Below are 72,089 nucleotides of genomic sequence, written 5' to 3' on the forward strand. Positions count from 1 at the left end.
TTAAAAGGGTTGTAAAGGTATAAAAAAAAAATCCTAAATAGCTTCCTTTACCTTAGTGCAGTCCTCCTTCACTTACCTCATCCTTCCATTTTGCTTTTATTTTTTATTTTTTATTTCTTCTGAGAAATCCTCACTTCCTGTTCTTCTGTCTGTAACTCCACACAGTAATATGAGGCTTTCTCCCTGGTGTGGAGTGTCGTGCTCGCCCCCTCCCTTGGACTACCGGAGAGTCAAGATGCCCACTAACACACAGCTCCTTTCTTTATCTGCAACGTAGAGAGCATCCCGCCTCTACTCTATGCAAAATTATAAATTTTGAAATTTACATTTTGTAACTTGGGTTTATATTTTAGATTGGATTTTTAGAAGACAACTATATAGGGCCAGATCCACGTACAGCGGCGCATTTATAGACCGGCGTAGCGCATCTCATTTACGTTACGCCGGCTCAACTTAGAGACGTAAGTACCGTATCCTCATAGTATTTGCGCCCAAATTTGCGCCGTAAATTCCGAGGCGTAATTCAAAGTGGGAAGGACGTGGGCGTGTTCCATTGAAATGAGCCGTGACCTCATGCAAATGAAGGGCCGGCCGGACTGCGCAGGCGCATGACGCCGACTATGGTCAGAGCCTCTCTGCGCATGCTCAGAACTCGGCCCGGCGCAATCAGTGAGTTAGGAACTAGGCCTGGCGTACTTAGTGAGATACACCCAGTGCATAAATAGGCCCAGACATACGTCCTTCCATTGCAAAAGTACAGCCATTTGTTTCCCTTCCTGAAGCAAGGTGCTTGTGTTCCGTTGTCTGTGGCTGTTTGTTGGTTTGTGTCATGTCATGTCGTTGTGGTTTTTGGAGAGTGTTTTGGAGAGTGTTTTGGATCGTGTGTTTTGGAAAGATGACTGAGAGGAAGAGGAAGCTGAACTACTCCTTGTGGGAGAAGGAGATCATTGTGAGGGCCATTACCCGCTTTGGTTGTTTGCTGCATGGCCCTGAGAGTGCCAACACCACCCCGGCCAGGAGGAGGCAGATACTGCAGGACATCACAGACAATGTCAATGCGTTGGGGGGTGAGACCTGGACCGGTAATGGGATCCAAAAAAAGATAAATGATCTCAGGCGTGTGGTCCGTAGGAAGCTGGCCAAGATGGTCGCTCATGCCAGGGGCACTGGAGGGGGACCACCATGCACTATTAGGCTGACTGCTGAGGAGCGTGCGGTGGCCCAGTGCTTCCACAGGCAGCAAGTGGAGGGGCTGCCTGGCTTTGACTCCATTGAGGAGGCTGTGAGGATAGGTAAGTTATTTTTTTGTGTGGGGGGGAAGGGAATATGTGACAAGTGTGTGGATCCTCCAACCTGTGTATGTTTTGTGTCATCCACAGATGTGCAGGAGGGTGCTGGGCCATCTGGCCAGTCCGCAGCCTCCACCGGACATGAGTCTGAGGAAGACCCCCAGGCAAGCCCGGAGTCCTCTGACGAGGTTGAGGAGGAGGAGGTGATGTCAGGGAATGATCTCACGCTCCATTTGGAGGAGTCTCCCCCTAGGGCTGGCAGCAGTCAGGCCTCCATCAGGGGTAGCCCCTCCCACTCCTCCCCCAACAGGGCTTCCCCCCAGGGGTCTCCCCTTCTCCCAGGCCACAGGCCTCATCTGGAGGCAGGAAGGCGACCTGCAAGACCAGGGGGGTGGCAGAGGTTCTGCCTGCAGACCTAAGAAGGGACCAGGCCGTCAGACCCGCCATCTGGGTCAGGTCACCCAGACTTTGGGCCAGATGGAGGAGAGCCTGGCCTCCATCAAGGAGTCAGTTGTGGACATGAGTTGTAACTCACTGGCTCTCATAACATGTCTCAACGGCCTGCAGACTGCCACAGTAGGCGTTGGTCAGGATGTGCGTGCCCTGACCCAGGCTGTCCAGGCCAACACGGCAGCCCTCAATGTGGGCCTCACCAGGATAGCCGTGGCCTTGGAGAGCAGGCCGCCAGGTGGGCAGAGACCAGGGGATGCTCCTCCTTTACCTGATTCCCCCCCCATGAGTCTCCCCTGAGGAGCCGGGCCATGGCCATGGGCGTGGCCAGCCCAGGCGTGGGTCAAGTTGTTGTATTTTTTTGTTTTCAGTGTTTTTTTTTTTTTTTTACTGTGATTATGATTTGTTTTATGTTTGTGAATGATGTATGATTGTGGGGGTGACATTCCTGCCGGAAAAGGGGTGTCACCCTCAGTTGTGGTGGAAAAGGGATCCCCAGGACCAGGGAGAAGTGATCCCCAGGTCCGTGTGAATGGTGTATGAATGTACAGTGACATAATTGGAGCATTGGCGTGGCGTTGCTGCTCCCAAGTCCTGTATGGTGGGCTTGTGCTAATCCAATTTGATGAGGATGTGATGTGTCTGTGCTAGGGACCACAGTGGTGTGCATGCATGCATTCTCATTGTGCCATGATTAATGTGTGGGTTTAACGTGCAAAGATGCCTAATGCGAGGTGTCTCCTGGCTGCTCTTCCCTCAGAAGACGGGGGACCCTCGGTTAGGGGGGATTGTCTGGTTCGGGGGTCAGGTCATCACGTATGTCAATCTCCAGGCCCTTTCTCACGGCGAAGTTGTGCAGCATGCAACATGCACCGATGATCTGGCACACAAAGTTTAGGGAATACAACAGGGTACCCCCCGACTTATCCAGGCATCGGAAATGGGACTTACCACTCCACGGGTACGTGCGTGTGCTTCATTGTATCTTTGCTCTCCTGGGGTTTGGGGATTCCGGAATGGAGTCATGAGATGGGGTCCAAGTGCATATGCCGCATGACCTGGAAGATAAAAGACAGGAGGATGTTAGTCATGCATGTGCCCCTCGTGATGTCAGCATCATGGGGGGGGGGGGCAGACATGCCTGACACCCATGTCACTCACTAACCAGCCAGCTGTCCCCATACATGTTCTGTTCAAATTCCATTGGGATGGAGCTTTGACGGTATATGTAGCTGTCATGGCTGGATCCTGGGTGTTTGGCACGGACGTGCCATATGAGGCATTGTGCATCGGCTATCACCTGTACGTTGATGGAATGCCAATGTTTCCGATTGCGGTATAGGTGCTCTGTCTGACGGGAGGGCTGTAGTGCCACATGTGTGCAATCAATGGCCCCCACAGTGCGTGGGAGTTCTGCAATTCTGTAGAAATCACGCATTGTTTTCACCTGGTCGTCCTCCTGGGTGTGTCTGATGATTTGGTTGGCCATGCGTTTGAGGATTGCAGGGATAACCTGGTGCACACATCTGCTAATGGAGGATTGTGCCATCCCAGCCACCACTCCACTCTGAAAAGAGTCACTGGCAAGGAAATGGAGTGTTGCCAGTACCTTGACCAGTGGCTGCACTGCATGTGAGCGGTGTGTTGTGCTGGTGATGTCATCATGCAGGGCTGTGGTTAATTCCATGATGGCAGTAGGGGTGAATCTGAAGATGCGATACACCTCAGAATCACACATGCCAAAGACGTCTATGCGTGTGCGATATATCCTCTCCCGTGCCCTCCTCCTCCTCCTCCGTTTCCTCCTCCTTCTACGCGCATCTAAAGCCAGTAGTATAGCTATGACCATGGATGCCCCTGGCATGTTGGCATACAGATTGTTGTCCTGCAAGTGTGGCTGCTCAGCTCGTCCCTAACGGTGCTGCTGAAGCTGACCTGCACATGTCTGGTGCAAAGTTAAAGCTGCTTTTATGAGGGGTAACTTTAGACCGGACGTACAGCTGATGCGCACAGCGCGTAGCCTGCGCCGGACAAACATACTTTTGTGGATCGCCGTATCTCCCTCATTTGCATATTTGCATAGCAAAACAATGATGCGTCTCGCGTATTTTTGCGCCCACGATGTGCCGGTGTAATCTTTTTACGTTGGTCGGAAAAATCTGGTTTTCAGGTGTATCTCGTTTTGGGGATACGGCGCATAGATACGCCTGGGCATATTTACACTTACCTCGCGCATCTCGAGATACGCCGGCGTAAGTTCTTTGTGGATCTGGCCCACAGTTTCTATTCTATTGTATTCAAACTTTGAAACTCACTTTAAAAAATTGCATTTAAGGAGGTTGCTATATTATTTCTATTCTATTCTAATATTTTTTTTTTTTTTCTATTCAAAACTGGAATTTTGAAAGATGTCTGTATTCTTTCAAAATTAAAATTTCTATGGCCAGCTATATTCTTTCTATTTTATTATGTTTTATTATATTGACAATTTGAAGATTACATTTAAAAATATGGCTATATTATTTCTATTTGATTCTTTTCCAGTCAAAATTCTAATTCTGAAATGTACAATTTGAATGTTGAAAGCCAGATTTTTATTTTTTTATTCTATTTGAAATACAATTTTTGGAAACTGGCTACATTCTTTCTACTTTTAGTCTCTTCTATTCAAAATAAGAACTGTAAAATTAAAATTTTGGAAGTTAGCTATGCATTTTTCTATTTTTTTTTATTCTTTTTGAAATTAGAATTTAAGAAGCTGGCTATTTTCCTACTTTTCTATTCTATTCTATTGAATTCAAATTTTGAAGTTCAAAATTTGAATTTTGGATGAAAGCTACTGTATTTTTTTTCTATTTTGTTTTATTATATTCTAAAGTTGACATTTTGGAAGATGGCTATATTATTTCTATATTATTTTTGATTAATTTCTATTCAAAAGTCATATTTCAAAATGTGATTGTCCAAACACAACTATACACGTTTATATTTTATTTTATTGTATTTTCAATACAAATTTTGGAAAATGGCTATATTTTTACTATTTTATTCTATTCTTTACAAATTTCAAATTTGGGATGACGGCTATATTCTTTCTATTGTTTCCAACTTCATTCTATTTTAATCAATTCAGCTTTTGATTTTTATTTCAAATTTTGATATTTGAAATTGGATTTTGGATGACAGCTATAATCTTTCTATTTTATTCTATTTTATGCTATTCAAAATTTGAAATTAAAAATTTGAATTTTTATTTTTTTAACCACTTCAATATCGGGCACTTTCCGTTCTTCTTGCCCAAAGCCAATTTTTAGCTTTCAGCAGTGCCGCTGTTTAAATAACAATTCATGTGGTCATGCTACACATGTGAACAGAAACAGAATTGTTATCATTTTGTTCCCACAAATAGAGCTTTATTTTGGTGGTATTTAATCACATCTGTTTTTTTTTTTTTTTTTTTGCTAAAAATATAAAAAAAGACTGAACATTTTTATTTTTTTTATTTCAGTTATAAAAATGTTAAAATACATTTTCTCCTTCACTGATGGGCACTGATAAGGTGGCACTAATGAGGTGGCACTAATGAGCACTGACGATGGTCACTGATAGGCGGCACTGATGGGCACTTATGAGTGAATGAATGAATGAATGAAAAACTTATAAAGCGCGGCGCATGCGAACTGAATCGCTTCTGGGCGCTAGTTGTTCGTGTCTCATGACATCAAAAGAGCAGAGTTTTGATCTGTCTTCTGAAAGTCAGGTGGTTTTCCTCCAACCGAATGCTGGTTGGTAAAGCGTTCCATAGTCTAGGACCCTGAAAAGCAAACCTTCTTTCTCCTTTGGACTTGTATTTGGTTTTTGGTACCCTGACCAGATTTTGGTCGGTGGATCGCAGAACGCTTTTCGAATTGTGAGGTTCTATCTTGTCGCAAAGATATTGCGGAGCCTTCCCATGGATGCACTTATGTGTCAGGCAGAGTGCTTTAAATGCAATTCTGTCTTTTACTGGCAGCCAGTGAAGGGTTCTCAACGAAGGTGAGATTGATTCCCATTTTTTTTCCCAGTCACCAGTCTGGCGGCCGTATTCTGAACGACTTGCAGACGGGAGATTTGGTACTTTGGGAGTCCGAGGTACAGGGTGTTAGCATAGTCCAGTCTGGAATTAACGATTGATCCCACCACGACTGCTACGTCTTCTTTGGGGATAAATGGAATAAGTCTGCGTAGTAGGCGCAACAGATGGTGCGCTCCGCTGACTACTGACCCTATTTGTGCGTCCATTGTCATGAAGGTGTCGAAGATGACCCCGAGACTTTTGACTTTGGAGCTAGGGGTGATGATTTGGCCCAGAATGGGCGGCGGTGTCCAGGTTGTTGCCAGTTGACTCTTTCGGCTGGCGTGAAACATAAGGAGTTCTGTTTTTGAACTGTTGAGTTTAAGATAACTCTTATGCCGCGTACACACCATCACTTTATGTGATGAAAAAAAATGACGTTTTTAAAAACATCACTTTAATTGACTGTGTGTGGGGGAAAACGTCGTTTTATGTCTTGTAAAAAACGACCAAAAAAAATTGAAGCATGCTTCAATTTTATGTGTCGTTTTTCAAAAGTGCACTTTTTACTTCACAGAAATTGACCGTGTGTAGCAAAAAATGTTGTTTTCTAAGACGTTTTTTCATCCACGCATGCCCAGAAGCTACTTATGAAGCAAGCTTCAATGGTAAAACGTGGTGGAACGTAACCTCACTTTGCAAGAACATTGTGAGAAAAACGATGGTGTGTAGGCAACTTCGTCTTTGAAAATTGAAGTTTCAAAAACGTCATTTTTTACTTCACAGAAAGTGTCGTTTTTTTTCATCACATAAAGTGATGGTGTGTATGCGGCATTAGTCATCCAGTTTTCTATCAAAGAGAGACATTTCTCTAAACTGGGATGATGATCCTTTTTGTTGCAGATGCGAAAATACAGTTGCGTATCGTCTGCATAAGAGTGATAGAGTAGTTCTTGGCTACTGATAATATCAAAGAGAGGGCGAAGATAGATGTTGAAAAGCACCGGTGACAGGGGGGATCCTTGGGGGACTCCACATGACACCGTGCGCTTTTCCGACGTGAAACAACCCAATTTAACTGTTTGTGATCGGTTTTCAAGAAAGGAAGAAAACCATGGTAAATCACCTTCTGCGACTTCTGCTACCTTGGCTAGTCGCATCAGTAACAGTTTGTGGTCTACCGTGTCAAAGGCTGCGCTTAGGTCCAGCAGAACCAGGAGACAAGATTCTCCTTCGTCTGCGGCCTCGAGGGCATCGTCCCATATTTTGAGTAAGGCCGTTTCTGTCCCGTGTCCGGGACGGAAGCCTGATTGTAATGGATACAGTAGATTGTGGGTATCTAGATGCTGTTGCAGCTGTTGAACCACTACTTTCTCCATTATCTTGGAGAAAACATTTAGGCCTGTTATGGGATTGCGGTGAGTTGGGTCCTTGGGATCCAGGTTAGGTTTTTTCAAGATGGGCTGGATTGTGCCCTCTTTCAACAGGGATGGCACTGTGCCTTCCTTAAATGACTGGTTTATAAGCTGTGTGATGGGTGGTGCCAGGATGTCGGCACATTCCTTCAGCAGTTTTGTGGGGATGATATCATTGGGCGATGTACTGTTCCGCAAAGCACCAATGATATTTTTTGTGGTATCGATGCAGATCGGTTCCAGAGTGAACTTTGTTGATTGTAGAACGTTTCTGTGGGTGTTTTGTGGTTGATTGATGGTGGGGTTGAGGGGGGTATTGTTTTGCATGATGCTTTCCCGGATTCTTTCTATTTTGTTGATGAAGAAATCCGATAGTTCATTACAGAACTCTTGGGTGTCTGAGTTGGGGACTTCAAGACATCCTGGATTCATGGTCTGGGTGACCATCTTGAAGAGTTCGCGGGGGCGGTTTAGGGCGCTGTTAATCGCCATAGAAAAATGATGTTTCTCGGCCTTGAAGATTTCTTTATGATATCGTGTTGTTATTGCCTTGTAGATGATGAGGTTATCCTCTGCAGGGCTTCTTTTCCAGGCGGCTTCCGCCCTTCTGCGCTCTTGCTTCAGAATAGACAGCTGGTTGTTGAACCAGCCGGACTTTCTTTTTCGGATGCAGGCTTTGCGTTTCGGTGCTACTAAATCGGCTGACTGTAGCAGGGCTGCGTTTATGGCATCCAGTGTATCTGCGGCTGTTTGATGTGGATGGATTGTTTTGATTCTGTTTCCCAAGGTAGATTTGAAGAGTTCCGAATGGAGCTTCTTCTGAGATCTAGCCCAGTGTATTGTCACCGGCTTGGGTGCTTTTATCACTGGGGGCATTTTGGAGATTATGAAATTAATTGCATGGTGGTCTGTCCATGGCAATGGTTCATTTTCTAAAATGCTTATTTTCAGATTTTGTCTGAAAATTAGGTCAAGTGTGTGACCTGAAGCATGTGTTGGCCCGCATATAAGTTGCTGTAGCCCTAATCCCTCCAGGTGATCAATGCAGGCGTCCGCAATGGGATCCTGTGCGGAGTTGGCCCACAGATTAAAGTCCCCGAGCAGCAAAAGGTGTTTGCTGTTAAGGGTATAAGTGGATATAAACTCCGTTAATGATGGCAAAAACTGCGATTTTGGCCCAGGTGGCCTATAGCAGAGGAGAATGTGAACAGTCTCCTGGGGGGAAGTTTGAAGTTGAAGAGTAAGGCCTCGTACACACGACAGAGTTTCTCGGCAGAATTTGGCGAGAAACTCGGTCAGAGCCGGATTCTGCCGAGAAACTCTGTTGTGTGTACACTTTCGGCCCGATGGAGCCGCCGAGGAACTCGTCGAGCAAATAGAGAGCAGGTTCTCTATTTTCTCGACGGGAGTGGATTTTGGATCGACGAGTTCTTCGTCGGGCTGTTTTATCAACGAGAAACTCGGTCGTGTGTATGCTAAGAAACCTGTGAAAAACTTAGACACTGGAGAACACCCTCGGTAAAAGTAGCGTTTGGAATGGAGATAGCACATTCGTCCCGCTTCCAACATTATTGCATCGTTTATTTGCAGCGCTTTACCCAATTATTTGTAAGGGCACAAAACAGCAATATTCTTTTTTGCTTTTGTTATGATATTCACACAGAGTTCTGTTAAATTTTGTGGAACCTTTTTCTTACTGATCTCAATTATATTTTCTTAAAAAATTGTCACCTTATTTTGGTCCTGTGTTTTAAATCCTGCTCTTAATATTCCCCTTAATTTATAATTTAGCAAACATGCAAATCCTCTTTTTTTTTGGAATGTCAAGTTCCCCCCATTGAAACCTTATTGCTTTGTCTTATCTCATCTGTCCCTTTCAAATTACACCTTATATCCCATTTTATTTTAAACATAACCTGCCTTCTCACAAGCTAAATTTTTTTGCCAAAAAAAACAAGGACAAGTATGAACTGTAAAATCAAAATTTACCATTTATTTTGGTTAGAAAACTAAAGTAACTAAGCAAAAGTCAGCACTGGAGAGCTTGCTGCCATTTGGGCACAGCCAGGTGTGGCCTGATGTGACTGGTGAGCAGTTGGAGGCCAAAATGGGGACTTGAGAGGTTCATTCAGGAAGGAACGCATCAAGGTCTTGGACTCCCCGAGGTCACAAACTGGAGCAGGGCAGGCATATGTCACCAGGTTGTGGTACTATAGCAGCCTGAACTCTGGTACACCACATGGAAGTAAGGGAGTCACTTTCTTGTTTTCTTCAAGGCCTTCCTTGGTGGCTTCCCTGCAGCCTGCTCTTTGACCTTCTCTGCAGCCTTCTCAGCAGCCTTCCTCTTCTGCCTGGCTGGAGGTGGTGCCACAGGGGTAGTACTCATGCCAGGAGGAGAAGTAGACGAAGGTGGTGGAGGAGGAGTAGACGAAGGTGGTGGAGGAGGAGGTGGAGGAGGAGGAGGAGGTGGAGCAGTAGAAGGAGGAGGAGCAGTAGAAGGAGCAGTAGAAGGAGGTGGAGCAGTAGAAGGAGGAGGAGCAGTAGAAGGAGCAGTAGAAGGAGGAGGAGCAGTAGAAGGAGGTGGAGCAGTAGAAGGAGGTGGAGCAGTAGAAGGAGGAGGAGCAGTAGAAGGAGCAGTAGAAGGAGGAGGAGCAGTAGAAGGAGCAGTAGAAGGAGCAGTAGAAGGAGGTGGAGCAGTAGAAGGAGGAGGAGCAGTAGAAGAAGGTGGAGTAGGAGCAGTAGAAGAAGAAGAAGAGGAAGAAGAATGTTGAGAATGAGCAGGAGAAGAAGAGGAAGAAGAATGTTGAGAATGAGCAGGAGAAGAAGAGGAAGAAGAATGTTGAGAATGAGCAGGAGAAGAAGAGGAAGAAGAATGTTGAGAAGAAGAGGAAGAAGAATGTTGAGAATTAGCAGGAGAAGAAGAGGAAGAAGAATGTTGAGAATGAGCAGGAGAAGAAGAGGAAGAAGAATGTTGAGAAGTAGCATGAGAAGAAGAAGGTGGGGGAGGTTGAGAAGTAGCATGAGAAGAAGAAGGTGGGGGAGGTTGAGAAGTAGCATGAGAAGAAGAAGGTGGAGGAGGTTGTGAGTTAGCTGGTGTCTGAGGATGGGCATGTCTGCAAATGACAGTGTCCTCCGTGAGAAGACCCCTCACCCCCTGATTTGCTAGTGAATAATAAGTGAAAAAATTCAATGCGCTACTGTGAGTATACAGTTATGATAATAAAGCAGTGATCATAAATAAAGTATATCTGAGGCAGCTATATCTAAGAGTGTTCACATAACACAGAAATCAAATATAAATAGACAAGTGATAAGCGCTTCAAATATGTGATTGTGATCACAACAAAGGATAATACCAATAATAAGTGCACAAACACAATAAATAACTGCACTGTGATTAGTGAGGTAAATATCAACTGGGAAAAAACCCCAAAAATAACACAAGGATTGTGAACCTAGAATGGTAAAAATAGATCTCTGTGCAATTGGAAGTGTCCAAAAGTAGTAAAGTGCAGATGCTGAAACTTCAATAAATAAATAAATAAATAATTGAAAGTTCAAATGTGACAGACAGTCTTTAAACAAGGTGAGTCAGAAGGGGTAAACTTCTAAATCTCTGCTTTCTTCCCTCAAACGATTGGTGGACTATCCTCATGGGTAATGTAGTGCCCTTACCTGCAGGGTGCTATATATGGGCATATAGTGTTGTCTCCACACTGTGATGATCTTGCGTCTCCAACTGTGGGTCACTCCTGCTGCTCCAGCTGCTGGATATCTCCAGGCTCCGTGGTCCAGAGTGAGAGGTGGGATGAGGGGGAGAGAGAGAAGAAAGAGTGCCTCCGATGGTGTAGTAGGTTTAAGCTTGAACGCATTTATTGTGGCAAAAAATAAATAAACAGAACAGGGATGGGCGCATGCAGTAATACGTTTGAATTTCCCGGGGACGCGGCGATCTACGTACCGCCTGACGTCCGATGGCCTCCGGCTTGTGCGGGTGTGTATCTCGGTCTGACTCCCTAGTCAGACCGAGATACACACCCGCACAAGCCGGAGGCCATCGGACGTCAGGCGGTACGTAGATCGCCGCGTCCCCGGGAAATTCAAACGTATTACTGCATGCGCCCATCCCTGTTCTGTTTATTTATTTTTTGCCACAATAAATGCGTTCAAGCTTAAACCTACTACACCATCGGAGGCACTCTTTCTTCTCTCTCTCCCCCTCATCCCACCTCTCACTCTGGACCACGGAGCCTGGAGATATCCAGCAGCTGGAGCAGCAGGAGTGACCCACAGTTGGAGACGCAAGATCATCACAGTGTGGAGACAACACTATATGCCCATATATAGCACCCTGCAGGTAAGGGCACTACATTACCCATGAGGATAGTCCACCAATCGTTTGAGGGAAGAAAGCAGAGATTTAGAAGTTTACCCCTTCTGACTCACCTTGTTTAAAGACTGTCTGTCACATTTGAACTTTCAATTATTTATTTATTTATTTATTGAAGTTTCAGCATCTGCACTTTACTACTTTTGGACACTTCCAATTGCACAGAGATCTATTTTTACCATTCTAGGTTCACAATCCTTGTGTTATTTTTGGGGTTTTTTCCCAGTTGATATTTACCTCACTAATCACAGTGCAGTTATTTATTGTGTTTGTGCACTTATTATTGGTATTATCCTTTGTTGTGATCACAATCACATATTTGAAGCGCTTATCACTTGTCTATTTATCCCTGATTTGCTAGGGTGATGAGGAGTCCCTCAAAGAGTAAGCGCTGGTCCACTGTCATTTCTGCCATTTTGGCCAAAACAACAGTAACAAATCCCTCCTGAGCAGTGGGAGGCTGCTGAAGGCATGCATGGGCGTCCCGAATGAGGGCCAGTGAGGCGTCACGCACCCTCGTATCCCTCACCTGCCTTCTTGGACGCTGGCGAAGAGGAGGCACCTGACACCTGGTACTTCGCCCAGCCACCTCGTCCAAGCCACTTGGGCCTGCCACCTCGTTCAAGCCACTTGGGCCTGCCACCTCGTCCAAGTTACTTGGGCCTGCAGCCTCCTCCAAGCCACTCACCCTGCCCTCCTCCTGCCTGGCATTTTCCCGATCCTCCTGCTGGCTGGTCTTGTCCTGTGTATGTAAAAAAAGTACAGTTTTACTTTGGTTTTTAAAAATAAGACTCAATTTTCAGCTCCTGACTGTTGCATTCTTTTTTTCACGACTTAGCTAAGCCAATCATTGTGACCCATGTTTTTTTTGGAATCACACACAAATCATTCCTGGCCAATACTGACAAATGATCTGTATAACACTTTTATCTCTACCTTTTTTTTACCTTTAACATCTTAATTTACATCTCTTTAACAACATTTAAACACCACACATTTGCACATTGAAAATACTATACCTGGCTCCAGCTGGGCAAATCCGGATCTTCATCCAGGATGGAAGGCTGCTGAGAGGGCTCATCTGCAGAGGGAGCAGCAGGTTGGCTGGAGGGAAGGCTGGAGGGAAGGCTGGACCTTCTGTTACTTCTGGGGGGAAGGCTAGAAAGTGACTCCCTTACCTCCAGGTGTTCATCCAGGAAGCTCAGTTTACTATAGTACCACAACTTTGGTACATATACCTGCCCTGCTCCAGCTCCAGACCTCATCGAAGCCAAGACCCTGTTGCGTGCCTTCCTGTAGAAGGAATTATCTGAGCAGGAGTTTGATACTCGGTCACGTTAGAAAAGCATTACGCTCAAGTTTACTCATGAATTCAAACGACAAGATTCTTCATGCAAAAAATTACCCCTTTGATGGTCAAAGAACGACATTGCCCACACAACATAGTTTTGGCAAAATGTTCGAGGAAACCACGGTTACGTACAGAATGGCAATAGAAAGGGCCATTTGCATGTCAGATCTTGGCTGACTTAAATCTAAAGTTATGTTTATTGCTTCTTTCTGCTAGGTTAACACCATATCTAGGTGACAAACTCAAATGTTCAAAAACAAGTTACGTACCGTAGTATGACACGATCTTCAAAAGATTGGGAACGCCGCCTTCACTCACGTGGTATCCCTTTATACACGCGCATGCGTGACGCTCCGCCCGTATCCACACCCCTGACGTTCTTTCTCGTGCTTTCACCGCCCCTTCTCTATCGTCTCACCCACATGAACAAGATGGCAGCAGCAGCACCCCAGCCCTCCAACATGCCTGTCCCACAACACGAGAGAGCCCAGAGATCCGCTGGCCCATCCAGGAGAAGGACCTTTAAAGCCACCAACATGAGCTTTATGGAGATGGTGGAGATGGCTCAGATCCTCAGAGAAGAGGATTATGATTGCAAACACGGGCCATATGAACATCCCAACAAATTAAAGGCCCTGATTATGGACAAGGTTGAAAGGCGACTGTACCGAAAGTTTGGGGTCACAAGGTCACGCGAGCAACTCCGTAAGCGATGGTCGGACCTGAAGCTGCGGGAGCCAGAGACCATGAAACTAATCCGAAAAGAAATTAGAAGAAGTAAGTAATTTTGATGTGTAATCCTGTCTTGTGTTTGCTATTTGCGCCATGTGCTTTTTCTTTAAGGTTGTACTGTATGTATTTCATGTTTGTGGGCCCAAATATTTGTCGGAAAAGTCGACGTTCATTTAGAACGACGACTCGTACGACCAAAGATTGTGCCCACAAACATGAAATTTTACAATTTTTTATGGGGGGGGGGGGGTGAGATCCATTGTGGAATTAATGTCAATGTGTTTTTAATACTCAAAATTAAGACAATATACAGGAAAAGGATAGTCTGCTCAGCAGTTGGTGACACATATGGACTCAGTAGCACAATTGTTGGCCACAAAAACGTAAGTATTTAGGGGTTAACACAGAGGTGAGGTCATCCAGTGGATACTTGGTTTGCTTCCATGTTGAAAAATAAACCAAAGGTACAACGAGTTTATTCATCTTTGGCAATGCCTACAATCCTGCGTCCTGCTTAGAGTGGATTTAAAAACCAACAATAGTCCCCGAAATTAGTTGAAGAATGATTCATATTCCTCTTTCAGGCCTACAATCTTTTGAAATAATGTTTAAAACACCTTTTCTTCATTCTTGTAGGGCGACATGAAGCAGAGAACCTGGAAGCACAGATCCAAGGCCCACCCCCGCGGGATGAGTCTGCCACCACATCCGGTAAGAAAGTATCATCTAACCCAGCTTCAGGTAATCTAGATGTAGGTCTGCCTAATTGTAATAAATGCTTTTGTCCCACATTTCAGGAGCTGGTGGTGGCTTGGACACGCAGACTGCCCAGATGATAATTTCAGAAATCTTGGCGTGCAGGGAAGAAGTGGAGGAAATAAATCAGGCCAGCCGAGAAATTGTACAAAGGACAAGGAGGGTGGAAAATAAATTACGCAATCTAATAGATGTTTTGGGTAGAGTTTAAAACTCCAAAAAAAAACATAAAAAAAAAAGATTGGTGCTTTATTGGGGAATAAAAAAAAAACAAAAAAATAAAAAAAAAGATTGGTGCTTTATTGGGGAATAAAAAAAATAAAAAAAAAATAAAAAAAAAAGATTGGTGCTTTATTGAAGAATACAAAAAAACAAAAAAATAAAAAAAAAAACAAGATTGGTGCTTTATTGGGGAATCAAAAAAAAAACAAAACAAATAAAAAACAAGATTGGTGCTTTATTGGGGAATCAAAAAAAAAATAAAAAAACAAGATTGGTGCTTTATTGGGGAATCCAAAAAAAAGAAAAAAAGAAAAAAAAAAGATTGTTGCTTTATTGTGGAATCAAAAAAAAACCAAAAAATAAAAATAAAAAGATTGGTGCTTTATTGGGGAATCCAAAAAAAAAAAAAAAAAAGAAAAAAACAAGATTGTTGCTTTATTGTGGAATAAAAAAAAATGTGATTTTTGGATGTTTATAATCAAAAAAATAACAAAAATGTGATTTTTGGATGTTTATAATAAAAGAAAATACAAAAAAATAACAAAAATTTGATTTTTGGATGTTTATAATAAAAAAAAAATACAAAAAAATAACAAAAATGTGATTCCTGGATGTTTATAATAAAAAAAAATACAAAAAAATAACAAAAATTTGATTTTTGGATGTTTATAATCAAAAAAATAACAATGTGATTTTTGGATGTTTATAATAAAAAAAATACAAAAAAATAACAATAATTTGATTTTTGGATGTTTATAATAGAAAAAAAATACAAAAAAATAACAAAAATGTGATTTTTGGATGTTTATAATCAAAAAAATAACAATGTGATTTTTGGATGTTTATAATAATAAAAAAATACAAAAAAATAACAAAAATTTGATTTTTGGATGTTTATAATAAAAAAAAAAAATTTGATTTTTGGATGTTTGTAATAAAAAAAAAAATATATATATATATATATATATATATATATATATATATATATATATATATATATATATATATATATATATATATATATATTTTTTTTTGGAAACAAAAAGAACCCCAAAAATATACATCTGTGATATTTTGTGTCTAAAAAAGATGATTATGTGAAAAAATAAAGAGATTTTGAAATTGCAAAAAGTGTGTGGGGTTTTGCTTAAAATGCGTCTAAGTTTATGTGTGTTTTGTTTTGGGGTCACCTGGGAAATGTTTGCTAGTTGATAAGGAAAATACACTTGACACTACATGTAGAACAATAGTTACAATTAGTAAACAACTACAAGCAACACAAGCAAGACATAACAAGTTTTTTAAAAAAGATTTGTATTTATTTTTTCTAAAGTAAAAATGACGGCAAATTGCCTTGGGATGGTATGGCCCCCCTACCCATGAAATAGTCCATATAGTTGTCCCTGACTTCACGGGCACTCTGGGGGGGCAGTCCTGTGTGGCCAGGTTCAAGGCCCGGCAAAGTTTCTGCTGGAGACAAAAGTTGTGCCTCGGGCCCAACCAGGGCCATATAATTTGGAGATTGTCTCCGCAAATAATTGTGTAGGATGCAGCATGCAAAAATTATTGTATTCCACTTATATTCCGCCATGTGGAGAGAGGTGAGGAAAAGGCAGAACTGGCTGGCCATGATGCCGAAGGCGTTCTCAACCACTCTGCGGGCTCGGCCCAGCCTGAAATTAAAGACACTCCTCTCTGGGGTGAGGGTGCGCTGAGGGTATGGCCTCATAAGATGGGGTCCCAGGGCAAACGCTTCATCAGCCAGGAAAACAAATGGCAGGCCTTCTACATTCTGGTCATCCGGTGGCAATGACAGATCATCATCCTGAAGGCGAAGCGCAAACACCGTCTGCCTGAAGGCTCCCCCATCCGATATCCGTCCGTTCATCCCGACATCCACAAAAAGGAATTCATACTGTGCTGACACCACCGCCATCAGCACAATACTGTTGAACCCCTTATAATTAAAGAACTGGGATCCTGAACGGGGTGGAGGCACGATGCGGACGTGCTTCCCGTCGATGGCTCCCCCGCAGTTGGGGAAGTTCCAACGGGTCTGGAAGTCCAAAGCCACAGACTGCCACTCCTGTGGTGTGGACGGAAGCTGGGGAAGAAAAAATAAAAAAATTTAGCCACATAACCTTGCAAGCAGATTAGACAAAGACATTATAAGCATTATAACATTTCTGGGAACTAGCATATTATATCTAAATATATTTAGACAATTAGCACATTAAACACCCCCTCTGATGGGCCAGTGCCCAAGTTTGGGGGAGGGCTAGATGAGTTTGGGAGTCCAAAAAAATATATAATTAGGATTATTGGTGAACATAGACTTTACAACACATTTTGGAGGGGAGGGCTAGATGAGTTTGGGAGTCCAAAAATCAAAATTAAAAATTATTGAATATTGGTGAACATAGACTTTACAACACATTTTGGAGGGGGGGGCTAGATGAGTTTGGGAGTCCAAAACTAAAAAAAAAAAAAGATATTTAATATTGGTGAACATAGACTTTACAACACATTTTGGAGGGGAGGGCTAGATGAGTTTGGGAGTCCAAAAATCAAAATTAAAAATTATTGAATATTGGTGAACATAGACTTTACAACACATTTTGGAGGGGGGGGCTAGATGAGTTTGGGAGTCCAAAACTAAAAAAAAAAAAGATATTTAATATTGGTGAACATAGACTTTACAACACATTTTGGAGGGGAGGGGGGGAGCATTACAATGGATATAACACAATACATTGGGAAGTGACTAGACTAGGTAGGTTGGGGCCCAGAATAGCATGCTGGGGAGGTAAGTGATGGGAAATATGCATGTAGGCCAAAAAAGGGGCATCAATAAAGTTTACAGCATGCATGGGGGCAAATGGGACATTCACAGCATATGCCAGACATGGTAATTAGGGAAGGAGGAGATAACTACAAGACATTAGCATACATTATAGACATAAAATGAGATATTAAAGGAGAAAACTTACCCTCATATATTCCTCCTGCAGAACCTGGATGATGGCAGAGCAGGTGTCAGGAATGATGAGGCCCAGAGCCTGGGGGGAGATGCCCGTCGAGAACTTTAAGTCCTGAAGGCTTCTCCCAGTTGCCAGATAACGGAGGGTGGCAACTAGCCTCTGCTCAGCACTGATGGCTTCCCGCATAACGGTGTCCTGCCTGGTAATATAGGGGGACACCAAAGCCAACAGGTGCTGAAAGACGGGATCAGACATCCTCAGGAAATTCCTGTAATCAACAGGATTATTTTCCTGAAGCTCCCGCAGCAAAGGCATGTGAGAGAATTGGTTCCTACGGAGAAACCAATTCTTGGTCCATGAACGCGTCCTCCTCCTGTTCATGAACTCCTCATCGTCTAGGTCATAAACAAACAGACCTACACACATAAGATGCTGAGCACTAAGTCGGCGACGACGAGGTGCCTGCAACATGGCTACAAGGCTAGGAACGAACGACAAATCAGAATTGCACTAAACAGACCGCAGTGAAGAACAGCAAGACCTATGAAGAACGACCTGACAATCAAAAACACGGGGACAGGACCGCAATGTAAAACAATACGACCTGACCGCACGTCCCGATTGCCTAGATACGATTCCACAAGTACAAACTGAACGGCAGAGATCAATCTGAAAGCACAAAGACTGAAAAGCACGAATCGTCACTCACCAAACTTTTACTAACACGCGTAAACACGGAATCAGCAAAAGGAGCCCCAAGGGTGGCGCCAAAAAAATCAAACCTCCCCTTTATAGTCGCGTCATACGTGGTGAGCGTCACCGCGCTGGAGAACGACCAAATTGTTGTCTGTTACGTGTGTACGCAAAGCAAGCCTGTCGAGCTTCTCGACAAGTCCAACAAGGAACTCGACGAGGAACTCGATGTGTTTGGCACGTCGAGTTCCTCGGCCGTGTGTACGAGGCCTCAGTGTTTGTCAGAATTGTTAGGGACAGCTGACAATTCTGTGTAGGGAGAATTTTTTTACAATGGTTGTTACAATGGTTTTTGTTCGTTTTTTTTCCTCAAAAATAAATACAGAATATAAGAAAACAATGTCAATATCTGTTATACATTTGAACATATGTCAGATATTCATTTGAGCGGTTATATTAACCGCTTCATTCCTAGACCATTTCACTGGCCAAAGACCAGGCCACTTTTTGCGATTCGGCACTGCGTCACTTTAACTGAGAATTGTGTGGTCGTGAAAAGCTGTACACAAACAAAAATGTATGTCCTTTTTTCCCCACAAATAGAGCTTTCTTTTGGTGGTATTTGATCACCTCTGCAGTTTTTATTTTTTGTGGTATAAACAAAAATAGAGCGACAATTTTGAAAAAAAAGCAATATTTTTTTACTTTTTGCTATAATAAATATCCCCAAAAAATATATATATATTTTTTCCCTCAGTTTAGGCCGATACGTATTCTTCTACATATTGTTAGTAAAAAAAAATTGCAATAAGCTTTTATTGATTGGTTTGCGCAAAAGTTATAACATCTACAAAATAGGGGATAGTTTTATGGCATTCTTATTAATATGTTTTTTTTTTTTTTTTTACTAGTAATGGTGGCGATACACAATTTTTATTTTGAATGCGACATTATGGCGGACACATCGGACACTTTTGACAAATTTTTGGGGGCATTGACATTTTTACAGCGATCAGTGCTATAAAAATGCATTGATCACTGTAAAAATTACACTGGCAGTGAAGGGGTTAACCACTAGGTGGCGCTGGAGGGGTTAAGTTAGTACTACGGAGTGATTCTTACTGTTAGGGGGTGTAGCTACGAGTGACACGTCACTAATGACCGTTCCTGATCACGGGGTAACAGCCATCAGTGACATGTCACTAGGCAGAATAGGGGAATACCTTGTTAACAAAGGCATCCCCCTGTTCTGCCTTTTCCAACCGCAATCGCGGTCCTCCTGGGAACATTAAGTTCCCAGGACCCGCGAGCACACTGTCAAGGCACACGGTGGCCACGTCCCCGGCGGCGCTCGCTAGGTGCAAAATTTAAAGGCACGTACCGGTACGCCCATTTGACTGCTCGTGCCATTGTGTGGACGTACATCTTCGTGCGGCGGCCGGCAAGTGGTTTGCATAACTCAGGTTGCATCTAAATAAGAAAAGTGAGTAAGTATTAGTGTTAAACGATCTGTATGAGTGTTATCCCCATACCCAGACACCCCATCAATCTAAGTCGGGAGTTTGGGGGGAACATGGCCAACCTTAATTTTAGTTTCATTAGATCTTTATTGTAAGATTATTGTAAAATTGATCATAGTGCCAATGGTTTCATGAAATAACCCAATTATATTAATGTTAGAAGAGGCAAGTAGGGTGTCGGATATGGTTGGGAGGTCAATAGGGTCCAAGAATAATCAGAGTGAGTCTGAATTTAAAGGAAAAGAGGTGGGGGTGTCACACAGATTATATAGTGTAGAACTCACAAAATTGGTCTGCGATTTTGAAGGGATTAAAGATTCTCTGGGTGTTATTAGTCGTTAAAAAGGATATCTTAGATGCTGCTATTCTGTGTTTATGTTGTTTTTCTAAGAATGTTTGTTGTGTAATGTATAAAAGGCAAGACAGAGTTGTTTTATGTAGTATTCAAAAGGACCGATGAAAAAATGCGGAAAGTTGAGATCTTAGGGCCAGATTCACAAAGCAGATGCGCCGACTTAACTCGAGATGCGCGGCGTAATTGAAATTTGCGCCGCGCGTATTTTTGCACCTGATCCTCAAAACGAGATACGCCTGAAATCCTGGTTTTTCCGTCCTACCTAAAATAATTACACCGGCTCTTCTTCGCACGCAAAATACGCTAGACACGCCGCTGTTTTGATAGGCAAAGATGCAAATGAGGGAGATAAGGCGATCCACAAAATTAAGTGTGTGCGGCATAGATTACGCCCTGTGAGCTTCTGTTAGTTTCATGGTGTAAAATTACACTTTATAAAAGGTGCCCTAATTTTACACCAGCCGTGTAAAGGTCAGCTAAAGCAACACCATTAAGGAAGAGCTGAGCACACACACTTGCAGGACAACAATCTGTATGCCAACATGCCAGGGGCATCCATGCTCATAACTATACTAGTGACTTCAGTAACCAAGGGTACCCCCTCTTCTGAGGGAACAGCAGTCAGGAGACGCCTCACAGAATGCATCTTTGCACAGTAAACACACACATTAATCATGTCACAATGAGAATGCATGAATGCACACCACTGTGGTCCCTAGCACAGACACATCACATGCACATCTAATTGGATTAGATCCAAGTACCCCCCAATGGTACTTGGGAGCAGTAACGCCCCGCCACGGCTCCAATTATGTCACTGTGCATTCATACACCATTCACATGGACCTGGGATCATTTCTCCATGGACCTGGGGATCCCTACTCCACCAAAACTGAGGGTGACACCCTTATTTAATCTGGAATGCCACCCCCACATTCACACATCATTCACACACATAAAACAAATCATAAGTACAGTATAATAAAAAAAAAAAAAAGCACCCCCACAAATTAACGGACGTAAGCTACGCCTGGGCCGCCCACGGGCACGGCCACGGCCAACCAGAGGAGCCTCCTGGGGGGGGTGAGCAGGGGAAGGAGGATCATCCTGGGGGAGTGGGTGAGCAGGGGAAGGAGGAGCCTCCCCTGGTGACTGTCCTCTTGCTGGCCTGCCCTCCAAGGCCACTGCTATCCTGGTCAGACTGAGATTGAGGGCAGCCGTATTGGCCTGGACAGCCCAGGTATTGTCCTGGACAGCCTGGGTCAGGGCACTCACCTCCTGGGCCACGCCTGTTGTGGTGGTCTGCAGGTCACAAAGGCATGTGATGACCGCCAAGGAGTTTGTGGCCACATCAGAGAGTGACTCCTTAATTGTACCCAGGCTGGCCTCCATCTGGCTCAGAGTCTGTTTGATCTGAGCCAGATTGCGGGTCTGCCGGGCATTGTCCCTCTGCAGATTGGCCGGCAGACGCTCGGCCACCCCCCCTGGTCTCATGGGTCGCCATCCTGCCTGCCGCTGAGGCTTGTGGCCTGGGAGGAGGGGAGAGAGAGACCCTTGTTGGTTGAGGCCTGTTGGGGGAGGAGTGGGAGGGGCTACCCCTGATGGTGGCCTGACTGCTGCCAGCCTCAGGGGTAGCCTCAAGGGTCAACAAATCCGAGGCCAAAAGGACTTGCCTGGCAATCTCCAAATCTTCATCCTCAGCCTCCCCCCTCATCCTCCTCCCCCTCAACCTCCTCATGAGGGGAGGTGTGGCCACTCCCCTCCCCTGGGGACTCCTGCCATTCTTGGGACTCTTCTGCAGCCTGTTGTCCAGGGGATGGTGCAGCAGCCTGGCCTGATGGCCCAGCAACCTCCTGGCCTGATGGCGCAGCAACCTCCTGGCCATCTGTGGAGGACACAAAACAATCACAGGTTGGAGGATCCACACACTTGGCACATCTTCCCTTCCCCCACCCACACATGCTAATCACCAGATAGAAAAACCCCAAACTTACCTGTCCTCACAGGAGAATCAGATTGATAGCCAGGCAGGCCCACCACCTGCTGTGGGTGGAAACACCGGGCCACTGCCCATTCCTCCTCACTCAGCCTGACGGGGCAGGCTGGGCCTCCTCCAGTGCCCGTGGCATGGGCATTGATCTTGGCCATCTTGTCACGAACCAGGCTCTTAAGATCGTTTATCTTCTTTTGTATGCCACTGGTGGTCCTCGTCTCCCCCCCCCCGCCGCATTGATCTGATCCGTAATTTTTTGTATGAGCTCCCTCTTCCTGGCCGGGGTGGTGTTCTGGCTCTCAGGGCCATGTAAATAATGCCCATATCGGGTGATGGCCCGAGCAAGAATCTGCTTCTCTGTTGTAGAAAAATTAAGCTTCCTGCGCTTCGGTGCCATAACAGCCACCACTCAGCACCAACAAAAAACAAACACAACAAACAAACACAAATACTCACACAACAAACAAACAAAAATACTCACACAACAAACAAACAAAAATACTCACACAACAAACAAACACAAAAATCAAACCACACAAGCAGACAGCTAATTCTAAAACAAACTCCGAAAAAACAAACAGAAAATACACTCAGAAAAAAAACAATCAAAAAAACAAACAGAAAATACAATAAAAAAAAACACACAACTACTACACTCTACTACTCCTCCAAATCTTTTAACTAACACTAAACTCACCAACACACACCAACAGACGACAGAGCAGAAGCAACTTGCTCTAGGAAGGGGAACACAGGAATGTACTTTTGCAAGGGAAGTGTGTTTGTCTGGGGCTATTTATACGCAGGGTGATTCTAAAACTAAGTACGCTTGGCCTTTTTCCTATCTCACTGATTGCGCCGCGCCAAGTTCTGCACATGCCCAGTGAGGTGCAGATTTGTGCGCGCATGCGCAGTACGGCCGGCCCTTCATTCGCATGGGGTCACGGCTCATTACAATGGAGCACGCCCACTTCCTTCCCACTTGCAATAACCTCGCCTTACGCCTCGGGATTTAAGTTACGCTTGCGCAATTTGGGGCGCAAATGCGCTGTGGATACGGCACTTACGACACAAAATTAAGGCGCCGTAACTTAAATGACATACGTTTTGAGTAACTTAATTTGCGCCGCTGTTTGTGAATCTGGCCCTTAAGTCTTTTAGTTTGTCAATTGTAGAGGGATTAATGTTTTGATTATTTTGGGATTCTAGGAGACATATTTGGAAGGTGAGTTGAGTGATGGACTTTAAGCGTTGGCATTTCTTGTGGGCTGAGAGTTTGAGAAATATGCCTCTCATAAAGGCTTTACAGCTATTTCATAGGGTACAGGGACTGTGCCAGATTGATCATAAAGATGTTTTCAAGAGCAGAGTCAATCTGTTTTTGCAGAGTCAATCTGTTTTTGGTACTTGATTAGTGAGAAGGTAGGAGTTAAGTCTCAATGGAGAGAAGGTGATGTTTTTTGTGGAAATAGAAAGTTCCAGGGTTTCTGTATAGGGGCATGGTCGGACCAAGTGATTCATCCGATGGAGGTTGAGGATACTCTTTGTAGATTAAATCTGTCGACCAAAAGTAGATCGAACCAGGAATTTAATACAGAAGAGTAGAAAGTGAAATCTTTCTTGTTGCCATGCATACATTGTCACAGATCGAAAAGACCCTCCTGGGATATTAGAGAGTGTAGAGAAGCAGTTGGTCTACAAAAAAGCATTTTTGGTGTGTGTTGGGTGCGTATAGGTTCACTAAGTTTATTCAAAAGATGTTAATTGTAGCTGTGAGGATGAGAACTCGACCATTAGGATCAACATCTAAGAGCCGGTTCACACAGGGGCGACCTGGGATCCGACTTGAAGTCTCCCAAGTCATCCCAAGTCGCGCGGTTGAGAAAATAAATGGAAGTGAATGGAGCCATCTTAATACACGCTACTGAAGTCGCTCCGACTTCAGAAAAGGTTCATGTACTACTTCAATCCGACTTGTAGGCAACTTGTACCCATTGATTTCAATGGAAGTTGCCTCAGAAGTCAGATCACTGTCTTAACTGAAGCAACAATACAGAAAGATAACATACATTTCTCAGGCAAACAACTCCCTCCTTCTCCCTCCCACAGAGCTGATTGTTGTTTGATTGGCCACTGGAAGGCCTCCTGTCCTGGAGGCGACTTGAAGTTGCCTGGTACTGTCCTGGACTCAACTTGAAGTTGCCTTGTAAGTTGTCTGATGATTCATACTCAAGTCTTGTCCAAGTTGCCTCCCAAAGTCGTGCTAGAAGTTGTGTTGCCCCTGTGTGAACCAGCTCTAAGGAGTGGAGGGTAAAAGATACACGGACAGCTAGATAGTCACGTACAGCTATCATAATTCATATTCGTTTGGAGTCTGCATTGGCAAACAAAATATGGAGGAATTTTGGATAGGAGAATTTATGTGGTTTAGAAGCCATAAAATGTGTCTCTTGGATGCCGACTATGTCACATTTAGCTAAGAGTGCTTCTTTCCACAAAAGTGATCTTTTAAAGGGACTATTAAGCCCTTTTGCATTCAAAGATAATACTTTAAACTACATGAGTATGAGGGGTTATAAGCGTATCAAATGTTATTATTAGCAATGAGTAAGAAATTGCCCTCTGTGATACTACTAGGTTCATGGAGATTACTATACCAGATGTTACAGTATAGAGAACATGTTACAGCAAAATAACAATACCAGCTCAAAGGAAGGAGGGAATAGACAGAGGAAGACGATGGGTGAGATAGTAGGTTATAAAAGTAGAAATTCAGAACTGTGTGAATAGCACAGCAATACACCGAGGTGGAAGACAGCAAGTATTAAACCAGACAGTAAGAACACATATCAAACATCAGGTGGTTTGAAACATTAGGGAAACAACTTTGTTAACTGTGCAGCCTATAGAGATCATTCAGAATGTCAGGATTGGGTGTTGTCCGCTCGTTGCCATGCATCTCATATGCATTGTGGGAATGTGGGGTTAGATGGGGTAGCAAGTTGTGGTGGGGATAGGCCCCAATTCTGAAGCTGTGCTAGGTCTTGTTTGAGGTAGTAAATGGTTACAGCTTTATCTTGGTGGGTGACAATAAGTTTGGTTGGAAATCCCCATTTGTATATGATGTGTTGCTCTCTCAAGGCAGGTGTGATAGGTGCAAGTTCTTGGCATTTTTTGGGCCATGGCAGCAGACATGTCTCCATAGAGTGCTAGAGCTGCATATGGCTCTGGGAATGCCAACATATTTTGCCAGATAGGAGAATGAATTCCTTAGATTGGAAGAAGTGGAGTCTTGCCGATACATCACAAGGTTTTTCTGCTGGTATATGCACAGGTTTTAAAATCCTGTGTGCCCAGTCGATTGTGAGATCCAGGGTGGTCAGTGAGGGGGGAAGTATTTTAAAGAATTGTTGCAGGTAGGGGGTAGGCTCTGCAGGTATGATGGTTTCAGGGTTTCAGGTTGTTCCTGCGAGAGCGATCCTCAAAATCTGCCTTTTTTGTGGTGATGTGTTGTAGCTCTTCAGCTTGATGTTGGTGAGCATCAAACAATTCATTGTATGCGGTGATATATTTACTCAGTTGGTGTTTCAGGGTATCTGTGTGTTCCCCTAGTCCATCAATTTGAGATTGTAAGCGAAAATGAAGGATTTATTGATATATTTTCTAAGATCTTTTTGTAGGAGAGGAGCATATGTTTTAGCATGCTTTCAGAAACAGGGTTATCAGTGGTTGGCAAGGCAGAAAGGGTGGCTGTTTGATGTTGGCCACAGTTATGGTCTCCATCATCATCCGATGCCTGCTGATAAGTGAGGTGTTTTTGCTTACTGGGCCCTGGTAAAATGGTGAGGAGTGTGGAAAATATGGTGCCCGCTTAATGCTGTCTCTGGGTCTGTTTCCCTTTGGAGCAGAGCAGTCCATATCCTCTGTTGCTGCTCTAAGAGAGACAGTGCGTGAGGCTGGGAGCGCCAGACTGTGCACATTACAGTGCGCAGCCAAGCTCCACCTCCATAGGGAGAGCTTTTTTATTTTGCCATTGGTACATCCTTTGACCTCTGCAGCATGTAGACCTTGCCTTGTCCCACTACACAATGTAATATCAAATAAAAAAAAGCAGGTCTACAATACCATGTGCTGAATCTCAAATTTATTGTCAAAGTAGAAGGCACAAAAAGTCAGACATCAATATGGAGACCTTGGCTCGCCTTACATGAAATGGTTTCTATAGTGATTTTAAATGGTCAAATACTCATTAGGAATTAGGAATCTGCACAGCAAACAGCAATGTAAAATTGTCCAGCAGCAGGATAGTTTTAATCTGGGATAATAGGTCTAACTGGTGTATGCCTAACTTTTATCTTATCAGTTGGGATAGGGGGTTTGGTGAATGATGGGTGGTGGTTTAGGGCACAATGTTCTTGCACTTAGTCTTTCAAATGATCCAGTGGCATACTTTAAACAAATAGCAGCTTAACAGTAACATGACAATGTTCTGAAATCTTCACTGCCATGGGGGACATGTACAGATGAAATAATAAAAATAAAATATTAATCTCTCTCTCTACAAAGAATTGTCAGTTGTCCCTAACAACACTGATAATAAAGCTGCTGTGACCTCACCCATCCATCGATACGATAGGTCATCCATTCCTTCATCCATTCCTTGTGCACTGCATTAGAGGTTGTTCTCTATTTTGGTGGAGAACCTGAAAACTTTTCAGCCAAAATTCACAAACTTTACAAATCCTAGAGATTCACCACAAATCTATGGTAACTGTTGAACCTTATCCCTGCACCTGTATTTATACAGTATATTATTATTATTTATAATAATAATAATAATAATAATAATAATAATAATAATAATAATAATATACATGGCTTTCTTGGCCATCAAACTTCAATTTTTTACTGTTTCATGTATAATATATCATAATGGTAATTTTATAACCTTCACTTTCTACGGTGCTGACAAAGATGGATTTTGTGTAATTTAGGTTTGGCTTTTTTTCCTGCTCTATAAGCAGATTCATATTTCAGTCTATCAGTAATAAATAACAGAATTATTCTTTATAAACCTGACACTCTCACAGCCTTCAGCTGAGCCATGAAGTCAGTGTCAGGATCCTGGGCTGCTGTCAGTGATGATAAGGTTGGGAAAAGAACTCATTGGAGTCTATCAGAGACTCGGCCATGTTGTCTTCAGATATCTACTTATAATATTGTGGTTGTTGTCTTTGTGTGTGACCCTCTGCACATCTGACACCCAGAACTCTGCTCACCGCTGTGATATGACTATGAGGAATTATACATTTGAGTACAAGTATTCTCAGGATGGAGACATAATTATAGGAGGGATATTCTCTGTACATTCTGTAGTGATACGGTGGAATGAGGAAGGAAGTCTTATTAAAAATCTCATGTGTGCAGCGTAAGTGACTCCATATCTTTTTTCTCTTTTGAATAGAGTGAGGAAGGATAAATAATCTCTGTCAGGTTTTTACTGCTATCTGGGGCTCCATAAAACAGATTCCCCTCACTTCCTGTCCTGCAGATAACATTCTACCATAGAAAGTGAGGGAATCTCTCCAATATCAGCACATAAATAAACACAATGTTTAGTAAAGTCCTGGAAGGCTGGAATCCATGTCAGTCTTGAATTTCTGTTCTTATTGCAGATTTTTCCTCTCCTCCTGTCTGGTAAAACTGTTCTCTGCAGGACAGGAAGTGAGGGGAAATCTCTCTAATGGAGCCCTGGACAGTGTCTGTCCAAAGGAAAAGAAGGTTTTTGGTTGGACGTGAATTTTAAGGCATCACCATAACATTATATAGCATTTCTGTTTCTGATGGCCGGAATTGCATTTACCTTTTCACCAGCATTCACAATTTTAAGGTTTTACATGTTGGGTTTCTATTTACTAGGATCAACTTCATATTTTATGATTTACAAAAAAGTTGGGTAATGCATCTCATTTGTGTGCAGTAAAATTATATATATATACAAACAACGCAGTCACAGAACAATTCCCATCGATCTGTTCTTGTTGTGGACTGACAATACCGTTCTATTTGTTAAATGAAATAACAAGGAATGGAGTCAGCCCTGCCAAGTTTCTTTTGTTAAACAAAGAATAACAGATATATGTATTTGTTATCCCGCACTGTCTCCTTCAATGACAAAATATATTCGTGTGACAGCTGAACAACCAAAATATTGTGTCCCCACAACTGAAAAGTGAAAAAGATACTATGTGTTGGCTGCGCTTATCAAAATGAAAAACCCAATCCTGCATAAGTGACATCAATACACATTACTTCAGAGTGTAACAAGAAAACTTATAGGGGCAGATCCACATAGATCTGCACCCGCGCAGCGTATCAGAGATACCTTACCTGGCTTTAAATCGAATCCTGGAAGAATTTGCGCCGTAAGTTACGGTGGCGTAGTGTATCTCTGGCGGCGGAATTCAAATCGGCGATTAGGGGGTGTGATTCATTTAAATGAAGCGCGTCCCCGCACCGAATGAACTGCGCATGCTCCGTTTCTAAATTTCCCGCCGTGCATTGCGCTAAATGACGACGCAACTACGTCATTTTATTTAACTTAGACGTGAATTACGTCCATCACGATTCCAAAATAAACGCGGGAACGACGGCCATACTTAACATGGCAGGTCTAACTATACGCGATGAAATACCAGCTTTAACTATACGCCAGAAAAAGCCGACCGCTCGTACGTTCGTGGATCGTCGGAAATAGCTAATTTGCATACCCGACGCGGAAAACGTCATGAACGCCACCCAGCGGACGCCGAATTATTGCATCTTAGATCCGAAGGTGTATGAGGACTTACACCTGTCGGATCTAACCCAGATGCTGTTGTATCTTGGTTTGAGGATTCAAACCAAAGATACGACGCGGGTAATTTTAAAGTACGCCGGCGTATCAATAGATACGCCGGCGTACTCTCTCTGTGGATCTGCCCCATAGTTTGTAGTACATTTTCTTACACAAGTTGCTCCTTAAATATGATCCTCTGTAACCTTCACCCTACGTGGGTTCAAAACAGCATGCATGTGAGTCAATCCCCGACACCGATTCACCACTGCGATCACCTCAATAATAGACCTGTGTAGGTCCGATCTCATCTTCCCCAATTTGGGTATAATCCGGGCTGCTGAGACATCTGATCTGTCCTTCGCCTCCTTTCCCCTCTCTGAGTTAGGCTAGAGGTTTTATGTGAGCTGTGTGGAGTAACTTATTTTTTCATCAGTTTCCGCTCGATCAAAGCAAACAATCTCCCATAGTGAAGTATTTAAAAACACAGAATTTATTGAAAGTATCCACTTACATCTAAGATACAAACTGTGCATTCAATCTCTATCTCCAGCGCGGTTGTGGGTCCTGTGTGCTGCCTGCGCTCTGCCCAACACGTATCGTCACTACCACGTGACTTCCTCAGGGGTCAAAGGTCAGGTGACCAGGCATATGGGCTTTAAAAAGCTGTCACCCAACACCTGACCTTTGACCCCTGGGGAAGTCACCATCTATGGGGTTTTTACATTGGATCATGTTGGTCATTTTTGCTTTTCCAATGAACATGTTATGTGACCTCTCCTGAAGAAGTGGAGTTGATCCACAAAACACATCAAGCTTTTGGGATGCAGTCATGTCCCTAACATCCAGTTCCTTTTTTCACCTTAATACAACAATTTAGTTTTTCCAATTGATCTTATGATATCTGATATTTATGGTTTACATTACTGGGTACTGCAAAATTTCACCATATGATCCATGCCCATATATGATTACACCAGAACTACATTTATGTGCCACTATTTGACCTGTCTGTACATATATGAATTGTTTGTATGTCATTTTGTGATATATATATATATATACATGTTTTACTATCTAGTTATGTATCAATTGCTACATATCATGTCATGTTTTAATGAAAATAAACATGTTTACATTTTTTCAAGTTGCTGGTCCTATGAATTAATACACACGGCCACCAATCCCACCATAGATCTCTAGTTGAAATGTGTTATAAATTTTGAAAAAATAATTTCTGCTTGAATCCTTGTCCTGTAGACCAATGCAAAACTCTCCATTTTCTGCAGGGTTTTCCAGAGAGAATACAGACATCTCCTGGCTTTTATATTTGCTATTGATGAGATAAACCGCCGTCCAGATATTCTTCCCAACATAACTCTGGGATACCATGTGTATGATTCTTGTGGACATGTGAATAAAGCTATAAAAGACGTTCTACAGATATTGTCTGGACATACAAAGGAAGCTCCAAATTATTCCTGTATGGAGCGGGGTGCCCTGGCTGGTTTCATTGGAGATCTCAATTCTGACACCACTCTCCAAATGGCCCAGCTGCTGAATCTATATGGTTACACCCAGGTAAGAAAAGAAGAATTTACTATATTATGTAACGTCAGGACAGCGAATCGTCTTATGGTGAGGTGGGTCAAAAGGGTACAAATAATCCTTGTGACAAACCGTTGTAAAGTATAATATTGTTCTAAAAAAAGAAGGTAGTACTGTAAAGGAAATGGCCAATGGTTGAGTCCAATCTTTGGCTTGTATGGCATTTGTTCAAATGCCTGAACTTTTCCCCCTTTCAGTCCTCTGATGATCATACCCTATATTACCAAAAGTATTATGATGCCTGCCTTTACACTTACTTTAATGGCATCCCAGCCTTAGGAGTGTGTCTATGGGAATGTTTGACCATTCTTCCAGAAGCGCATTTGTGAGGTCAGGCCATGGTGTTGGACGAGAAGGCATAGCTCACAGTCTGCACTCTAATTCATCCCAAAGGTGTTCTTTCAGGTTGAGGTCAGAACTTATCCATGTCTTTATGGACTTTACTTTGTGCACTGGTGTGTAGTTATGTTGGAACAGGAAGGGACCATCCCCAAACTGTTCCCACAAAGTTGGGAGCATGAAATTATCCAAAATGTCTTAGTATGCTGACCCCTTAGGAGTTCCCTTTACTGGATCTAAGCCCAACCTCTGAAAAACCACCCAACACTATAATCCCCCTCCACCGAATGATCTGGAGCAGTCCACAAAGCAAGGTCCATAAAGACATGCATGAGTGTGTTTGGGGTGGAGGAACTTGACTGGCCTGCACAGAGTACTGACCTCAACCCAATAGAACACCTTTGAAATTAATTAGAGCTGAGACTGTGAGCCGGGTCTTCTTGTTCAACATAAGTGCCTGACCTCTCTAATGCACTTCTGGAAAAATTGTCAAACATTCCCATAGACACACTCCTAAACCTTGTGGACAGACTTCCCAGAAGAGGTTAAGCTGTTAATGTTTTCTTCTGTCTATTTGGATATTAAGAGTTCCACATTATTTATACAGACAGTTTTCTTTCTTTCTAGATTAGTTATGGAGCCAGAGATACTTTGCTGAGTGATAGAAAGATGTATCCAAACTTTTTCCGGACAGTTCCGGATGATGAGATGCAATATGTGGCCATAGCAAAGTTACTGGAAAGGTTGAAGTGGAACTGGGTCGGGATCCTTACATCTGATGATGAATACGGAGAGAGGGAGATCCGACAACTCAGCAAACATTTATCTAATCATGGAATTTGTATTGAATTCAAGATTCTGGTGTCTTTAAAGAATTATGATACAATTCATCCAGAGCTGCGGACCTCAACCACGGAAGTTCTTATTATTTGTGGCTCAGCTAGTATGACTTATTACAAGTTTTTGGATAATAATGTCCCTTATTACACGAAGAAAACATTTATTCTACCAGATTCTTGGTCAATGAGTGAAATGTTTTTTGTTCTCAGTAACTGCAGCTTGGCGTTTACATTCCCCTATTTCTATATAAAGGGATTGCTGGAATATTTTTATAGAATTTATCCATCCAGCCGCCCAAATGACCCCCTGATGGAGGATATTCTCATATTTGAATATGGATGCTTTTCAAAAGACCAAATGAAAAATTTCCTTATTCCACTCACATTTAGCTATCCTCTTAGAGAATGCGATCCTATAGAGTGTATATTGCAGTCTACATTTTGGCTCAAGCATTACATGACATGGATTTATCTTTTAAATTAAATAACAAAAAATCTGAAATAAATCCACACACACTAAAGTATAAGGTGAGAGCGTCCAATCAAAGTTTACTTGTATCTTTTTATACTCGGTCAGTTCAGTACTGGAACATAATGGGGCTGATTTACTATGAACAATGTGCTGCGCCGCTTCATGGCTCAATTGGTGCCCCGGATAAATCATTAATTGAGCATGTGAACTGGCGCAGCAGCGGGCGCAAAGCAAAAATAAATATGTAAACGGTAGAAGCCGCGGAACACCCTTTAGAAGTCTATGGGAGAAATCAAAAGTGTTAATTTTAAAGTTTAATATGCAAGCTTTTGTCATAAACAGTGTTTGAGGACCTGGGTCCTGCCCCAGGGGACATGTATCAATGCAATTTTTTTTATTTTTATTAAAACAGACGTTTTTTCGGGAGCAGTGAATTTAATAGTGCTTAAAGTGAAACAATAAAAGTGAAATATTCCTTTTAATTTCGTACCTAGAGGGTGTATAATATGCCTGTAAATTAGCGCTTGTTTCCTGTGCTTAGAAATGCCCCTGCACAAAATGACATTCTGAAGGAAAAAAAGTCTTTAAAATCACTCGAGGCTATATTGAATTGTCGGCTCCTGGACGTACTCCAGCAAGGCTCCACAAACCCAGGCCTAATCTCCTGCCATCCGTGACGGGAGGCTGCTCCAGCCTTTTAAAAAATAATTTCCCTGGCTCCTGAACCTCTCCTGGACAGGTACATACCTGTATGGTGACCCCTGGACGGCTGCCTGCCTAAAAATTCGTCCTGCTGCCGGATCAGCCCACGGACGAGCCGCCGCCATCTTGGGGCCTGCGAAGCATCCACAGGCATCGGGCTCGAGTATCGCGGCTGCGATACGATCGGGGCTCACCAGCGGGCGCATCGGCACCTCAGTACCATCTCCGCATCTCTCCCTTGGTCCCCGGAGCCCTCTAACCTATTGCTCGCTGTCCGCGAGCGCCGCTATTCTCCCCGTCCGGGCACCTGAGCTGGGAAAGGCCGCGGCTTCGGCCTAGTCCTGGAAGCGGCGGCCATCTTACTTCATCCGACGACGGATCCGGAGCTTTTCCTCGGCCTCCCTGCTACTGGGACCTCTGGCTACCACCTCCAGTACCTCTGGACACCTTTGCTGTGCCTCCTAGACCCTGCACCTCTGTCCAGGTTAGTCCCTGACTCTGGCCTAGCCTCCCATCGGCGGCCATCTTGCTTATTGCTGAAGGTATTATATATACTGCAGGCCCTCTCCTCCACAGAATCAGCTACCCCTTGCTGCATACCCCTTCTCAGGAGACATAAGCTGCCATTTCAATTACCATTTCTAAATACAAACGTTAACCAGTGGTAATTGTACAGGCTTAGCGAATGCACGGTGGTCATCTTGGTGTGCCTTACCCTCTTGCTTATGGAAATGTTCTCGTCTCTAACGCTGTTATCCCCTGCAAGTGACTTAACCCCCGCCATCCTTGACTCTCTCTGAAGTATGACTGCGGACTGCGTAGTTAGTTATTTTATTTTTCATATGGCACTAAGAGGTAATGCTTAAGCCGGACCCTGCCTAGCTGCCGACCTGATTTCAAATAGCAATGCCAGCAAAAGGCTCTGCCTCCCGTTCATCGATAAACAAACGGTCCGCTAAATCTTCAACTGTACATCAGACTCCTGTTGGCTCCATCAAACGCTTTCTTGCTGCTGAGAGGGCGGGCCCTGGCTCTATGAGTGCTAAGACCAGGGCATCGAGGTCTCTCATCTCGCCAGCTTCTCACACTGCCTCTATCCGCGAAAGTTCACCGGCCTCATCCTGTGGATCGGAGATAATGGATGATCCTGGTTCTCCTACTGGTTCTGAAATGTCCTCCTTTCTGCTTGAATTCAGAAAAGAAATGGCGGGTATGTTCCATGATATGGAGAAGTCGATCAAAAAAGACATTTCTGCGGTCCGAGCGGACATGGCTCACCTCCTCGACAGGGTTGAGGAAACGGAACAGCGTCAAGACTTGCATGAAGTGGCTATTAAAGAGCTACAGGACACTGTTACCCAATTGTCATATGCTCACAGGGCCTCACTATATAAACTTGAGGACCTTGAGAACCGTAACCGCAGAAATAACTTGCGTATCCGTGGCCTACCGGAAGCAACTGGAGATAATGATCTGGAACCCTCGCTCCGTGGCATCTTCAACACCATTTTAGGCAGACCACCTACGGATCCCCTGCGGTTTGACAGAGTCCACCGTGCTCTTCGACCCCGTAACCTCTCTTCTGATCTGCCCAGAGATGTGATTTGCCGTCTCCACTACTTCGAAGAAAAGAACGCTATCATGATCAAATTGCGGAACACCCCTAATATTGACTTTGATGGAGCTATTCTTCAAATTTTTCCGGACATATCTAAAGAAACTCTAGATCGCCGCAGGGCCCAAAAACCACTTTTGGAGAGACTGAGAAGTGATGGAACTACCTATAGATGGGGATTCCCAGCAAGCTTAATTGCGACCAAGAATGGTCGATCGACCACGCTACGCTTTCCTGAGGAACTTCCTACCTTCCTACAAGATCTCCATTTGCCACACATGGAGCTCCCAGGCTGGCAGAACCCCATTCCCACTTTTTCTGCTCTTCGCTCCTCCCAATGGCAGAAGACCACTGCTAAGCTACGGAAGGTTTCTACTCCGAGCTCGTCCAAGAAGAATGGGTGAGGTACTCCTGGGCACCCAGTCATTTTTCCTATTAGCAATTCTCCTTACGGTGGCAAAGATGTGTTTTTAAGTCTGTTATTTTGTTCATTGTTTTTTTTGAAGTTCCTTTGCCGCTTTGAACACTTGATGGTTCATTTTTGAAATTGGGACTTGTTTAAACCGTGTTGCTTCCTATTTTGAGCCTTGCTGAATGTACATCACATCACCTGATAGGCTAACCTAGTGTTTGGAGAATGCTAAGTTTATGTTTTATGCGTTGCTAATTTCTTTCAGTTATAATTACCTTTATTTACAGGTCGGCAGCTGGCGGGGCCTCTGGCTCCACGTTGATACACTTGCCGGGGACATTGTTTTTCCCCCTTCTCCTCCTGGGGTTGCTGGGAAATGGTGGTCTTTATCATTCTCCTGATGTTTTTTATCTTCAAATTCTTTCTGTCCACCCGATCCCTTCATCCCCACTGGGACCACCGCAGATTTCTGCGTGATTGTTACCTTACTCCCAATCGTTCTACAAAATGTTGTCCTGATACTTTTGTACTTTTCCTCTTTTCTTTTTCATTCCCCCTCTTATCTCCTTTCTTTTTGCCCTCTCTCTCCCTTCCCTCTCCTCTCCCCTCTCTTTTTTGCTGGGCCGCATGGCTGTATGACATGTTCACTTGCTTCTTCCTGGAACCATGGCTACTTTAAAAATCTCCTCTTATAATGTACGAGGCCTAAGTGTGGCCGCCAAGAGACATCAAGTTCTCCGAGAATTACGAAGTTCGGCCTGCTCTATCGCTTTCCTTCAGGAAACTTATTTGACCCACGCTACATCTGTGAAACTCTATTCACCACACTTCCCGCATTGGTACTATAGTCTATCTGACACTAACAAAGCCAAAGGAGTGGCCATTGGTTTCAGTAGGAATGCATCATTTCGTTTTACAGACATGCTTACGGACGACCACAGTCGTTATCTTTTTGTCAAGGGATTCATAGGTAACACTAGATGTACTCTGGCCAATATTTATTGCCCTAATCATAATCAAACCCCTTTTTTTACACAAACTCTCACAAAGCTCTCACAATTCGCCGAAGGCTTGATCGTTCTCGCAGGAGACATAAATATGCCTCTAGATCCTACGATGGATACTTCCTTGGGTCGGTCAGGTATTCCATTCAAGCGGCTAGCGCAAGTAAAGAAAAAACTCTTTGATCTCCAACTTATAGATGCTTGGCGTCTCATGCATCCTACGGATAGAGATTATTCCCATTTTTCTGCACCCCATAACTCTTATTCTAGAATAGATAATATCTTCTTAGATCATTTCCACCTTCCTTTTCTCCGCTCAGCCTGTATAGGCACTGCCTCTCTCTCTGATCATGCTCCTGTTTCCATATGCCTGACTATACCAGATTTACCTCACCGCCCTAATAACTGGAAACTCAACGACTCCCTCATCACGAATTCGATAGAGATATCCGCCTTAACCAAAACACTTTCCCAATATTTTGAGGAAAACTCTGTCTCAGGCACCTCTCCATCTCTTTTGTGGGAGGCGCATAAGGCGCTAATAAGGGGAAATCTTATCGAATTGGGCGCAAGGAAAAAAAGAGAACATGGTCAGCAGCTCAAACAGGTCTTGCATCAGATTGCTGAGTTGGATAAACAGCATAAACTTTCTCTCCACGTTTCACACCTAAAAGCCCTTACCCTTAAAAGAGAAGAACTCAAAACTCTCCTTGCCCTTGAAACTAGACGAAAATTTCACTACATTTCCCAGAAAGTATATGAATGGGGTAACAAACCGGGGAAATTATTGGCTAGGTCACTTACAGCCAGGAAAACGTTATCATTTATACCCAAAGTGAAACTGCCATCAGGAGATTTAGTACACACCACCCCCCAAATATCACGAGCCTTTAAGGAATTTTATGCTGACTTATATAACGTGGAAGGTGGTTTGGCCTCTTTATCTCTTGCCGAAAAACGTAAACGAATCCTCGCCTTTCTTAGACAAGCCAATCTCCCTAAGCTTTCAAAGTCCGCCCTTAGCGCTCTTGAAGCGGATTTCTCCGTGGAAGAATTTAATTTAGCACTCAAGTCCTCCTCTTCCGGTAAAGCCCCTGGCCCTGATGGCTTCACCCTCCTATATTACAAAACCTTTAGAGATGTCTTATTCCCCCACCTTGTAACCTACGCAAATTCTGTTTCCCGTGATTCCCCCCTTCGACCTGAATCATTATCCGCCCACATCACGGTTATCCCTAAACCTGATAAGGACCCTACCCTATGTAGCAGTTATAGACCCATCTCCCTTTTAAATGTTGACACCAAACTCTTTGCCAAGGTAATAGCGAATAGATTGCTTCCCCTTCTACCTAAGTGGGTCTCGGCTGATCAAACCGGTTTCATTCCAAATAGAGAGGCGAGAGACAATTCTCTCCGTACTCTGTCACTGATCCATTATGTGCGGAAGTGTTCCCAGCCCACCCTTCTCCTCTCCACCGATGCTGAAAAAGCATTTGATAGGGTGGACTGGGAATACCTTAAAACTACTCTCTGTCATTTTGGCCTTGGTCCTAAGATGCTCTCTCGTATCTTCTCCCTTTACTCCAACCCTACCGCACAAGTACGTATCAATGGTTCCTTAAGTGATCCATTTACGCTACATAACGGAACCAGACAGGGTTGCCCTTTATCCCCCTTGTTATTTGCTATTTCCCTTGAACCCTTTTTGGCTTCTGTTAGGAATAACAGGGGAATTCATGGTATCCAGGTCGGCGCTAGAATACATAAATACGCAGCCTATGCGGATGACGTTTTATTCTTTATCCAACATCCACGTATTTCACTGCCGAATCTGATGTCTGAATTCTCCTCATTCCAAGGTCTCTCCAACTTTAAGATTAATCTTTCAAAATACGAAATTTTAAATATAACAGTTCCCCAACGAATGGCTGATCAGCTGAGACCCCTATTTCCCTTTCGCTGGGTTCCATCGCGCATGAAATATCTTGGCATTTATTTGACTCCCCACCTCCATTCTCTCTTTAGACATAACTATATCCCTCTTCTAAATGCCATTAAGGATGATCTCCGGAAGTGGTCTTCCCTCTCTCACTCTTGGCTAGGTAAGGTCAATATAATAAAGATGAACATACTCCCCCGTATTCTTTTCTTGTTACAAATGATTCCCTTGAAGATCCCAATAGGTTTTTTTACCCTTTTACAAACCATGGTCTCTCGCTTTATATGGAGGGATGGGCGTCCCAGGGTTTCTAGGGAGACTCTTTACAGAGCCAAATGCTCAGGGGGACTGGCTTTACCTAATTTTAAAGCTTACTATCAAGCAGTTATATTAGCACGTATAGCGGATTGGAAATATGCTGCCACCTCCAAATTATGGGTTCAATTGGAACATTCTTTATGTGGCTCTGATCTCTCTGTGACCCCTTGTATCCCACGTTTTTTTAGAAATGTATCCCCTATTACCTCACCTCTCACCTTATCTTCCCTACAAATCTGGGATGATCTACATAAGAAATTTAAGTGGTCTTATAACTCCCCATTAACTCCCTTGATGTCTCACAGATACTTCGCCCCGGGTCTCCTTGATTCGGGCTTTCAGAAATGGTCACCGGATGGCCCTCTCTTATTGTACCATGTTGCCTCCTCCAATTGTCTTAAACCCTTGTCTGAGATTCTGGGTCACAATTCACCCTCATTCTTGGACAAGTGGAGATACAAGCAATTGAGTAGTTTTTTCCATACATTGTCACGTCCCTTAAGAGGTATCTCAGATCTCAACAGCATAGAACAGATTCTTCTGCCTAGGGATCCTCCTACACGTTCTATCTCCCAATTCTACAAAGCCCTCCTGGACTTACAATGCCCTTTGTATCCAGAATATATATCCCGATGGGAGAAGGATTTGGAGATTACTATTACTGATAAAAAAAAGGATAAGATACTCAAGCTTACACATGTCTCTTCCCTGGCTTCTTCCATGACTGAATCTAACTTCAAGCTCCTAACTAGATGGCACCTCACTCCTGCCAAGCTTCACCGTATGTTCCCTAGTAATTCCCCACTCTGTTGGAGGAATTGCGGTCAAATTGCCACCCATGCCCACATTTGGTGGTCTTGTCCCCTCATTCGCCCTTACTGGACAGAAGTCTTAAACTTGATATCTCAGATCACTGAGGTACAAATCCCCCTTGAACCGTGGACGGTTCTCTTCCACGCCACCTCTAGGCCCATTGGCAAATACAAGCGTTCAAACACTCCACACCTTCTTAATACAGCCAAAGCCATTATCCCTCGTCTCTGGGGTCAACCTGAAACTCCTTCCATTAAAACATGGTTACAAAAGATTTCTGAGGTTAGCCTCATGGAAGAACTCACTCACATTGCAAGAGACACCAGTGAACAACACTCCCGAATCTGGGCGTCCTGGTCTTCATTCATCTCTACACAGTGCTATTTAGATATTATTTCTTCGCCCCCTTACGGGTCTGAAGCCACATGAGGCGGTCTTTCACCAAATTGTGACCCTTTATCCCACTCCCTGACATGATTTCCCATTACTCTTGATATCTTACTAAATAAGTCCGATTAGTGATATGCTCGATACGATTGCCATGTGACCCAGCTCTCCCTCCCCGCCCTTCCCTACCCTTCCCTGCTTACCCATCCTACATCCCTCTAATCTCTTTTTCTCCATCTTTTTCCTATCCTCTTTTCTCTTTTCTTTTTCTTCATTTATAGACAAATTGAAATGCTTGTGTTCTCTATGATGCATCATTTGGTATACTTTCCAATTTACTACTCTGTATTGATGCCTCTTTGGAGAGTTGACTTACTTTTATTGTATTGTCTATTTCTATCAATAAAAAATATATTAAACAAAAAAAAGAATTGTCGGCTCCTGGCAATACAGAGAACATTGCTAAAAAAAAAAAAAAAAGCGTGGGGTTCCCCCCAAATTCAATTACCAGGCCCTTCAGGTCTGGTATGGATTTTAAGGGAAACTCCACCCCAAATACAAAAAAAAATATGTGGAGTTCTCCCAAAAATACACACCAGACCCCTTATCTGAGCAAGCAACCTGGCCGTCCGCAGGAAAAGAGGGGGGACGAGAGAGCGCCCCCCCTCCTGAACCGTACCAGGCCACATGCCTTTAACATGGGGAGGATGCTTTGGGGTCCCCCCAAATCACCTTGTCCCCATGTTGATGGGGACAAGGGCCTCATCCCCACAAACCTTGCCTGGTGGTTGTGGGGGTCTGCGGGCAGGGGGGCTTATCAGAATCTGGAAGACCCCTTTAACAAACAGTACAATACCTCTAGCATTTTACAAAAAAAGTGTAAAAAATGTAAAAAAAACACAATAGCCAGTTTTTGACAATTCCTTTATTAATGTCTTCCGCGCTTCTTCTTACATCTTCTTCTTTTCTGCATTCGGGTTTCTTCCTCCATCTTCTTCTTCTTAATTGAGGATGCGGCGTCACCCGGTGATCCCACCCCCCTCTGAAGCCATGGGGAAAGCCATAGGGAAGTCCCTGTGAAGTACATGTGCGTCAGAGGGGGGAGGGGTCACCGGGTGATGCCGCATCCTCAGTTATAGAAGAACTGTCAGAAAAACAGAAGCGTCACACAGCGGGAACTTCAATTGGAAGGGGGTCGTCCGGAGAACCAAGCGGGGAAGAAGAAGCCGGTGCAAGATGCGGATGAGAAGACCGAAGGAAGAAGCAGAGGAAGAACAAGATGGAGGAAGAAACCCGAATGCAGAAAAGAAGAAGATGAGAGAAGAAGCGCGGAAAGAAGACATTAATAAAGGAATTGTCAAAAACCAGCTATTGTCTTTTTTTACATTTTTGACACTTTTTTGGGTACCCTATTACCATTTCACACAGGGGTGGGCGGGATATGGGGGTCCCCTTTGTTAAAGGGATCTTCCAGATTCCGATAATCCCCCCGCCCACAGACCCCCACAACCACCGGGCAAGTGGTCCCCATGGGGATGAGGCCCTTGTCCCCATCAACATGGGGACAAGGAGCTTTGGGGGGGACCCCAAATCATCCTCCCCATGTTGAGGGCATGTGGCCTGGTACGGTTCAGGAGGGGAGGACTCTCTCATCCACCCTCTTTTCCTACGGCCTGCCAGGTTGCGTGCCCCTGAAGGGCCTGGTATGGATATTTGGGGGGAACCCCACGTCATTTTTTTTTTATTTGACGGCAGGGTTCCCCTTAACCGCTTGCCGACCAGCCGCGGCAGTTTTACGGCGACAGGTCGTCTCTGCTGGGCGAGATCACGTAATATTACGTCATCTCGCCGAGCAGCCAATAGGGGCACACACGCTCGCCCCTGACGCCAACGCGCGTGCCCGGCGGGCGCGATCACTGCCGGGCACCCGCGATCGCTCATTACAGAGCGAGAATGGGGAGCTGTGTGTGTAAACACACAGCTCCCGGTCCTGTCAGGGGGAGAAATGCCTGATTGTCTGTTCATACAATGTATGAACAGCGATCAGTCATTTCCCAAAGTCAGTCCAATCCCCCCTTCCTCAGTTAGAAAACACCCAGGGAACATACTTAACCCCTTCCTCGCCCCCTAGTGTTAACCCCTTCCCTGCCAGTGGCATTTTTATAGCAATCAATGCATTTTTATAGCACTGATCGCTATAAAAATGCCAATGGTCCCAAAAATGTGTCAAAAGTGTCCAAAGTGTCAGCCATAATGTCGCAGTACCGATAAAAATCGCTGATCGCCGCCATTTCTAGTAAAAAAAAATATTAATAAAAATGCCATAAAACTATCCCCTATTTTGTAAACGCTTTAACTTTTGCGCAAACTAATCAATAAACGCTTATTGCGATTTTTTTTTACAGAAAATAAGTAGAAGAATACGTATCGGCCTAAACTGAGGAAAATTTTTATTTTTTATATATATTTTTGGAGGATATTTATTATAAAAAAAAGTAAAAAATATTAATTTTTTTCTAAATTGTCGCTCTATTTTTGTTTATAGCGCAAAAACTAAAAACCGCAGAGGTGATAAAATACCACAAAAAGAAAGCTCTATTTGTGGGAAAAAAAGGACGCCAATTTTGTTTGGGAGCTACGTCGCACGACCGCGCAATTGTCAGTTAAAGCAACACAGTGCCGAATCACAAAAAGTGGCCTGGTCTTTGACCAGCAATATGGTCCGGGGCTGAAGTGGTTAATATCCATACCAGATCTGAAGGGCCTGGCAATTGAATTTGGGGGGACCCCCACGTTTTTTTTTTTTTTTACCAATGACTGTATGTCTGTATTCTTTATAGCCACGAGTACTTTTAAATTACTTTTTTTTCTTTTCTTCAGAAATCTTGTACAGGGACAGTTCTAAGCACGGGAAACATGCACTACTTCACAGGCACACTATACACCACCCAGGTATGAAATTTAAAGAAATATTTCACTTTTATTGTTTCACCTTTACCACTTCCATACCGCGCCTATTCTGGCAGTTCTCTCCTTCATGTAAAAATGATGGGCCTGATTCCCAAAAGAGATACGTAGACTTAACTGCTGTTCAGTCTGTGCCTAACTTTGGAAACGATTCTCAAAAGGCTTTTTCCAAAGTTAGGCAGAAAATCTGACATGTGTAAGACACTTACACGGTCAGATCTTAGGATGCAGTACCGCATCCGCCACTGGGGGCATTTCTCATTGAAATTCAGCTTTGCGTATGCAAATGAGGACTTAAGCAGATTCTCAAAGCATTTCATCATTGTGATTTCTGCGTAAGTTCCGAATTTGCTTGCGCAAAACTAGGGCTGGTTTTATAATGTGTAAAGTTAGTCACACCTTGTAAAGGCCCATTCAAGCGACGGCATTTGGTATGCATTCCTGAGGGAGAACTCCACGGCAATTTTTAAATTCAAAACCGGCATGGGTTCCCCCCCCAGGAGCATACCAGGCCCTTAGGTCTGGTATGGGTTGTAAGGAGACCCCCCCACGCCGAAAAATCGACATAGGGGGTCCCCCTACAATCCATACCAGACCCGTATCCAAAGCACGCTACCCGGCCGGTCAGGAAGGGAGTGGGGACGAGCGAGCGCCCCCCCCCTCCTGAGCCGTGCCAGGCCGCATGCCCTCAACATGGGGGGGTTGGGTGCTCTGGGGCAGGGGGGCGCACTGCGGGCCCCCCCACCCCAGAGCACCCTGTCCCCATGTTGACGAGGACAGGACCTCTTCCCGACAACCCTTGCCGTTGGTTGTCGGGGTCTGCGGGCGGGGGCTTATCGGAATCTGGGAGCCCTCTTTAATAAGGGGGCCCCCAGATACCGGCCCCCCACCCTAAGTGAATGGATATGGGGTACATCGTACCCCTATCCATTCACCTGGAGGCAAAAAGTAAAAGTTAGTAAACACACAACACAAGGGTTTTTAAAATAATTTATTATTCTGCTCCGGATGCCCCCCCTGTCTTCTTTATTAGCTCTATTACCAGGGGGGGCTTCTTCTTGCACTCTCCGGGGGTCTTCTTCCACTCTCCGGGGGTCTTCTTCCGCTCTCCGGGGGGGGGCTTCTCCGCTCTCCGGGGGTCTTCTTCCATCTTCTCCCCTCTTCCGCTGTTGACTCGGCGAACCCCGGTTCTTCTGCAGCTGTCCGGTGCCTTCTTCTTCAGCGCTGGCTGCCTGCTATCTTTGTGTGTTAGCTCAATTTCTAACAGGCAGCCGGCGCGGTCTTCTGTGACGTCAGGGTCTTCTCTTCTGTTCTTCTCCCCTCTTCCGATGTTGCCTCGTCGCCTCTTGTCGCTGTAATGATGGAAGCGTGCCTTGCATCCCATTTATATAGGCATCACCGTCCCATCATGCTCCGGTAGGTACCCACGTGGTGGGTGCATGTGGGTAGGCACCCACCACATGGGTACCTGCCGGAGCATGATGGGACGGTGATGCCTATATAAATGGGATGCAAGGCGCGCTTCCATCATTACAGTGACAAGAGGTGACGAGTCAACATTGGAAGAGGGGAGAAGAACAGAAGAGAAGACCCTGACGTCACAGAAGACCGCGCCGGCTGCCTGTTAGAAATTGAGCTAACACACAAAGATAGCAGGCAGCCAGCGCTGAAGAAGAAGGCACCGGACAGCTGCAGAAGAACCGGGGTTCGCCGAGTCAACAGCGGAAGAGGGGAGAAGATGGAAGAAGACCCCCGGAGAGCGGAGAAGCCCCCCCGGAGAGCGGAAGAAGAAACCCCCCCCGGAGAGTGGAAGAAGACCCCCGGAGAGTGGAAGAAGAAGCCCCCCCTGGTAATAGAGCTAATAAAGAAGACAGGGGGGGCATCCGGAGCAGAATAATAAATTATTTTAAAAACCCTTGTGTTGTGTGTTTATTAACTTTTACTTTTTGCCTCCAGGTGAATGGATAGGGGTACAATGTACCCCATATCCATTCACTTAGGGTGGGGGGCCGGTATCTGGGGGCCCCCTTATTTGAGGGGACTCCCAGATTCCGATAAGCCCCCGCCCGCAGACCCCGACAACCAACGGCAAGGGTTGTCGGGAAGAGGTCCTGTCCTCATCAACATGGGGACAGGGTGCTCTGGGTTGGGGGGGACCGCAGTGCGCCCCCCTTCCCCAGAGCACCCAACCCCCCCATGTTGAGGGCATGCGGCCTGGCACGGCTCAGGAGGGGGGGGGGCGCTCGCTCGTCCCCACTCCCTTCCTGACCGGCCGGGTAGCGTGCTTTGGATACGGGTCTGGTATGGATTGTAGGGGGACCCCCTACGTCGATTTTACGGCGTGGGGGGTCTCCTTACAACCCATACCAGACCTAAGGGCCTGGTATGCTCCTGGGGGGGGGGGAACCCATGCCGTTTTTTTTTTTGAAAATTGGCATGGAGTTCTCCCTCTCAGGAATGCATGCTGAGCGACGCTGTCATTTTTTTTATAATTATTTGTTTTCCCGGCGCGTCTTTTTTTTCACCCGTCGCAACTTTAGTGTCCCGTCGAAATTCTCAAAGCCGCCCGCGCGCTGCACGTCGGGAAAATGACGTCACACGCATGCGCAGTACGGCCGGCGCGGGAGCGCGCCTCATTTAAATTTTAAACGCCCCCAGGAGAGGAGGACCGCCTTGCGACGGCGGCACTTAAGTTACACGGCCTGAAATTTCTAGGTAAGTGCTTTGAAGATCGGGCACTTAGGTAGAGATTTTAAGTCAGTGTAACTTAACTGCTGAAAGTTAAGTTAGCGGCGTTTTTGAGAATTTGGCCCGATATTTTTTGTTTCTGGAAAATTACTCAGAACCCCCAAACATAATATATATATTTTTTAGCAGACACCCTCGGGAATAAAGTGGCGGTCATTGCAACTTTTTATCTCCAACGGTATTTGCGCATTAATTTTTCGAACGCCTTTATTTTTGCAATTTTTTTTTTTAAAATCATGAATTAGAAAATAACAAAACAGTAAAGTTAGCCCAATTTTTGGGGAAAGATTATGTTACACCCAATAGATACCTAACTTGTCACACTTTAATATTGCACACACTAATAGAATGGCACCAAACTTCGGGACTTACAAATTTCCATAGGCGACGCTTGAATTTTTTTTACAGGTTACCAGTTTAGATTTACAGAGGAGGTCTAGTGCTAGAATTATTGCTCTCGCTCTAACGCATGCGGCAATACCTCACATGTGTGGTTTGAACGGCGTTTACATATGTGGGCGTGACTTATGTGTGCGTACACTTTTGAGCGCAAGCTACTAGGGACAGGGCGTTTAAATTTTTTTTGTATTCTTATTTTTTTTATTGCACTTTTTTTTACCTTTTTTTTATCACTTTTATTCCTATCACAAGGAACATAAACATCCCTTGTAATAGGAATAGTGTGTGACAGGTCCTCTTTATTGAGAGGGGCGGGGTCAATAAGACCCCACATCTGTCCTTCAGGCTGGAAAGCATGAGATCGGGAAAAAAAATTGACTGATCTCATGCTTTCAGCCGCGATTGCGGCTTTGTTTGTGTAAAGGTTTTTAAATCTCTATGCTCCTCATTCGGTGGCAGACGATTCATTCTCCGGGCCTCTGATAGCATGGGAGAGCCCAGAGAAGCACCGGATGGTGGCAGGAGGGGGATGTCCCCTCCCGCCGCCTGTAAGAACGATCAATCGGCGGAACCGCCGCTATGATCGTTCTTATGCATCGCTTTAACTGACAATTGTGCGGCGTGGCTCCCAAACAAAATTTGCGTCCTTTTTTTCCCCACAAATAGAGCTTTCTTTTGGTGGTATTTGATCACCTCTGCAGTTTTTATTTTTTGCGCTATAAATAAAAATAGAGCGTAAATTTTGAAAAAAAAAACAATATTTTTTCCATTTTGCTATAATAAATAACCCCCAATATCCCCCAAAAATATATAAAAACATTTTTTTTACTACTAATGGCGGCGATCAGCGATTTTTTTCATGACTGCGACATTATGGCGGACACATCAGACAATTTTGACACATTTTTGGGACCATTGTCATTTTCACAGCAAAAAATGCTATAAAAATGCATTGTTTACTGTGAAAATGACAATTGCAGTTTAGGAGTTTACCACTAGGGGGCACTGTAGGGGTTAAGTGTGACCTCCTATGTGTTTATAACTGTAGGGGGGCGGGGCTGGATGTGTGACATCATTGATCGTCCTTCCCTATATCAGGTAACAGACGATCAATAACAATGAGCTCCGGTGACCTTTCACGGGACACCGGCGGCGATCGGGTCTGCGGGTCCTGTGCGCGTGGTCACGGAGCTTCGGACCAGGGTTGCGACCCCACTGCTGGGCTTAAGGAATCGCATACGGGTACATGGTTGTGCCCAGCCATGCCATTCTGCCGACGTATATCGGCGTTAGGCGGTCCTTTAGTGGTTAAAGGGTGTTTCCGCAGCTTTTCGAATTTGCCGCGAAACCCCAAATTGTTCGATGTTCGCCGATGTTTGAGTCAAACATACAGCTCATCTCTACCGGGGGGGGGGGGGGTTTGGCTCATCCATAGCCATGACCAACTTGTATTTTCACAAGTGGACACAAGAACCTACATCTCTAGATACATGTTCGTTCAGCACAGTGGTGTAGTGGATAGCGCTTTCACCTAGCAACAAAAATGGTCGCTGGTTAGAATCCCGCCCGTGACACCATCTGCCTGGAGTTTGCATGTTCTCCTGGTGCCTGCGTGGGTTTCCTCCCACAATCTAAAAACATGCTGTAAATCGGATCCTGACAAAATAAGCCCTAACATACAGTAGTATATTTAGGTTTTGTTCTGTCCTAGGCCGGACTAAACTTCTGCACCTCCTAATTGAAAAAATACCCACTCCTTCTTGTCAAGGCCACACCCTGTTTTTTTAAGACCGTACATAATTTCTCGGGGGGGGACACACCAGTTCTGAGGGCCCTGGGAGGGGGGGCATTGGATTCCCCTAATTTGCATAGTTTTTCGCTCACTTCCTGTTTGGCTATGGGGCAGGAAGTGAAGGCAAATCTCCGCAATTGGACAGGGATGGTACAAAATAAACTGTCAGGGGCTATAACCCTCCCTCCCTCACTCTATCCAAAATGAAAACAAAAAAAAAAGTGTTGATTATAGTTCTACTTTAAGCACAAATTTCTGATAATTCTATTGAGAGAACTAAGAAAATATAACCATGCCAATAGGCCAGGATACAGCGTTTCTAATATGTAGGAATGTGTGTTAGGGACCCCCACAAGCACCACCCAATGTTAAATAAACAATTTTCTTCATTTGCACATAAGTATCATCCCTTCCTCAGAGACCTTAGCAGCAGTACAAGCAACTTCCTGTAGGGGCGTGATGTCCTGTGCACTGCTTTCCGAGAACCACATATGCGCATATCCAATACACGGTGGTCGCGCATCTACGTGCAGGACCCCAATTTTTAGGGAAAGTGATAGTAAAGCAGATGCAGATTTTTCAGGATTGGACTAACAAATGTTTCTAGTGAAAGGCAACTGGTGTTTTCTATTAAACAATGGCTAAAAGGGCCATTGACATGCATCACAGTTAGGGTTGCCACCGCATCCCTTTAAAAATGAACACATATTAATTACACAGGTTCTGTGGCTGATTAATTTGGTAATTAAACTCACTTGGTGCCTTATCTGCATTAAATTAGCCCCAGAACCTGTGTAATTAATATGTGTTCATTTTTAAAGGGATGAGGTGGCAACCCTAATCACAGTTGATCTGAGGAATGTGTCTTTGTAAATGTAAACTAAATGAAATCCTTTCTTCTCGTTACTTGGGGCTAGAGTGCAGAGGGATTCAAAGTCTGCAATTTTTTTTGGGAATGTCTGCACCCCCAAATTTTGTCACTTTCTACTTCAAATTCATTCACTTCCTGTCACATAGCCAAACAGGAAGTGAGGGTAAAACCCTACTAATGTCTTTTCTTGGGGACACACAGATCAATCTAGTTTCCCATTATGTAAATTGCACTCTAGCATTTTGCTGTGTACACCCCAAATTATTAGGGATCTTGGACTTTGGGGTCCATTTACTAAAGGCAAATCCACTTTGCACTACAAGTGCAATTGCTGGAGATTGAGGTGGACAAGCAAGTAAGAAAATAACAAAAAAAAATTCTTTGCTTCTACATGATTGGATGTTAAAAATCATCAGTGCTTCCTCTCTGATTTTCAGCGACTACGCTTGTACTGCAGAGTGGCTTTGCCTTTACTAAACCAAAAACGACCTAATCATTTGGGGTGTACACAGCAGTGCTGGAGTGCAATTTGCTTAATGGGGACACTAGTTAGATTGACCTGTGTGTCCCCAAGAAAAGACATTGGTGGGCTTTTACTCTCACTTCCTGTTCAGCTGTGTGACAGGAAGTGAAGCCAATTTTAAGAAAGGGGACACAAAGCCCAACCAAAAAAAACACAAGCAGGGGTTCTAACACTCACTTGGTTTCCCTCAAACACCCACAATTAGAATGGGATTGCCTTGAGCTATATTTAAGCACAGTGCTGTAAATCAGCACTTCAAGCCTGTCCAACAACCCCCCCCCCCCCCCCCCCAACAGGCCATGTTTGCAGGTTTTCCTTCATCTTGCACATGTGCTTTAAAGGACAGTCAATGGCTTAGTAGTTTGGACAGCAATTCTAGATAAGATAAATCCACAAAACATGTCCTGTCAAGGACTTGAGGACTGAGGCTGAGAACCACTGCAGTAAAAAGGAAAAAAAAATACTTACCGCTCTATATTTTTCCTTTCCTAGTGACTATCCATGCATATGCTATCATGAACGCACCAGAAAAGGAACTTAGAGACAAAAATCATACCTGTTTTGTTTTGTTAGGCCAATCAGCCTATTTCAGCAGCAACAGTCAAAATCTGTAGCATGAAAAAAACAAACATCAAAATTTGAAAGTTATTTTATTGGTCAACAAAAGAGGACTTTGAAAAAAGAGCAAGGAAAACAAAAACAAACAAAAATACATAAATAATAATAAAAAAAAAAAAAAAAAAACATAGGTTCATTTGAGGCACTAAACAGAATATGGTTTATGCAATGAAAATTAACATTAGATAAAAGGACTGCACCCATAAACAGACATCTATTAATTATTGAAACATTAATTAGTCACAACTTCTTGAGAAAGATTTAGCAAAATAATGTAGCACAGAAAATTACATCAAAGTGAACACCCTAAAAACAACATACATTGACAACCTCACCAAATTTTTAAGGCGAAGATAGCCCCACCCAAAATAAATAATAAACCAGTCAAAAAACCCTGGATCAAAAACATATCTGTTTTGCAAAGACATAAATAAAATGCAACAAAAAAATAGACATTCAATAAGGACACCCAAATATACTGTACTCTGGCCGACCCCCACACAAACAATCTGGCCTCTTTTCAGGGAGAGTAAGGCCCCTTTCACATTGAGGAGTTTTTCAGGCGGTAAAGCGCTAAAAATAGCGCTGCTATCCCGCCTGAAAAACTCCTGCACTGCAGACTCAATGTGAAAGCCCGAGGGCTTTCACACTGAGGCGATGCGCTGGCGGGATACAAAAAAATCTCCTGTCAGCAGCATCTTTGGAGCGGTGAGAGGAGCGGCATGTATACCGCTCCTTCACCGCTCCTTCCCATTGAAAACAATGGGAACCGCGGCAATACCGCCCGCAATGCGCCTCTATAGAGGCGCATTGCGGGCGGTATTAACTCTTTATCGGCCGCTAGCGGGGGTTAATACCGCACCGCTAGCGGCTGATACCCGCGGCAATTCCGGCGGTATAGCGCCGCTATTTTTAGCGGCGTTATACCGCCACCGCAGCTCCCGCCCCAGTCTGAAAGGGGCCTTAAAGACTGCTATATGCAAGCTTTATATAACATAGGCTTGTGTGCTAATGAGGCAATTGAAAACACATGCACAGCCCATGAAACACACAAAACGCAAGTTCACCCAATGTAGAGACTGAACTTTAAAGTTGAGTACACCTGTTAAGGATGTCCTTGACCACTTAACGCCCGCCGCACGACTATTTACGTCCGCAAAATGGCACGGACAGGCAGATGGGCGTATATATACGTCCTTGCCTTCTAGCAGGTGGGGGGTCTGATGGGGACCCCCCCCCCCGCTGCGTGCGGCGGGCGGATTCCCTCGGGGAGCGATCCGGGATGACGGCGCGGCTATTCGTTTATAGCCTCTCCGTCGCAATCGCTCCCCGCAGCTGAAGAACGGGGAGAGCTGTATGTAAACATGGCTTCCCCGTGCTTCACTGTGGCGGCGTATCGATCGAGTGATCCCTTTTATAGGGGAGACACAATCGATGACGTCAGACCTACAGCCACACCCCCTACTGTTGTAAACACACACTGCAACTGTCATTTTCACAATAAAGAATGCAATTTAAATGCATTTTTTGCTGTGAAAATGACAATGGTCCCAAAAATGTGTCAAAATTGGCCTAAGTGTCCGCCATAATGTCGCAGTCATGAAAAAAAAAATCGCTGATCGCCGCCATTAGTAGTAAAAAAAAAAAATGCAATAAAAATATCCCCTATTTTGTAAACGCTATAAATTTTGCGCAAACCAATCGATAAACGCTTATTGTGATTTTTTTACCAAAAATAGGTAGAAGATAATGTATAGGCCTAAACTGAGGGGAAGAAAAAATGTTATATATGTTTTTGGGGGATATTTATTACAGCAAAAAGTAAAAATATAATGCATTTTTTTCAAAATTGTCGCTCTATTTTTGTTTATAGCGCAAAAAATAAAAACCGCAGAGGTGATCAAATACCACCAAAAGAAAGCTCTATTTGTGGGGAAAAAATGACGTCAATTTTGTTTGGGAACCACGTCACACGAGCGCGCAATTGTCTGTTAAAGCGACGCAATGCCGAATTGTAAAAACGCCTTTGGGCATTTAGCAGCATATTGGTCCGGGGCTTAAGTGGTTAAATTACTAACCAAAAAAATACGCTCTATGAGTATGCCCAGAAACATCCAAGTGCTGTTCACACACAAAAAGCAACATCAAAAAATCTAAGTCCCTGAGCATGCTCAGATCAACAGAAATGCAACTAGCAGAAAATAAGGCAAATCCCTGTCCAAAATGAATCACATCATCCAGCATGCTAAAAAATTAGAGATGGGACAAACACCCCCTGGTCCGGGTGGGCAAACAAAGAGCCTAACATGGGCAAAAGTTATACCATACATACCATTGCAGTCTATGGGAATTGACTTGTTAATTTTGCTAGTCCCCACTTGACTGGCTTATTTTCTAGTTATTGGCCTTAAAATGGGTGAGTGAGTGAATAACTTGTGCAGCGCTACAAATGCGAACTGAATCGCCTCAAGGCAATTGTTATCAATTTCCTTCTATTTAGCCTTCAGAATAGGGGGGTCTTGAGTTTTTTCCTGAAGGCTTGGTGATTTACTTCCGTTCGGATATTGGTTGGTAACACATTCCACAGTCAAGGTCCTTGGACTGCAAATCTTTGTTCTCCTTTGGTCTTGTAACGGGCCTTGGGGATTTGTAGTAGATTTTGGTTAGTTGATCGAAAAACGCAATTGGGGTATTTTATTTTTTCACATAAATATTGGGGGTATTGGTCCTTTTTGTTGCTGATACGAAAGTAAAGTTGAGTGTCGTCAGCGTAGGAATGGTAGAGTAGGTCCTGGTTACTTATAATTTTGAGGCGTGGACGGAGATAAATGTTGAATAGTAAGGGCGACAGGGGTGACCCTTGAGGGACTCCACATGACACGGTACATGCTTCAGAAGTGACAGGTCCTAGTTTCACTGTCTGGGATCGATTTTCCAGGAATGTTGAGAACCAGGGTACATTCGAGTCTGCAACTCTAGATACTTCTGTGAGGCGAGTCAGCAACATTTTGTGGTCTACAGTGTCAAAGGCCGCACTAAGGTCCAGCAGTATCAGAAGACATGATTCTCCTTCATCTTCTGCTTCGATATTGTCATTCCATATTTTGAGAAGTGCTGTTTCTGTCCCGTGACCTGGATGGAAACCTGATTGAAGTGGGTCCAGTAGTTTGTGGGTGTCTAAATGGTGTTGTAGCTGTTGTACTACTGCTTTCTCAATAACCTTGGAGAAGACGTTGAGGCCGGTTATAGGTCGACGGTGGTTTGGGTCTTTTGGGTCAAGGTTGTTTTTTTTTAGAATGGGTTTGATTATGCCTTGTTTTAGGGAGGTCGGCACCATGCCTTCCTTAAATGATTGGTTTATAAGGTGCATGGTTGTGGGTGCCAAGATATCGGCACATTCTTTCAGCAGTTTTGTGGGTATGATGTCATTAGGCGATTTACTGTCTCGCAGGCTTCCGATGATATTTTTAGTGGTATCGATGGAAATTGGCTTCAGTGTAAATTTTGTTGATTGAAGAGTATTTGTATTAATATTTTCATTTTGATTTGTAGGGGTGAGGCTTGAAGTTTTTTTTTTCTTGCTGAATTGTTTCACGTATTTTTTCAATTTTGTTGATGAAAAAAAGAAAAAATCCGGGTATGGGGACCCAGGTCCCACCCAGGGTTGCCACCTCATCCCTTTAAAAACGAACACATATGAATTACACAGGTTCTAAGGCTAATTTAATGCAGGTAAGGCACCAAATGAGTCTAATTACCACCTTAATTAGCCACAGAACCTGTGTAATTAATATGTGTTCGGTTTTAAAGGGATGAGGTGGCAACCCTAGTCCCACCCTAAGGGACACACACTGCTTGATTGTTCTTACAGGCGGCGGGAGGGGACATCTCCCCTCCCACCGCCATCCGGTGCTTCTCTGGGCTCTCCCGTGCCATCGGAGGCTTGGAGAACTAATCGTCCGCCGCCGAATGAGGAGCGTAGAGATTTAAAAACATAAACATAAAGCTGCAATTGTGGCTGAAAGCATGAGATCAGTATTTTTGTTACCCCGATATCATGCTTTCCAGCCTGGAAGAGAGATGTGGGGTCTTGTTGACCATGCCTCTCTCCATAAATAGGACCTGTCACACACTATTCCTATTACAAGATGTGTTTACGTTCCTTTTAATAGGAATAAAAGTGATCACAAAAAACAAGGTAAAAAAAGTGCAAAACTAAAAAAAAAACATTACGCAAAAAAAATAAAAAATGAAAACGCCCCTGTCCCTAGTAGCTTGCGCTCAGAAGCGAATGCGCACATAAGTCTCACCCACATATGTAAACGCCGTTCAAACCACACATGTGAGGTATTGCCGCGTGCATTAGAGCGAGAGCAATAATTCTAGTACTAGACCTCCTCTGTAATGCTGTGTACACACGGTCGTTTTCGGCATGTAAAAAAATGACATTTTTTAAAAACGTTATTTAAAATCATCGCGTGTGGGCTTCACATCGTTTTTCGGCTTCTGAAAAACGACAAAAAAAAAATTCGAACATGCTGCATTTTTTTTTTTTCGTACAATAGTTTTTATTGAGAGGAATTTTCAGAGTACAAAAGTAGAAAACACTCACATGTATTCCCATGAAACATCCGGGAAGGTTAAACAACATTAACAACTCCAAAGATAAGCAGATTAAATCAGAGTAGAACATATGAGTATGGTTAAGACATTCACAGTGCGACATCAATTAAGGCAGGGTAGGGGTACGTGGTACATGAGTCCCCACCCTCGTATCATACTCAGAGGAATACATGAAGGAGTACAATGGGGGGAGAACAAGTGGTGCGAAAGAGAGTCAGGGGGGGGGGAGAGGGGGAAGGGAGTGAAGGAGAGAGGAGAGGGAATGGGGGGGGGGGAAGGAGGAGGATGGGGATGGGGAGAAGTGGGGGGGGGGGTTGAGATGGACACTCGTGGGAACATTGTAATTATATTCTTATATAGGTAGTAGTTTAGAACATATCAAAAGGAACATGGCATGAGGAAGACATTTCAAATTCACCCGTTCACTGCACTTTGAACCAGTCAGTCCAGGGCCTCCACTGGGTATCAAATTTCGCTCTCCTGCCTTCTCTGTTTGCTAATAGAGATTCAAAAACGTAGTTGCTTCTGGTGGTTTCTAGGACCTCAGAAACATTTGGTACTGTGTGTGATTTCCAATTCCTAGTCAGTAGCAGTCTGGCCGCTAGCAGGATGTGTGTGACTACGATTCGAAAATCTGGGGGGAAACCTTCGATTCCCAAGTTCAGTATCGCCAGTTCAGGGTTGGGGGGTGTTAGTATACCTGTTATACGAGAGATGCATCTAAAGACACCTCTCCAGTAACTCGTGAGGTGTCTGCAGAGCCAGAAGACATGGAGAATACTGCCTATCTCTCCACAGTCTCTCCAACACAGCGGGGAGGCCGAGGGATAGAATTGGGCTATACGATATGGGGTTAGGTACCACCGTAGGGCTATCTTTTGGGACAACTCCCAGTGATTAATGCATCTGGAGGCTTTGTATATATGCTTAAATGAAGACTTCCATTGGGTCGGGGAGAATGTTTTGCCCAAGTCCGCCTCCCATTTACAAAACGGGGGGGGTCATTTTAAAAAGGAGCTTGTCCTGGAACAGGTTGTAGAAAAGGGAGACTCCCTTGGGAGGGAGAGTTGTTTTAGTGTAAAATTGCCATATGGCGTCATGAATCAGTACATTGCGAGACTGTAATGAGTGGAGAAAATGGGATGCCTGCGAATGTCTGAAGCTGTCTATTTGTGACAGGCCATATTCCGCGGCTAGTACGTCAAAGGGTTTAAGTACATTCTGACAGTATAGGTCCTCAACCTGGGTAATGCCTTTGGCGGCCCAGCTGGAGAAGGAAGTATATGGTATTGCAGCTGACAAGGTTTCAATAGGAATTGGTACAGAGACAGAACTAGAGGACGTGTATGCCAGGGTGCGCAGCTCTCTCCAGGCCAACATGGTGGCCTGGAAAGTCAACGGTAGTTGACGCAACGGGAGAGGTCTCCAGGCGTCAAGTATCAGGGCACTGTAGAGGTCCTTGGTCGGGCTGAGGGCTCTCTCTATACTACACCAAAGAATGTCAGGGGTCGGGGATATCCAACGTCTGATCTGGGCAAGTATAGCTGCTCGGTGGTAGTCTTTGAGGTCAATCAGGCCCATGCCCCCCACTGATCTATGTGTAATTAACAGGGACTTTGCGCACCTAGGTCGCTTGGTGCCCCATATATAGCGATTGAGGGTGCCGTTGAGGGCTCTGAGGTGGCTGCATTTCAGTGGGATGGGGAGTGTGCGGAAAATGTATAAGATTTGGGGGAGAAGCAACATTTTGAAAGAGGCCAGGCGTCCTGACCACGTCAATTCGACCCGGGCCAGACGAGCCGCCTCCTTAGAAATTTTTTCTATTAGAGGGATGTAGTTGGCATCTGCTAGTTTCGCTGGGTCTGTTGTGATTTGTATCCCCAAGTATTGTATAGTGGATGCGGCCCAGCAGTATGGGAAAGAAGTCTGTAGGCGGGATTGGAGGGAAGGAGGGAGGTTGAGACCCAGAATAAAGGATTTAGTGTAGTTAATCTTATAGTAGGATATGCGGCTGAATTCTGCGAGGACTGTGTGTGCCTGAAGAAGGGAAGAGACTGGAGAGGTTAGGAAGAGGATAATGCCGTCCGCGAATAGGCTTATATTATGGGATCGGCCCGCTAACACAAACCCTGGGATATCTGCATGAGCTCTAATTTTTTCTGCAAGGGGTTCTACGAGTAAGTTAAATATGGAGGGGGATAGGGGACACCCCTGTCTAGTGCCATTGGTTATGTTGAAAGTAGAGGAGAGCATACCTGAGGTATAGACCTGTGCACAAGGCGTGGAGTAGAGTGCCAGAATTGCCGACAGAATGGGGCCTGAAAATCCAAATTTCTCCAGTACCCGGGTCATATATCCCCAGTGTACCCTGTCGAACGCCTTCTCCGCATCCAAGGAGAGGAGCAGAGAAGGCGTTCGAGAGGCCCCCGCGTGGTGAACCAGGTCTATCACCCTTCTAGTGGCATCTGAGGACTGTCTACCAGAGGTAAACCCTGTCTGATCCGGGTTGATCAGAGAGGGCAGGATTGGGAGCAGTCTGGATGCTAGGATCTTAGCATAGAGTTTCACGTCTGTGTTAAGTAGGGAGATGGGGCGAAAATTTGCGGGCGTAGTAGGTGTCTTCCCCGGTTTTGGAATAGTCACAATAAAAGCATTAAGCATTTCACTTGGGAAGGAAGCAGAGCATCGCTTCAGAAAATATTTTACCTAAAGCAGGAGCTAAGAGGGAGTCAAAGGCCTTGTAATAGCAATTGGGGAGTCCGTCCGGGCCCGGGGATTTCCCCGGGGGGAGGGTCTTGATTGCTCGCTTGATCTCGGATTCTGAGATCGGCGCATTAAGAGCTTCAAGTTGAGTGTGGGACAAGGTAGGCAGTGCCAGGTCAGCAAGGAAGGAAGAGATTGTCTCTTCTACAGGTTGAGGTGTAGAGGGATCGTCTTGGAGATTGTAGAGGGAGGAGTAAAACTCTGCAAATTAATTTGCTATATCCCGGGGATTATATAGTTTGCTGCCGTCTGGCTGCTTAACTAGAAAAGGGATAGTGGTTTTCACTCTGCGATTTTTCAGTCGCTGAGCTAGAAATTTGCCCGCTCAATTGCCAGACGCATAGTGGGACAATTTGAGAGATTGGACATGTTTATCATAGCGTTCAAGTAGCAATCTCCTGAGATCTGTGCGCACACCGTGCAACTTAGTAGCTATCGAGACATCAGGAGATTGTTTGTTCTGCGATTCTAGGGAGACAATTTCAGCAAGTATAGAGTCTAGTTTTTGTGCTCTCTGCTTCCTTACCCGCGCACTAAGTTGTATCATCATACCTCTAATGTAGGCCTTATGGGCACACCAAATAGAAAATGGGTTGGTTACAGATCCAGCATTGACATTGAAAAATTCCTCCAATCGTGAGGACAGATAGGCAGCGTGAGCAGGCTGTTGAAGTAAATAGGAGTCCGCCCTCCAAATGAAGGGCGAAGAGACCGGGGCTCCCCCGTCCACCACCACCGACACCGGAGCGTGGTCTGACCACGTGATGTCGTGGATGGCGGACGAGGACACCCTCTGCAACAAAAACTTATCTACTAATATCAAGTCTATACGTGAGTAAGAGTTATGTCTGGAGGAATGAAAGGAGTAGTCTCTTTCGCTTGCGTGTTGACATCTCCAGACATCAAACATACCTTCAGCATGTAGTAGTGCGCGGGGTGGTGGCGTTTGGAGCGGGAGGTTGAGTCCAACTCAAAGTCCACCGTTAGATTGTAGTCTCCGCACATGATCAAAGCTCCTTTTCTTATCTTATTAATTTTGCAGAAGAGTTTCCTCAGGAAGCGGAGTTGGTGGGTGTTGGGTGCGTACAAGTTGACCAATGTGTACTGTTTGTTGTTAAAGGTACCAACCAGGACCAAAAACCTGCCATCGGGGTCGATCAGAGAGTCCTGTAGAGAAAAATTTACAGAGTCCTTGATGGCAATGGCGACTCCTTTTTGTTTTTTCGAGGCGGATGCCAGAAAGACATGGGGGAACTTAATGTGTTGGAAGGTAGGTGCGCCCGACGCCTTCAGGTGGGTTTCCTGCAGGCATAGGACATCTGAGCGTAATTTCAGGGCCTCTCTCCATACGGAAGCTCTCTTAACTGGGTGGTTCAGACCTCGGACATTAAGGGAGGTTACCGTCAGGGCCATAATTGTGCATGAAAAGGGAGTGATAACAGTACCTTGTGGCTTCGCATCTGGGTTTCCAAACCAGCCGGTTCCAGGCAGTGAGTGTGTGCAGGTAGCAGGATGTCCTCTTTGATGAGAATTCGGTGTCCATCTCAGGGGGAAGAGAGAAAGAAAAGGAGATCTTGAGAGCCAAAAAAAGGGGGTTATAACACAGATAAACAGTAGCACGGATAAAAAGGAAGATCCCATCCGGGATCTGGATGCAGAGTAGCTGCACATATTGCAGGGGGGGAAGTTCGTGGAGAAACAGAACTCCAGTAGGGTCAGGGAATCAAATGAACAACTTCAATAGAACAGGATCCCCGAGGCAAGGGGGGTTTACGATTTTTTCTTGTTGTTTCGTTTGCGTGTCACTAGTGACCATTCGTCTTGAGACTGGGCCCTAGGTGCAGATGCAGATGTTGCGTCCCCAGGGGGGTGTTCGGGCAAAATGTCCCACTTGCGTAGGAGGGCAAGTCCCTCATCCAGGGACATGATTACACTGGAGGTGCCATCTTTGGTTACGATGAGTTTGGTCGGCTGGCCCCACTTGTAGATAATGTTGTGGTTGCGCAGTGCTTTCGTGACAGGTATAAGGGATTTGCGTCTCTGCATCGTGTGCTGCGAGAGGTCCGCATATACTTGTAGGTTAGGATAATGGTCAGATGACTGGGGACTCTTGCGGAAAGCCAGCATGAATTGGTCCTTGACATGATAGAAATGCACCCGCATCAGTACATCTCTGGGTATGTTGTCAGGGAGGTGTGCAGGTTTGGGCAGGCGGTGTATGCGATTCACCACCAGTTCTGATTCAGGGGTGGAGGGCAGGAGCAGTCCCATTAGCTCACGGGCATATTGTTGTAGTTGGGCAGGCATAACAGTCTCAGGGACACCCCTCAGCTTGACATTATTCCTGCGAGACCTGTCTTCGAGGTCTGCGACCTTTGCCCTGAGCCATGCGACCTCATCTCCTTGGTCATTGTGAGAGTCTACTAGGGAGTTGTATGAGGAAGCATATTCTCCCATTTTCTGCTCCACATGATCTACCCTGCCGCCCAGCTCCCCCATTTCTGTTTTAAAGCCTCTCATGCATTCCATCATGTCAGCATGGAGAGAGCTGCGCAGGGAGACCAACATATCCTTTAGGGTAGTGTCTGACACAGGTGTATTGGAGGTAGGAAAGGTGTTAATGGGGGCAGAGAGCTCACGTGTGTCCTCCATGGATCCCTGCAAAGCACTGACCTGAGAGTCACTCGGTGCGGCCGACAGCCGTGGTTTTGACTTCACCGGGCTGCAGGAGAGGGGGGTGGAGGCCCCTGGGGAGCGACGCTGAGTCCCATCCCTTGATCCCGGGCTCGGTGTGTGAGAGAGATGATCCGCCGGCGGAGGCCGGAGGACGCGGCCGGCGCCATCTTGGGACACGCTGCTAGGCCCTGGGAGAGAAGAAATCCTCCAGTTTCGCCGGCTGCGCGGCGTTTTTCCTCTTCTTAGTCATCCCGGGAGATGTGCGGCTAATGGGTGCTGTTGTAGGTGTTTTTATACACCCCACGATGCCTCGGTGTGCTCGGTTTCCCCGCGCTGAAGCGGAGCTCCTGATTCAGGCGTCCATTCCACTGCGCGGTAGCCACGCCCCCCCATGCTGCATTTTTTTAATGTCGTTTTTTAAAATGTCGTTTTTCGGGTTGTAAAAAATAATCGTGTGTGGGCTAAAACAACGTTTTAAACCCACGCATGCCCAGAAGCGAGTTATAAAACGGGAGCGCTCGTTCTGATAAAACTACCATTCATAATGGAGGGAATTCATGGACAGACGCACACCAAAATGAACTGACTAAGCACTGATTGTTTGTGCGAAATGCATCAGCTTTTTTACCCCACTGCTTGCTGTACGGTGTTTTGTAGTCCTTTTTATCCTTTTTCCACCAATAAAGGCTACCTTTTTAGGTTCATTTTGGTGTGCAGCTGTCCATGAATTCCTTTCATTGATTTTTTGCTTTGTGCATTGCCAGCACCCACGGTCTTTGAGGAGGACATTGATTGCTTATTGCATTTGCCTGGAGCGGCACATTCATCACGCTGTAACAGACAAAAAAGCGCAAATCGTCTTTTAATAACACGGAATCAGCTAAAAGCAGCCCAAAGGCGAATAGAACTTCCCCTTCAGAGTGCCGTTGTACGTGTTGTACGTCACCGCGCCTTTGTTCATAATTTTTCAAAAACTATGGTGTGTGGGCAACATCGTTTTTAATGATGAGTTGGAAAAAACTTTGTTTTTTGGACATGCTGAAAAACATCTTTTTTTTTCATGCCGAAAAACGACCGTGTGTACGCGGCATAACTGGTAACCTTTAAAAAATCGTCGCCTATGGAGATTTCTAAGTCCCGAAGTTTGGCGCCATTCCATGAGTGTGTGCAATATTAAAGCGTGACACGTTAGGTATCTATTTTCTTGGTTTAAAACATCATCTTACACATTATCCAAGAAATTGGGCTAACTTTACTGATTTGTTATTTTCTAATTCATGAAACCGTTTTTTTTTTTTGCCAAAAAAAAGGCGTTTGAAAAATTATTGCGCAAATATAGTTGAAGATAAAATGTTGCAATGACCGCCACTTTATTCCCTTGGGTGTTTTCTAAAAAAAAATAATGTTTGGGGTTCTGAGTAATTTTCTAGTAAAAAAAATGATGATTTATACATGAAGGAGAGAAGTTCCAGAATAGACGTGGTATGGAAGTGGTTAAATTAAAACCAGCATGGGTTTTTGTTACGCTGATCATGAAGGGAAACTCCACACCAAATTTTTAATAAAAAAACGGTTGTGGTTCCCCTTCAGGCGCATACCAGGCCCTTTAGGTCTGGTATGGATTTTAAGGGGGAACTCCTACGCCAAAAACGCCCAAAATCAATACCAGACCCTTCTCTGAGCATGACGCCCTGGCCAGTCAGAAATGGGGGGTGGGGACAAGCGAGCGCCCCCCTCCTGAGCCATACCAGGCCTCATGCCCTCAATATGGGTGGGTGGGTGCACCCCAAAGCACCCTTGTCCCCATGTTGATGGAGACAAGGGTCTCTTCCGACAACCCTGGCCATTGGTTGTTGGGTGTCTGTGGGTGGGGGGCTTATCGGAATCCGGGACACCTCTTTAATAAGGGGGCCCCCAGATTCACCAGTGGGAAAAATGTTAAATTAAAATAACACACTACACAGGTTTTTAAAGTAATTTATTTGTCAGCTGGGGGGGGGCTTCTGCCGGGGCCCCCCACTTTTTTCTTTAAGCTCTTTTACAAGCAGGGGGGAACTTCTTCGCCGTTTTCTGCCGGGGGCCCCGGACTTCTCCGCCGTCTTCTCCCATCTTCTCCCGGCGGTGAAGTTCGGGACCCCCCCGGCAGAAAACGGCGAAGAAGTCCGGCCCCCCACTTGTAAAAGACGCCTTAAGAAGAGAGCGGGGGGCCCAGCAGAACACAACAAGACGGTGGTGAAGTCCGGCCCCCCGGCAGAAGATGGCGGTAAAGTCCAGGCCCCCCGGCAGAAAACGGCAAAGAAGTCTGGCCCCCCGCTTGTAAAAAAGCTTAAAGAAGAAAGCGGGGGGCCCTGTCAGAAGGCCCCCCCAGCTGACTAATAAATTACTTTAAAAACCTGTGTAGTGTGTTTTTTTAAATCATCATTTTCCCCCAGGTGAATGGGTAGGGGTGGGGGGCCGGTATCTGGGGGGCTCCCTTATTAAAGGGGTGTCCCGGATTTCGATAAGCCCCCGCCCGCAGACCCCTACAAACCAACGGCCAGGCGTTGTCGGGAAGAGGCCCTTGTCCCCATGTTGAGGGAATGCGGCCTGGTATGGCTCAGGAGGGGGGGCTCGCTCGTCCCCACCCCCATTCCTGACCAGCCGGGCAACGTGCTCAGATAAGGGTCTGGTATGGATTTCGGGGGAACCCCCACACCGAGTTTTCCGCGTAGGAGTTCCCCCTTAAAATCCATACCAGACCTAGGGGCCTGGTATGCTCCTGAAGGAGAACCCACGCCGTTTTTTATTTAAAATTTGGTGCAGAGTTTCCCTTCATGGTCAGCGTAACTGAAAAAATATTTGGCCATTCAGGTGCGCCTCTTCAACCCACGCAAATGCAGCTATACCACTTAACATTTACCAATATTTTGCCAGCGTAGTGAAGAGGCGCACCTGCCGCTCACGCATGCACAGTACACAAATAAACCTCCCGTAGGTTTAAATGTACTAGCAGGCGCAGTGGCTGCTTTCTACAAAAGTCACTTTCACTTTCTATTCAGGCCGTATATGTTACACAAACACATGTCACTCCACTTCCCCACATCATCCCACATCTCCCCCATAATAAAACTATTTTAATTTACATTTGTAGATGCTGTGCGCCAGGTCCATAATAGCGCACCATGCGCCCCCTCCTGGGCGCATTCAGCATTATAGTAAATACAGAATAGCGCTGCATTGCCGGCGCATTCTTTTACTAAATGCCGAAACGGCCGTTGCGCACACCCATGCGCCATTAAACAAGGTGCACACACTTAGTAAATCAGCCCCAGAGGGTCTTGAATGTAATCCGATCCTTTGCAGCTATCCAATAAAGGGTCCTCAGTGAATGGGGTGATGGATTCCCATGGATTTTCCCCATTGCCAGTCTGGCTGCCGTGTTCTGGACAACTTGTAGGTGCAAAATCTGGTATTTAGGTAGTCCTATGTAGAGGGAGTTTGCGTAGTCGAGTTGGGAATTGATGATTGTTCCAACTACTACTGCTATGTCCTCTTCTGGGATGAAGGGGATGTGCCTACGCAGCAGGTGGAGGAGATGGTGCGATCCGCTGACTACTGATCCTATTTGTGCATCCATCGGCATCGCAGAGTCAAAGATGACTCCGAGACATTTGACTTTGGTGCTCGGTGTAATGGTCTGTCCAAGGATGGTAAGTGGTGTCCATGAAGTCTTAGCTTTTGTCTTTCGGTTTGCGTGGAGGAGAAGAAGTTCTGTTTTGATCCATTGAGTTTGAGGGAGCTCTCATTCATCCAATCATTGATCAATGTGAAGCATTTTTCTAGTACGTGATATTTTTTTTTTCTGTGATGTGAAAGTAGAGTTGAGAGTTTTCTAGAGTCGGTACGGACTCTGGGTTTTTCCCGAACCCGAATAATTGCTGAAGTTTGGGTCCCGGGTTCGGAGTTCGGGAAAAAAATAATGCGCGGAGGTCCCCCCAAATTCAATAACCAGACCCTTTAGGTCTGGTATGGATATTAAGGGAACGCCGCCCGTCAATTTTGAAAAAAAAAATGAGTGGGGTTCCCCCTAAATATCCATAACCAGACCCTTCAGGTCTGAGTGTGGATTTTAAGGGGAACTCCACCCCCAAATTTTTTAAAAAAATGGCATGGAGTTCCCTCCCTAAAATCCACACCAGACCCCTTATCCGAGCACGTTGACCTGGCCGGCCGCAGAAAAGAGGGGGGGCAGAGTGCGGCCCCCCCCCTCTCCTGAACCGCACAAGGCCCTCAACATTGGGAGGGTGCTCTAGGGTGCCCCCCAAAGCACCTTGTCCCCATGTTGATGGGGACAAGGGTCTCATCCCTACAACCCTTGCCCGGTGGTTGTGGGGGTATGCGGGCAGGGGGTTTATCAGAATCTGGAAGACCCCTTTTACAAAGGGGACCCCCATATCCTGCCCCCCCATGTGTAAAATGGTAACGGGGTACCACTGTACCCCTACCATTTCACGAAGGAAGTGTAAATAGTAGTTTTCAGAAAAAAAAAACACACACCGTAGAACAAATTACTTATTAATTAACCAAATAAAATCCAGCGGTGAAAATAGACGATCAATGTTGTTCCCTGCTCCATGTTGTCTCTATCCAGGCCGGAGTGATGTCTCCAGCGCCGGGTGATGTCTCAGCGACGGACAATTGGTCCAGCGATGAGAACATCCATCCATTCAGAGCACAGCTCAGCGAATGACGCGCTGATGCTTTGACGTTTCTTTTATAGGGGAGGTGGGCCACACGTCACGTGACCCCGTCCGCTTGATGCAAGGGCTGTCCCAGTGACGTAGCAGAGGTGTGCTAGAGGGGGATGGGGTCACGTGACGCGTGGCCCGCCTCCCCTATAAAAGAAGTGGTCAAAGCATCGGCACGTCATTCGTCGCTGGAGACATCACCGGCGCTGGATAGAGGACAACGTTGGAGCAGGGAACAGCATGATCGTCTATTTCACCGCTGGATTTTTATTTGGTTTAATTAATAAGTAATTTTGTTGTGTGTGTTTTTTTTATCTGAAAACTTACTATTTACACTTCCTTTGTGAAATGGTAGGGGTACAGTGTACCCCCTTTACCATTTCACACAGGGGGGGCCAGGATCTGGGGATCCCCCTTTGTTAAAGGGGTCTTCCAGATTCTGATAAGCCCCCTGCCTGATACCCCCACAACCACCGGGCAAGGGTTGTGGGGATGAGACCCTGTCCCCCATCAACATGGGGACAAGGTGCTTTGGGGGGCACCCCAAAGCACCCTCCCAATGTTGAGGGCATGTGGCTGGTGCGGTTCAGGAGAGGGGGGCTGCACTCTGTCCCCCCCTCTTTTCTGTGGCCGGGCCAGGTCAACGTGCTTGGATAAGGGGTCTGGTGTGGATTTTAGGGGGAACTCACGCCATTTTTTTTTAAATTTGGGGGTGGAGTTCCCCTTAAAATCCACACCAGGACCTGAAGGGTCTGGTTATGGATATTTAGGGGGAACCCCACGTCATTTTTTTTAAATTGACGGTGGGGTTCCCCTTAATATCCATACCAGACCTAAAGAGTCTGGTTATTGAATTTGGGGGGACCTCCATGCATTTTTTTTCCCGAACTCCGAACCTGGACCCGAACTTTCAGCTTTTACAGTTCGGGTTCGCTCAACTCTAATTCTCTCTGAATTGCGGGAGCCGACAATTCATTATAGCCGCGGAGTCGGTTTTAAATGCCTTTTTTTCTTTCAGAAATGACACTTTGTGCAGGAGAAATGCGCTATTTCACATGCTGACTTTACACCCCCCAGGTACAAAATTTTAAAGAATATTTCACTTTTATTGTTTCACTTTTAGCATTATTAAATTCACTGCTCCCGAAAAAACTTCTGTTTTTAAAACTTTTTTTTTGCATTGATACATATCCCCTGGGGCAGGACCCAGGTCCCCAACACTTTTTAGGACAATAACTTGCATATTAGCCTTTAAAATTAGCACTTTAGATTTCAAATGTTTGAGTCCAATAGACTTTAACGTTCACACAAAAATTTGGTGTGTTCGCAGGTTCTGGTGCGAACCGAACAGGGGGGTGTTCGGCTCATCCCTATTCAGCATGCTGCACTTTAATATTAATACCATATTTCATTAAACACTGGCTCATATATACTCTTCACCACCTTCCAATGCCCCAGAGCTGCATCCAGACTTGTATCACGAATCTCTCTAATTTCTACAATGTGATCTCAATGTATATGCCCTTGACAGACTACATCCCGGTCGAAACCCAGGTACATAACCCTGGCTCCAGATCCATCCAATCCACAGGTCTACACTCCGCCCCTCTTCCCTCCTTCTATCAGCAGACACATACCCCTCCCCTCTCCCCACTCACCTTTTTATAAGTCCTCTAGGCAAGCATGAACATAGGTCTGAGAAAGGAGCCGTGTATGATCTGAAACGCATTACCACCCACCGCCTTCACCTGATGTTACATCAGATTCCAGCTTGGTTCCAGAACCCGGGTCGCCTCATTGTAACTTAACCTCCTCGCTAATCCACGTCATCAGGGAATTTCACAGCTGCAGGTTGGCCCTCCCCCCAGACAGACGAGGATTATAGAGATCCACATGAGGACTAATCATTATATGTCTATGACCTTTTACTCTCTTGTCTATTTGTTTTGTATCTGACTGATTTGTATTTTACTTCTGGGAGAATCAATGAGCCAATTACACAAGAATGCCTCCAGGTGGCCATATTGCAGGTTACAGAACATTACAGAGCTGCAGATTGAAGAGAAAAGGTAATTTTTAATAACATTAAATTACAATTAGGGTTGAGCGAACCCGAACTGTAAAGTTCGGGTTCGGTACGGACTTTGGGTTTTTCCCGAACCCCGACCCGAACCTGAATAATTGCAAAAAGTTTGGGTCCGGGATCGGATTTCGGGAAAAAAAAATGCGCGGAGGTCCCCGCAAATTCAATAACCAGACCCTTTAGGTCTGGTATGGATATTAAGGGGAACCCCGCCGTCAATTTAAAAAAAAAATGACGTGCGATTCCCCCTAAATATCCATAACCAGACCCTTCAGATCTGGTATGGATATTAAGGGGAACCCCGCCATCAATTTAAAATAAAAATGAAGTGCGGTTCCCCCTAAATATCCATAACCAGACCCGTTATCCGAGCGCGTTGACCTGGCCGGCCGCAGAAAAGAGGGGGGGACAGAGTGCGCCCCCCCTCTCCTGAACCGCACCAGGCCACATGCCCTCAACATGGGGAGGATGTCAAGGGTCTCATCCCCACAACCCTTGCCCGGTGGTTGTGGGGGTATGCGGGCGGGAGGCTTATCAGAATCTGGAAGACCCCTTTAACAAAGGGGACCCCCAAGAAAGATAGTCACCGCTCTAGGTGGGTCTGCTATATGGTCACACGTTTAAAACAGGATTCCAAGGGTGCTGGCAGTGCACTGGGCAAGCATTAAAAGTAGATGAACGATGGATAGCCGCACTCCAAAAAAAACGTGCAGGTTGTCTTTTATTTAAATCACCAAATCATAAAACAGGAACAGGGGAACAGCCAACGTTTCGCACAAGACTAGTGCTTATTCATGGCTAACGGGGGAAGCCCAGGAAGAGGGAAGACTATGGGCTTCCCCAGTGATGTAGCAGAGGGTACGTCAGAGGGTGCGGGGTCATGTGACGGGTGGCCCTGCCTCCTCTATATAAGTAATGTCACAGCTTCAGCATGTCATTCGCTGGGCTGTGTCCAGCGATAGGAGGAGGTCGGCGATGCTGCGCTCCGGATGGATCTTCTCATCGCTGGAGCGGAGATCACCCGGCCGTCGCAGGATCGTCTCATCGCTGGAGATCACCCGCAGCCGTCGCAGGATCAGGACAACGTTGAAGCAGGAAGCCGGGAACGAGTGGATTATCACCGCTGGAGTTTTTTTCTTTTTTTTTTATTAATAAAGGACTTTATTCTACGGTGTGTGTGTGTGTTTTTTTACAAGACTTTACACTTCCTTCGTGAAATGGTAGAGGTACAGTGTACCCCATTACCATTTCACACAGGGGGGGTCAGGATCTGGGGGTCCCCTTTGTTAAAGGGGTCTTCCAGATTCTGATAAGCCTCCCGCCCGCATACCCCACAACCATCGGGCAAGGGTTGTGGGGATGAGACCCTTGTCCCCATCAACATGGGGACATCCTCCCCATGTTGAGGGCATGTGGCCTGGTGCGGTTCAGGAGAGGGGGGGCACACTCTGTCCCCCCCTCTTTTCTGTGGCCGGCCAGGTCAATGCGCTCGGATAACGGGTCTGGTTATGGATATTTAGGGGGAACCGCACGTCATTTTTGTTTTAAATTGACGGCGGAGTTCCCCTTAATATCCATACCAGACCTAAAGGGTCTGGTTATTGAATTTGCGGGGACCTCCGCGCATTTTTTTTTTCTAAAAGTCCGTGTCCCATTGACTACAATGGGGTTCGGAGTTCGGGTTCGGGTTCGGGTTCCCAAACTTTTTTTTTTAAGTTCAGGTTCTGACCCGAACCCGAACATCCAGGTGTCCGCTCAACTCTAATTACAATATGACTTGAGCTATTGTATACACTATATTATTTTTTTATTTGCTCATTTTTTTCTCATGAAAGTGAAATTGCCCTTTCACCTTTTCGCTACCAGAACCATTTTTTGTGTTTTTTGCACACGTTTACAAAATAATTTTAGGCCTGAAGATTACACAAAACACACAAACATTATATATTTTCTAAAATCAGACATCCTAGAGAATTTAATATTGTAGTTTCAATCTTTTATGTCATACAATATTACCACAAAGGTAAAGGAAACGCGACATTTCAGTAAAAATTACACTAATGTGAATTTTAAGCCAAACAAATGCAATAAATTACCCAAATTGGGTAAAATATAGACAAGGTCACACCGAGAAAATAGATACTCAACATGCCAAACCTAAAATTTTTGTGCGCCCGTGAAATGGCATCAAACTTCAGTACCCTATATTTTCTATAGGTGACATTTCAGAAAATATAAATATCAGATTAGCGTTAAGGAGGTGGTTTTGTATTAGAATTATTGCTCTCACTCCGGCGTGCACGGCAATATGTAATATGTGTATCGCAATCAACGTTTTCAGAACATCCTGGTGAATGCGCTTACACTCGTGCATGCGTATATATGGGGGGCCTCTTTTTTTTCGGGGGGGGTGTGTCCACTCTTCTTTTTCCCTTCCAGCCACCAGCACCCACCATACAGCTCTTGGGCCCACACATGGGCAAGCAGTGCCGGAAAGCATTGTGGGGTGCAGCGGCGGGGGGGGGCACCGGTACCAGGGGTGTGAGAGCGATCAGGTGGCAGCAGCACAGCCCATATGCTCTCACCTGACAGGCAGGAGGCTGCCTGTCAGTTTTACATACAATCCCAGTGGCTGCAGTCATCAGGTCTGTACAACGTATGGACCCAATGACGAAAGTGTTAGGTGCCTCTTCTCCAGAGTGAATAACTGTGATCTATCAGTCCTCATAGATGAGATCCTCTGTCCTCCTTGTTCATTGTGTTGCCCTTTGCTGAACTCTCTCTAATTCAATGACATCTTTCCTGAGGATTGGTGACCAAAACTGAACTGTATATTCAAGATGAGGCTGAGCCCAGTGTATTGTAAAGGGGTAAAATTATTGCTTTATCCCTGAAGCGTTCACATTCGCAAAGCAAATTGTTTATAAATAGTCCCAATAAAATGTATCTGATTATAAATGCTCAGCAAATAGGTCATCTGATTCCAATGGCATTCTCTGATCGAGATATAATTAGATAAACAATCTGTAGTGCAAAAAATTACTAAACGTTCTATATACTTGTTACCTATAATAATTTCTGTTATTATTTAAGCTGTCCCGCTATGTAAAAGAAGTCCAGTACAAGGATCAGAATGGAGAGGTCATGATTTTTAATGATAAAGGAGAACTGCCCAGCCCAATGGAAATTGTAAATTGGATTACAAGAATTAAAGGTAGAAATATCACTGATTGGATGATTGTGGGTCACTTTGATGGGTCCCTTTCAGAGGGTCAGCAACTTACACTAAAACCAGAGCAAATATCCTGGAAAGGAGACACGGTGAGTTACACTGAGGAAGCTGATCCAGAACTTATACAAGAAACATTCTAAAGTTTTTGTGTTGTAAAAAACGTTGTTTTTTTTAAATGTCAATTAAATGATGGTGTGTGGGCTTCAGAGCATTTTTCGGGTTCTGAAAAACGAAAAAAAAAATTGGAACATGCTCTATTTTTTAACAACGTTTTAAACTATGTCTTTTTTCGAGTTGTAAAAAATGATTGTGTGTGGGCTTTAACGACGTGAAAAACTCGCGCATGCTCAGAAGCAAGTTATGAGACGGGAACGCTCATTCTGGTAAAACTTCCGTTCATAATGGAGTAAGCACATTCATCACGCTGTAACAGACTGAAAAGTGCGAATCGTCTTTTACTAACATGAAATCAGCAAAAGCAGCCCCCAGGGTGGCGTCATCCGCATGGAACTTCCCCTTTATAGTGCCGTCGTACGTGTTGTACGTCACCACGCTTTGCTAGAGCATTTTCTTTTCACGATCATGTGTGGGCAATGTCGTTTTAACCACTTAAGGACCGCCTAACACCGATGTACGTCGGCAGAATGGCACGGCTGGGCGTCCTCTTAAAGTGCCCAGCCGTGGGGCGCGCGCGCCGCGGTCTGAAGCGCAGTGACCACGGGACCCGCGGACCCAATCGCCGCCGGAGTCCCAGGTTCGGTCACAGGAGCTGTAGAACGCACCTTCCCTGTTCTTCACAGTGGCAGTGTCACTGATCGTCTGTTCCCTGATATAGGGAAAGACGATCAGTGATGTCACAAGTCCAGCCCCACCCCCTACAGTTAGAAACACACATGAGGTCACACTTAACCCCTACATAGCCCCCTAGTGGTTAACTCCTAAACTGCAATTGTAATTTTCAGAATAATCAATGCATTTTTATAGCACTTTTTGCTGTGAAAATTACAATGGTCCCAAAAATGTGTCAAAATTGTCCGATGTGTCCGCCATAATGTCGCAGTCATGAAAAAAATCACAGATCGCCGCCATTAGTAGTAAAAAAAAATATTAATAAAAATTCCATACAACTATCCCCTATTTTGTAAACGCTATAAATTTTGCGCAAACCAAGCGTTAAACGCTTATTCCGATTTTTTTTTTACCAAAAATATGTAGAATAATATGTATCGGCCTAAAGTGAGGAAAAAAAAAGTTTTTTTATATCTTTTTTGGGGATATTTATTATAGGAAAAAGTAAAAAAATATTGAATTTTTTTCAAAAATGTCGCTCTATTTTTGTTTATAGCGCAAAAAATAAAAACCGCAGAGGTGATCAAATACCACCAAAAGAAAGCTCTATTTGTGGGAAAAAAAGTTCGCCAATTTTATTTGGGAGCCACGTCGCACGACTGCGAAATTGTCAGTAAAAGGGACGCAGTGCCGAAACGCAAAAAGGGGCCTGGTCCTTTACCTGCATATTGGTCCGGGTCTTAAGTGGTTAATAATGAAGTTGGAAAAAACTTTGTTTTTTCTAGAGGCTGAAAAACATTTTTTTCCAAGCTGAGAAATGATTGTGTGTACATGGCATCAAGCCCATCTCCAGACAAAACCTAACCCCCTCCCCCCATCCTGTTCATAGACGGCCAACATCTGCCCTGACTCATTCCATGGTGATTAGATGAAGGTGTCAGGTCTGGATGTGTGGATATAAATGCCGGGATATGTTCCCATCACTCTACATAACCGAAGAAGTGGATGAACTACAAAACATCTTCTAGACTTTGGAGTGGAATGATGGCCAGTATTATCCATGGCCAGATTCTACTCAGACGTTCGGAATTCATCAGGCTTTAAACAGAAGGAAAAAAAAACAGTTTAGAGTAGTAATTCCACCAATCAGAAATGTGCAGTTACTGAATATACATAAAAAAAAAAACATGGAGCTACCTGGATTTCTTTTGACCCCATAAACACCATTAAGCCCCATACACACTATTCAATTCTCTGCAGATTTTTGTCTTCAGATTTACCAAAACCATGTAGTGCATCATACATTTTTTTAGTGTTTATGTTCGTACTGATAGTTTTGTTGCTGTAACCTTTCTAATGAAAGGATTCTGCTAGCACTCCTAGATGTCTATTTCTGTCTTCTGGATCAGAACATATTCTGTGGTATCCAGACTAATGAAGGGCCACCTTCTGGAATGGTCCATGTGTTTCCACCAAGGTATACTGTACATGCTGCATCATTGTAAACATCAGGAGCTTGACTTCCAGACACTATTATATCTGTAGTTTTGCTCTTGAATAGTTCATATCCTTCTATATTATCTCAGGTCCCAAGAGGTCAATGCTCTGAAGAATGTCTTCCAGGGTTCAGAAAATCTGTAAGAGAAGGATATCACCCATGTTGTTATAATTGTGCTCCGTGTTCAGAAGGAGAAATATCAAACCAATTTGGTAAGTTTTATATTTCTATAAGTATAAATTCTGATATTGAATTAGAAAATGAAAACATTTAAAGCCCTTTAAAGTGATTCTCTA

General features: G+C 44.7%; 1 protein-coding gene across 1 annotated transcript; it reads left to right on the forward strand.

Annotated features, from left to right (window-relative positions):
- Positions 1 to 13,380: 13,380 nt before the first annotated feature.
- Positions 13,381 to 32,306, forward strand: LOC120926162 (vomeronasal type-2 receptor 1-like). Its single transcript, XM_040336085.1, has 5 exons — positions 13,381 to 13,726; positions 14,318 to 14,422; positions 23,411 to 23,426; positions 30,326 to 30,617; positions 31,611 to 32,306. The coding sequence occupies exons 1-5, from the start codon at positions 13,381 to 13,383 to the stop codon at positions 32,304 to 32,306; spliced, it is 1,455 nt and encodes a 484-aa protein (XP_040192019.1).
- The last annotated feature ends 39,783 nt before the right edge of the window (positions 32,307 to 72,089 follow it).

Source organism: Rana temporaria, chromosome 1 (genome assembly GCF_905171775.1).
Source record: "Rana temporaria chromosome 1, aRanTem1.1, whole genome shotgun sequence".
Taxonomy (NCBI): domain Eukaryota; kingdom Metazoa; phylum Chordata; class Amphibia; order Anura; family Ranidae; genus Rana; species Rana temporaria.

What these genes read in the sequence shown, in the direction of transcription:
- LOC120926162 (XM_040336085.1), top strand. Translation starts at nt 13,381, where the DNA reads ATGGCAGCAGCAGCACCCCAGCCCTCCAACATGCCTGTCCCACAACAC. An exon ending in CCGAAAAGAAATTAGAAGAA is followed by an intron (nt 13,727 to 14,317) that starts GTAAGTAATTTT and finishes TCATTCTTGTAG; the next exon opens with GGCGACATGAAGCAGAGAAC. An exon ending in ATCTATATGGTTACACCCAG is followed by an intron (nt 30,618 to 31,610) that starts GTAAGAAAAGAA and finishes CTTTCTTTCTAG; the next exon opens with ATTAGTTATGGAGCCAGAGA.